The sequence below is a fragment of the Centruroides vittatus genome, unplaced genomic scaffold (genome assembly GCF_030686945.1).
Source record: "Centruroides vittatus isolate TY-2023 unplaced genomic scaffold, ASM3068694v2 contig_628, whole genome shotgun sequence".
Taxonomy (NCBI): Eukaryota; Metazoa; Arthropoda; class Arachnida; order Scorpiones; family Buthidae; genus Centruroides; species Centruroides vittatus.
In genome coordinates, this window is record NW_027122385.1 from 3,915,942 (window position 1) to 3,988,030 (window position 72,089).

Sequence of the window (72,089 nt, forward strand, 5' to 3'; positions counted from 1 at the left end):
CGACGAACGCGTGTTTCTTGATCAGCGAACTTTTCGCAGAAAAATAATTTAACTTTGGAGACATAATTAATAAAAATATAATTTTTATGGCCGTTGAATAATAAATGTTTTTTAGTAGGTCCAGTGCTCGTTTAAACTCAACGGTTTGTACAATATCTCTCCGCTATTGGTCCAGATTTGACCAATCCTGTCGCGACACGAGTCGGCGATATGTTTTACCGTGTTGTACGAGTCTCTTTTTTTATCGTCTTATACGAACACGATCGCAATTTTTTCGCCGTGTTATACGAATCCGTGTTATATGAACCCGTGTTATAGGGGGTCTACTGTATTATCGACACACTTGAAAATGAATACAAAAAATTAAACTTTGTTTTTAAAATTTGATGAAGCCCCTGATAATACTTATGATTTATGGATCCGAATAGCGAAAATAAAAAATTTCAACGACCAGTATTAAGGCACTTTGTGGCACATGTACAATGTTTTTAAACATTGTACATGTGCCATAAAGTGCCTTAATTATTCCACATAAAAACGCTGATGTGGAACATGTATTTTTAACGTTGACTGGCATTAAAACCAAAAAAAAAATAATCATCATGGAATTAATTTAACTTCGACATTGTTGAGAATTAAAATTGAGTTACATAATAAAAATTCGTGTTGTACAAATTACGAAATTACTTAAGAACATTTTAAAAAATTAACAAAGCTATGTACAGTATTCATTTTAAAAAAGACGAAAGCGATACCGATTAATGTTTGTTTTAAAACCTATTATTATTTTTCGTTTTTTTATTTTTGCTATATATGTATTATAATTATATTATTGTTCATGTTGTTAACAATTCAATTATTTATTGTTAATTGATTTTTAACACAACTATTATGTGTACAACTTTTCTTCTGTTGTATTGTGGATCCCGAACACTGCCTGGCAACACTTGCCAACGAGATGTTGGCTGGCAACTTGTAAGAAAAGGAGGCGCGAAAGTTCGCGGGTTTTTGCCTGGATGTTGGCCGAGGATGTCGGTGACAGTTCTCACCTTTTTAATAAAGTTTTTTTGTTACTGTTCGTGTTTGTCTGCTTAGTTCTAAAGATCAGTAGGATCGAATGACAAAGTATCAATACATTTGTTTTGTAATAAAACCTTTCAACGATTTGGAATTTTGTTGTTTATTGAGTAGCGACAAAGTAGCGTCTTTTCAAAATATCTGTGGCGAAATCAGACTTTTATTTTAAAATGTAGCAACATTTATTTACGAACGGTTGAGAACAGTGGTTCTATCAGTCAGCAGTTCTAAGTGCTGTTGGTTAGAAATTTTTTTGAGTTAACATTTTTTGTTTTTTTGTTGTATGTTTTAATTACAGTTTCAGTGATATTCAGTTCTGAACAATGCCAGCAGTGTGTTCGGCATACGGATGCGTTAATTGCGGTAATAAAACTGCAGATATATTTCAAATAAGTATCGTTCGCTTTTGTAATGAGTTCCTTAGAACTATAATTAATTGTACTGAAATAACATTGTTTCCACTATCAGAAGTAAATGACAACGACAATATACTGCACAATTTGTAAATTTTAGTATCAGTTTGTGCTTAGATCTGCCTATCACCATGTGTAGGTTAATAAGTATATTGTTACTATATACAAACTACTTGTAAGATGGTTATAATTATTTGCTTTTTGTCCAATATTGTAATAAATCTTCTAAACAGCTATATGTAATTTTCTATAAATTTTAAGAACTTATCACACTGCAGTTTTCAATTGGAAAGTTCACTGAGATTTTATTAAACCAAATGGTTTAATAAAATGGCTTATTGGTCTAATAAAATCTCAGTGAGCTTTCCAATTGAAAACTGCGGCGTGATAAGTCCTTAAAATTTATAGCAAATTACATATAGCTGTTCAGACGATTTATTGTAAGATGGCGTTTAATCAACAGCTAGAGGCTACTTTTAAATGTAATATAGTGTTGTACTGTACGTATGTACTGTACAGTACATATTAGTATTGTATGTTTTATAACGCAATGTACTGTACGCATTTTTATAAAATAAATATTATTTATTACATTTAAGTACATTTCATCGATATATATATACATATATACGTATACCTTTTTAAATATTATTTATGTTAATAATAGAATAATAACTGAATGTCTAATTTATTACATTGAATGCTAAATGGTATTCTTTTTCTATCGTTAAAAAGTACTTTGTTTTGTATCACGTTAGAGGCCGCTCCCCTTGTTTTGACTAAAAGAAACATGGCGGATAGCGTTTCAAGTTGCTTCGGTCTGGTGGCGCTTCCGCCTCTGTGTTTTACTCTACCTCGGGCCTACCAGTGGCCAATCGGTTCTGTTTCCTGAACACTGGGAGTTCGGTCATGGGTTCGCGCCTCGCCATGACGGACTGACCATGTACAGTTTTCCGGGTTTTCTCCACATCTGTAACGCCCGAATAGGGGCCAATTATCCTTAAACGACCTCTCGAAGGCATTATTCTCCGAGTACCAACGAATATTAAATATATAACTATTAACCACGTTACATAGCAATTCTGTTACACTTTACTACCGGGCACCATAGCCTAGCAGCTCCAACATGTTGACAAGACAAGACAAGACAAGACCCTACCTCGATGGTTAACATATCAATACATTAACATACTGATAGATTTATGGACAAAAATGAAAACAAAATAAAAAAAATTGAAACATTTTAGAAATATTCTCAAAATAATTTAATATTTATTTTTATTATTATATCTATAAAACCCAGAAACTTTTTCGAAAATCGTATTTAATATTTATAAAATATATTGTTTCAGAACGAAATTGTTAGGGGGCGCTGAACGTCTTTTCTCTTCTATTGGCGAAAGAAGATGGTATATTGCCAATGGACGAGTAGATCGGAAGCGGGAAATTTCTCTCTTGAGATTTTCTTTGTGCCCAATTTTTAACATTTTTAAACTATAAAGCTTGATATGAATGAAATGTCTAGTTTTAGAAGCGCTTTAATGGAATTATCTACATCCGGTTCGTTTATTTTCTACCAAATTTTTCATATAGTAATTTCAGTTAAATGAATTTAATTACCATGTGTTTTTTTAAAATTGAATATAACGTTAATATTGTATTTTTTCAAATTTACATTTCTACGTTTAATGATGATGTTCGATATGAACAGATATTTAAAAAATAATGGTAATTTATTTATAAGTTAAGCTAATTTAATAAAATTAGAATTATTTTATCAAGTTTGATGAGTTGTGCTGATTTAACACATTAATGTGTTAACCTATAGTAACATCGTAAAAATATATTTACGAAATTTGTTAAACATTACAGACTCATTGTAAATAATATGTTTATTTTTTAACAAGATTGCAATTAAGAGTTTCTTCTTTTTATTTCATGATTCTACTTTACTATGAACAAGGGACCTCAGGATTATGGACCCTTCTATAAACAGTCTCCTGCTTACAGGAAACTAGAATTTTCATCAATCAAATGTAAGAGTAATGGGTTGGCGGAAGGGGGGGAACCCCCCAAATTGTAGACCCCCCCTGTGCGATCAAATAATGTCTAATGAACCACACCCCTACGGGCGACCCTTCGCGAGATATAGCCCCCCCAAAATCGGGCCGCGCGATGATCGCGGCGCGCGTCGCTCTGCTAACGCGCGTCGCACTGCAAACGCGCGTCGCTCTGCTAACTCGCGGCGAAGACTCGCTTTTAAGTATGTAGCACACACGACTAGCGTACGTCATTTCCGGTCACGTGACTTCGCTTTCGTACCTATGGTGTCTCGTACGAGGTACCAGTCACGTGACTCCTATATAACTTTTTAAAATATACATGTTTAGGTAAAATGGAATATACAAAATAGTTTATTTATAGTATAATTAACTTTTATATAATAATTTAATAAATAGTAAAAAGTGATGATTAATTTTAATTAAATAGTAATATTTTTCATGTAAGAAATGTTAATACTATTTATTTCCACTTCAGAATCTATCCTGATATGTCATCTATGCTAGTAATAAAAACTTCACTACCGACAGTAAATTAAAGAAATGTGATGGCAACGACCAAGACGATCTTCTCGAAATAGTTGTTGAACTATACTGTATATCAATAAGAGAAAAAACCACCATTTGTTTGACGATAGACGATAGAGTTTACAAGACGGGAAAAGACGATGTTTCTCATCCCTCTTTGGCTACACGTGACACGTGGCCGCAACAAATGTATATTAAAATCTAAACAAAAGTGCAATAAATTGCCTCGATCGTCGTCGAGCGCGACATTTGATATAAACAATATCAAGACTGTTTACTATTTTGTAGAAATTATTGTCAGTTAGATGCTAATTGATGGGTGAGAGCTGTCATCAGACAAACTTCCCGATTGCACGTGGTCCGTACTAGCTAGATCTAGACACTAGCCCGACTAACAGGTGCGCGTACAAATCATCGACAGTATGACAGTTCTCACTCCTCAAAAATGGTATAAAAGGGGCTCGCACCCAATTGTCGGGGCGGCGTCCGAACAAGCTGACAACGGCTGGTCAACACCATCAACTCCGTTCACTCTACGCATCTAGGCAAAGACGAACAGCGAGGTAAACTTAGATTTATTTACTTAAAACCTTTCTCTCTCTCCCCCTCCATTGACCGCGAGTTAGTTATATCTAATTCGGAAATTAAAAAGGGATTAGTTCCCTTAAATGCCTCGAATGCCGACATCTCTCCTCCAACGTCCTATTTTATATTTCTCTTTGTATGTTACCATTTAGTTAATGTTTTCATTAAATTTATTTGATAAATTAAGTGGGTGATTACTTGTATATCGCCGACACCTTATCGACTTATCCGCGGGTTAAGCTTTGATGCTTAACCCCCGATACTCACAGAAAGAAAGAATCGTTTATTAAAAAGAAACGAATAAAACTTTACAATATATGGAAATCGTATTTTAAAAATTGTAATAACAATAGAATATTTTAAAAAGTGTGTACATGATTTCTTTTAAATCTGTTTTTATGTAAAACTTAATTTGTATGTATTATTAAAAATCTTTATTTTTGGATTAAAAGAAAGTTGTTTGATGGTTAGTGGATTTTTCTTATTTATTTGTCAATCCATCACAAAGAACCAGCCGAAAAGAAAGGTGAGGAGCTGCTAATTCATTTTAAGATACTGTATATAAAATTAATATGGGTATGTGTTAGATAAAAGAGTATAGATTACGTTTATTACTGATCACATGTGATTTTGTTTGAGAGAACTAATCGTGCGTTCATTAAATTAATACTTTATTTTGATCAAAAGTTACTGGCGGGACATGAACATATATACATAGATAAATTCGAACTATCCGATCAATTTTCTCTCGCGCCAAAACAAGTTATTTTTACGCGGATTAAGCGATCATTCATAATTTTTTCGTTTTCATTTGTATTTAAAGAGTGATGTATAGGCCTATTGATATTTGTAATTGCGAAATAATTTTGGTAGCTTTTTTGCAACGCGAAGGATTGATTTCAGATATAGAAAAACGTGCGCAATGCAGAAACGAGTATAAGTTTGTGAAAAATAGACAAAATATTTTCCGTGTACAATTTGCATTAAATTTTATGGAAAAAAAGCCCAATATTTCGGACCTACCTAACCTAACCTATCCAATGGTCGGATGCCGAGCGGTCAAGGAGTGCATTTTTTTATTCCTTTGCGCCAGCGGCATATGTTTAAGTTTAAACATTCTTGCGGAACGCGTTCCTAAATTCCTGTCGGAGTGGGTGCCGACTACTGCTACAAGCGGCCATCTTTGCCGCTTGTAGCAGTAGTTTATGGTGGAAAGCAACATGGAGTTCTCCTTGCGCGGACAGTTTCGTTTCGGGGTCCATTACGTGGTTTTATGAATGAAAATTTAGAAGTTGTGAATGCGCAAGTTAGTAAACGCCGTGATGTAAGTATCTTCTCGAATTTTTTCGAATGGACCCGAAAATCTCCATGAAATTATTCGGGAGGTGGCCCTTCAGGATATGTCAGGTCCCGTTCCTCATCAACCCGATCGCCCCGTTGTGGGCATGGTCAAACTTATAATGGGCTTGCTAAAAGAGGCCCCTCTTAGTGCCCACGGGGCGGAAATAGTTAGAAAAAACCCTTATCCTTACCCAACGCAACTTACTAAGTCTCTTAAGTTCAAAATGAAGACTCTGAAGTTAAAAATGAGTCACCCAGCCCACAAATGACTCTCTTTGACAAGATAAAATTGACATCAATTGGAAATACATCTTAAAAAATTTCAGATATATTTTTTTCCTAATGTTAACTTTAAGAATTTCATTAGTAACTTATTTCATTAGCAAAAGTGCATAGATACAAAATAATTCATATTTATGTTTGGGCTACAAATAGTTCAATTCGGCTATTTTTAAAGCACAACTGTTACTTTATAATCCAGATCTGGCAACATTGTATATCAGTCCTTATCATTTCAAACATGCCTTTGAACATGATGCCAGAACAAATTTCGGAGAATCCCGTCGTGGATACCGAAGAGATTTTTAATCGATTAACTTGTTTTAATTTTGCAGCGTACTTCCCCAACGAACTTGCCGCCGAGAAATTTTGCCACATGGTGGGACTTGTGCCCCATCCGGACCTGACCGGCTTTGTACCGTCGTGTTCTAAGTGTGGAGGTAAAATTTCCTTGATTTCCTCCTGTACAAAAGTGCCGTACGCAAGTATCTGTTAGCTAATTCAATTTGTCGTATTTTTCAGGCGCGATGAGGAAAGAGCCGGCACCAGCGGAGAGGTTTGGATTTGTCTACCGCTGCGAAAAACTATCGCAAAGAAAAAAAATGCGTAGGCGGACAGGTGGCTTTGTCTGGCGGCCCATGTGCAGTGGTAGCCTCTCTTGTACAAAGAATACATTTTTTGAAGGCGCTCAGCTTTCTGCTCAAGAGGTATAATATCGTTGCAGTATGCCATATTTTGGATATATTATATTTTTCGTATTTCTTCTTTCTTTGTTCCTTTGTTCTTTTGTCTTTCGCCATTCTGGAATGATCCTGTTTAACCCTACCCTTGGGAGTTGATGACTCACATCTAAGACAATAGAAAGTAAGTAGCCGTAAGGGGTTTAACAGGGTCGGGGGAGAACACCCACAAAATCGGCGGTTTCACGTCACGTTACGTGTTTCTCTAATTCGATCGTAAAGATGATGTATGTTTTGAGATAATTTATTTTTTTTGTATTTAACAGGTGCTTATGATTATATTCTCATGGGTCCTGAAGCTGCCGGTCACCGACGCCGCCTCACAATGCGGCGTGTCACGTCAAACAGCGGTAGACTGGTATAACTTCTGCCGGGAAATTGCGGAGATTTTCGTCTCGAACAATCAAAATCACCAGCTTGGCGGTAAAGGCCTGCACGTCGAGGTGACGATCGATCCAAGTTTCTGACTTCGCCGATATACCGTCTATGTCTATATACATATGTTTTTCTTTTCAGATTGATGAAACTTTTACTAGAAGAAGAAAGTACAACCGCGGGCGCATAACCAAAGGCACCCAAATAACTATATTTGGTGCCTATTGTCGGGAAACGAAAGAAGTTATGTACTGGCATGTAAGTAGTAACGAAACATTATTTCCTGTTATTATTTACTTTTAGTGGAAGTTTTGTGTTATATTTTCTCGTATTCTTTCAGGTGGAGAACAAAAGCAGGCGCGTTCTTTGGAGCTACATGTCCAGATACATAGCTCCTGGTTCCATAGTGCTTTCCGACAGCGCGCCCCAATATCGCGGCTGTACGACGATGGGCTTCTCGGAACATAAGACCGTGAATCACAGCCAGCAGGGCCCCGGGAGGTAAGGAGGATGATACTGTGCTATGTGTTAAGTGAAAAAAAAAGAAATGAATGAGCGTTTTGAGAAGGATACCGAAAAGTGACATTTTTCTTTTTTCTTCTCGTAGATTCGTCAACAGCGAAGATTCTGAGGCCCACACTCAAAACATCGAGTGTAGACATCGCTGGCTGAAGAGGTCCATCAAGTCCCTCCGCACGGACAGGAGCTTGCAGAGTTACACGTGCAGCTACGTATACAGAACGCGGTTCCTGTCTAAGTTGCCAACAACAGCGGCAAAATTCCGGCAGTTTGTTGAGCATATCGCAGCCGTCTACCCAGGTCCCGGTCGCCAGGGTCTCCAACTCCTGACGATCGGTGTGCCCGCGGACCAAGATCTGCCGCCTGACGAGCCATATAGCGATATCCACGTGCCCGACAGCGACGAAGAGGAACAGCTGGAGGATGAAGACCGCCCAGTGAGTAGTGAAGCTTGTGTACCGAAGCTTGTGTAGTGAAGTGCGCGTGACCGAAGGATACTTCTTTGCGGATTTGAAACCTGGATTATGTGATTTTTCAGGCATCGGACGCAACCAACACCTTTGTCGTCGACCAGAAAGATCAAGCGGAAGCTGGGACCAGCGGCTGTGCATCGTAACCAAGATGTCGCCAGATAGCGAGAGGACAGCGCCTCCTCTTGCGGGAGACGCAGGGGAGGCGCTGTGAGGGTGAGTGTCTGTTTTCTTCTCTTTTTACATCGGCAGTTAAGCTTAGTTCATACTGAGCGTGATTCGTTGGCGAATGCGAAAAGCAGAGCGAATAACACGTCAGACATGACGTCGTTTCCGGCGAATTTTACCATTTCGTGAATCGCTTCGAAGTTCGGAACAGTTGAGGTTTTTCGTTAGCGAAAAAATTTCGCCACCACTCGTATTCCCGCTAGTTGTCACGTGGTTCTTGTTTTCAAGATGGCTACAGAAACTTCCTAAGCAATAGAGTAAATGTTGTAATTACGGAATTTTAATATTCCTCTCACCCAGCATCGTTTTCTTTTCGACGTATCTTTCTTTCTCAATAAATAAACAAACGTGGTTAACGACGGAATATCGGAAACGGCCATTTTGTTTTTCGACATGTTTTTGCTTGCTTGCAAATGATAGGCTGGGTAAAAATCGGGTACTTTTCGCATTGGCTTTCGATATTCGCTCAGTGTGAACTAAACTATAAGTCGGATTTGAAACTTGGATTATAAGTTTTCAGACAACATCGGGCGCCATCAGCACTTTCGTCAACGATCCCCAGGACCGGGCCGAGGCGGGAACCAGCGACCTCTCGATCACATCACGAAGAGGCTATGCGTCGCAAGCTAGCGAAAAGACGTCGCGGGATACGCAAGAGGAGTTGCTTTTGAAGGTTAGTGTAGAATCTGTTTTTTTCGCCTTTTACATCGGCAGTTAGAATGTGTGATTCTTTTCGGTTAGCAGCGCGCCAGTCAATTGACGTGATCTAACTTACGTGTATTGGGTTCATAATCAGTTCAGAGAGAATTACCCAAATGGGTAAGCCGGAAATGGTTAGTGAGTTTACGAGCGGTTACAGTCGCGCGCGATACTCAGCAGAGCGACGCGCGTCGCGACCTCGCGCGCGATACTCAGCAGAGCGACGCGCGTCGCGACCTCGCGCGCAACCCGATTTTGAGGGTAAATAAAAATGCGTATTATTTTCGTTAAAGTTGGTAAAGTTATTTATTAATAATTATCGACGTTATTAAAATATTAATATAGCAATAAATGGTTGGTACTCAAAACTAACGAATAAATTATTGCTTTAAGTAATCTTTATAACGGAAACTAAAATCGTATCAATATTTTAATTTATTTTATTATATTATATACTATAATTAATATTAATGATCGAAATATAGGACTTTACGGAATGTTTTGTTTAGTTTAGTTTAGTTACTTTAGATGTTTAGTTTAAGTCGTTCCGATCGCTTACTTTACTCACATCGGTCGCCTAAGTGGTATTAAAGGTGGCAACGAGGTTACTCTCGCTCGTTTATATTGATTTCGTTTCGATGATTAATTGGTAAGGAGAGGGCGAGAACCGACCCAAATTGTAGACCCCCTGTGCGATGAAACAAACAAATTTTTGGTATATGTAGGTGTCACGTGACCGGAAGTGACGTAGGTATAGCCCTCACCACCCGATCGGCCGATCGCGCGCGGCCCGATTTTGGGGGGGCTATATCTCGCGAAGGGTCGCCCGTAGGGGTGTGGTTCATTAGACATTATTTGATCGCACAGGGGGGGTCTACAATTTGGGGGGTTCTATAAACAGTCTCCTGCTTACAGGAAACTAGAATTTTCATCAATCAATATGTACTCATCTTTGTGCAAATATAATTTTTAGGAAGTTGAAGAGAAGTTGAAGTTGAATTATTCCTTTTGTTTTAACTTACATTTTTTTTTATATCTACATTTTAGTAAAATACATTCAATGTATTTTACTAAAATATCATTAACAAGTTCTGTTTTATATTTGAAATTTCATACACAGTACATTCATCAGATAAAAAGGATAAGGAAATAGGGTTACCAATTAGAATTTCAGGTATTTTTAAAAAATTGTTTGGAAATGTGTGTTTGAGAGAAAAAAGAATGAATCGACAGAAAACGGCACTAAAGGGCTTTTTTTTTAATTCCTTTGCTAGCAGTGTTGATTTATTTTTTTTCTCTTGAATAAGTATGTTGGTGTGACTTCTGTACTACGTTTTTACATTATTTTAGGAAATGTTCTGATAAATGAGTGTGTCTGTGGGGGAATTTATATTTAATGAAAATTCAGTATCCCTAATTGTAATTGCAATTATTTTCATTTTTGACTAGTTTGCTTTTCTTTTTCATTTTTGTCTACCACTTTGTTGGTTAGGAAAATCTGTTTTAACCTGTGGGTTTTGCTGTCCTATAACTTGATTTCTGACTGGATGTGGTTGTTTCGATGACTATCTGCATCGCTTTTGGGACATTCCAATTTTCAATGCTGACTAAGCACTGATCTTGATGTTCGTTAAAAATTGTTCCTTTTTTCAATGTTGAAGTGGCGCTGTTGTCAACCCCGACTCGACACACTTGGCACTCAACAGATATGTTGACCGCTACTTTCCAATGAATTATGGGTAATTGGTGTGCCATTTAAATGAAATTCATCTTGCTGAGAATGGAATTATGGGAACTAAGCACTTTGTACTCGAAGATGGAATGTCGTTGATGACGTCAAATTGCTGGTTTCAACACTTGTGTTGAAAATTGGAATGTCTCATTTGGCTTCCAAAATAGCGATCGGTGCTCCACCTGTAGGGTCCCAGATGGAAGTAATCACTATATCTTTCATTGCCTGATATTACAAAGAGAGTGACTATGAATCAGTTATCAAGTGAAAATACTGAAACTGTCTGGCCATGTAGCCATAACACCCTTATTTTATGATAAGACAATTAGATAAACTTCATTCATCTGGTTAATACCTACCAAACTTTGATCTGGTACATGGCAGCTGATTGCTTTCCTGCAGTTACATACAGTTTGAGTGCATTAAATAAAACTAAGAACAAAATAAGTAGTATTGATATGAATACAAATAAGAGGACTTTCAATCTAACTCACTAAATTAATCTGGTGAGAGAGCATTTACGTAACAAAGATATATTACCTGACATTTGCATTGGGCTGAAGTGGAGCATTGGGAGTCTTTGGGAACACAGAGGTTGGAGAACTGGAAGAGTGATGACTAAAGCATTGGACATTTGGCAAGGGTGCCAAAATGAGAGCGATGGCTAAACATTTGACATCCAGTGCAAACATCAGACAAGAGTATGTTGGAAGGTGACCTTTCATCTTTTATACTAGCCTTCATCCAATAGCATCATTGGACTAGGCCAGATGGCTGAGCAGACAAGGCGGCAGCCTACCACTTCTGGGGGACCTGGGATTGAATCCGGATGGGTCGAAAAATTCCCAGGAATTTTTCGGTGGGTGGTCTGTCCGGATATGTCGGACCCCATCCCTCACCATCCATTGTGAGTCTGGCCAAACTCGTAATGGGCTTGCTAAAAGTTTAGCAAGCCCATTAGTTTAGTTGCCTCTTAGTGCCCACAGAGCAGAAAGAGTTAAAAAAGAAAAAAACATCATTGGAATATCATGCCACACTTTTTACATGAGGAGGGAGCCAGATGGTCATGCAGATAGACGAGTGAGACATCGCACTGGAACTATCATTTCAGGAGGAACTAAACTGTTTTTCTGTGAGTCAGAGTAAGTGCTTCTTTTTATAAAGACAGATGAATTTTATCATTTTCTATCAAGTTTAATTTAATTTTAAAACATTGTTTTAATAAATTTGTTAAAATATTTCCCTTAGCTCCAGATTCTCACACTTTGTATGTGTTTTTCCTCCATCACAAAACCAGCTTTCCACTTGATTCTCACCATGTTCTTAAATGGCTTATTGATACTAACGTCTAATGGTTGCAAAACACTTGTAAGTTCACCAAGAATATATCGGAGTTTATCAACAACATTCTTCACCAGATGTGCCCTAAACTGATTGCACATGAGCAAACTCCTTTCCTTTTGTAAATTCCAATCTTCCTTTATCCATTTTCTATATTCATCTTCATCCATCCATCCTTGTGGATGAGCAAGGATGACAATTTCTTTTGGAAATTTCTTCTTGGCAGTTTTTCTCTTAAAAACAATTGAGATTATGCAATGATGTGTTAGTTCTGACACCACTGTGTGATTCTACTTTGGTCTTTCCTTCTTACACCAAGTAGGTTGTGTCTACCCAAGTTTTGAGTGTTTTTGAATAGTAATAACACTGTCTTGTATGTGGGACTATGAGTAAGAGAATGGAGTAGGAAAGGACAAGAGTAAGTTGGAATTGATTCACACAACACAATTTACTACATTTAAACATTTATTAGAAGGCATGAAAGTTGGTACAACATGTTACACAGGGTTTTGTGGTTTCACAGCAAGAGAGATTACAAATTTTTAGTACCTCACAAATTGGAACTAGATGAGGATCTTTGGAACGTAATCCTTCAATTAGCAGTTTGGGAGAGAAGAAGAGGGATGATGAAGAATCTGAGGGCACAGAAGAGCACTAATCCAAAAGAGGCACACAAACACACTAAACTGAGCAGATGAAAGAATGGACAACAACTAACTGGAATCAGCCATTCCTCTTCATATTAAAAACAAAAAACCTTGATAATTCCAGCAAAAAATATTTAATAAAAACGTTTTCGACTGTTTTAAACAGCCTTCATCAGTTAAAACGAACCTAAAAACAAAAGAATGCAGAAAAAGAACTCAAGCAAATATTTAAAATTCAAATTAATTCCAAAGTAAAAATGCCGTTCTGAATAAGAAATTAACAAATTGCGCATGCGCAATATATCGCAGTGAGAATAAAAATAAAAAATAAAACAAATAACAAAATATTGCCGCAAAAACTTGTCTATTACAAGAAAAAACGTTATGTACTGCGGTAAAACGATCTCCAAGCCGTGGACAAAGCATCAGCGTCTCTATGGTTAATACAACCGGTGTTAACGTGGGCTTTGTAGATTTCTAGTTTTTCTAAATATTTCAGCATTTGTTTGTTGGTCGTGGCCTTAATGATAGACGTTTTATCCCAATAAATGTCAACATCTTGATGTTTAGCGAAAGCTGCTAGCACAGTAGTATCCAAGCTTTTATTAATGGAGTATCTATGCTCCTTAAGCCTCTGTTTTAAATGCCTCATGGTTGCGCCAACGTATACCAGATCCGAATTAAACCGACGATCCTTTAAAGGTATAGAATACACCCCTGTTTTATAACTATGGTTTTCTTTTTTCTTGTCATTTCTTAATAATCAATATATTGTAGGATTACGTCGATACAACATTCTTAAGTTGTTATTTTTGGCCACTTTCTTAATCATCGTGTGTAAGAAAGGAAAATAATTGAGAATCACTTTTCTCCCTTGATTAATAGGAGGAAGCTGCCGATTTTTTGTCCTCTGAAACCTGTGGATAAGTCCATCAATCTCCTTACTCCAATACCCATGTTGTAATGCTGTAGCACGAATGTAACTTAGTTCCTTTAGGTGTCAATAACACTGGTGCAATGCGTGTAAGCACGCTTGATCCAGGCATGGAATGCTGCGTATTTAAAATTCATCGGATCGACAGAATTTTTTGGTATAATAATGGGCTGATAGGTGGGTTTTCTATAAATGTCAGTCCATATTTGACCCTCCTTGCATGTGATTGAAAGATCAAGGAAATTTATGTTAAAAGCACTCTCTTGGTCTAGTGCTAAGGTCAAACCATATGGGTTTTTGTTGATTTCGTGCAGGAAATGCGGAGCGCTACAATAATTTTTCCAAAGGATGAAAACATCATCTACATATCTTGTATATAAAACAATCTGATGTTGAAAGATGGGTATGACCTTGCTTTCCAAACGCCGTAATACAAGTTCACATAAAATAGAGGACATAGGGCTCCCCATAGGCACCCCTCTTTCTTGCAAATATGTATCATCTTCAAATTCGAAAAACGACGTGTAACATATTAAATCTGCAAGTTCCAAAATGCTGGTATGGTATTTCGCTGCATTATCTATATTAGCAAAAAGAAAGTCCCTCAGTTCACAAAAACACGGTGGTAGTCTTATAGATGGAAACAAGGACTTAAAATCCATCACTGTCATATATTCGTTATCCTTGAGTGTAATGCTGTTGAGCTTTTCAACTAGTTGTACTGCGTTTTGTATAGCAAAGGGGTATTCTTGAATCTTCGGCTGGATAAACTTTTTAATAATTCCTCTTCATATTCAAAGCAGCAAATACCTTAGAGGTGACTAAAAGTCATATGAAAGGTGTCACTATGAACTCTGAGAAAGGATAAGTTGACACATTCTCAGGTCAGAAAGTTGGCATATTAGCTTCTGATGAGGTCATTCCTGAGTTGTTTTCCTTTTACTTGTTTGATTCTCACACAACCATTGTTTTGATTTAGTGCCATCAGCCATACATGAAAGAACAGAAGTAACTATACTTTTCTCATTGCCAGTGGTTCTCATACTGTTTTTTCTTTTTTTTTTTTTTGATTCACAGTTTGATTCTCTGGCATGTCGAGTAATAGGCGTTTCATCCATGTACCAAATACATGATAATGCATAGCCTTCTTTCTGCCGATTTCTGATTACAAACTGGTAAAACTGTATTATTTTATTGTCTAGATCAGTAGGCAGCTTTTGTGCAATCGTAGTTCTCTGTTGAAGAACTAAGTCATACATTTCATGAACTTAGTGCACTATCCAGCACTTGCTTTAAAACTAAAATTCCATCATTCTTTGATTCCTTTCATGCATGGATTTGTATGACTTCACGAGTAATACTCTTTTCTTTCATTCTTAACACGAGTTAATAATGGAATGCTGTATATGCTTATCTTTTGTTTATCATGTCAACGTTGTAGAACTTGTTACATGTTAAATAAAATGGAATATACTTCCGTGTGGTTTAAAATATACCTGTACAATATTTTTGTTTTCTATTCATAATTATAAATTATAAATGCTTTGTTTGAAATTATTAGTTAAAAGTGAAAATGAAATAAATTTATGAATAGACACCTTGCTTAAAAATGAATTATTCCATAAAAAATTAATTACTTAAGATTATCAGATGAAATTACATATAAAATAAAACATAGGGAGACTTAAAATTTGATATTTTTCCACTGAAAGAAGTGCAATTATTAGTAGTAATTGAATGTTCTGTAATATGCATAAGTATATAGGCTAAAAAATATTACTGTTTGCATTAATTATAAATTCATTGCTCACATGACATACTCAACCTTCATATTGTTAGGTATAAAAATGTCATGTACAGTACCTTGCTGAAATGTGACAATATTTCTTCTTTTTACTGATATTCACTTAAACACAAACTACATTTAAATACTTTTAAAACTCTATTCTTGCTATAATCCTTTTTATGCTTCTCTCTCATGTGTTTGCTTAAACTTTGTTTATATTTATATTTTAAGTGGCATATAGTGCATTCCATTTTAACCAAGACTGAACAAAGACAAGACCCACATGTAACTACGACCTGAAACTGACAAATCCAGTTTGCATGACTGGCGCTGTTCACTATAGTGGCATAATTTAAAACTAAGATTTACCAGGGTTCTAGATGTTTGTCCATTGTCATTGTTGCTGGCCATAATTCCTTATTATTTATTAGGTTGTTTTAGTGAAAATTTTTCTTGCCCCCAATACCTGACAGCACCCAAAATGTTTTTAGATCTGAAGTGCATGAATATTGCAGATTGAGTTATTGAAATGATGGATGTCTACTGGTAGATGGTGTTCTGAGTGGAATTATGAAACTGGCAAAAATCCTTGTGGCAATTACATGATAAAGCAGAGTCAAAACAGTGCTTTTTAATGTTGTAAACAATATAAATTTTTACAAGGAGCACTACTTATTGTGAAAAACTAGATGCACTTGCAGTGCCTTCAATGGAAAAAATTCTAGCAAATGTTGACCTGTTGTCCATGAAATACAAGGGGTTGACTTACATGAGGTCTATGGAAAATTCCAGATTTTTTGGCCAAAATTGGGGGTCAACTTTTACGTGGGATCGACTATTACTCAAATATATATGGTACCTTGAAAACTTTGTCTTCTTATTGACTTTGTATTACTTCCTGAACAGAAGAGGATGATCATCTGTGATTTACAGTTATAATGATATGAATTTTGTTCGTGCTGAGAATCTTTTAATCACTTGATTGGGAAAAATTCGAAAAAAAGACCAATGACAGAGGAAACACTGGAAGCTCATTCCTCCAGCAGCTACCTAGTAAAACAGTTGGGAGAGACTCATCCAAATGATGAAAGGTTTACTGAAAAGAATTTTGTGATGTAGGAAGCTTAATTATATAAAACTAGAAAGATGTTTGTGAAGTAGAAGTTGAGATGAATGGTTGACCATTCATCTCAACTTCTATTTCACATTGGTTGTTGTCTTATACCCCATCAATGTTCCTATGTGTGTCTTTTCCCAATATAAAAATGTGAATGCAGGAGAATATAGGAAATGCTATGAAACCTTGCATCAGTTGAAAACAGAAATACATGTTAAATGAACATTTCCACAATGAATACTTTAAGTTAATTCTTATTCACCATGAAAAGTTACAATGGATGGTGCTGCAACAAATTCAAGAAGGCTGACTCTTAGGGAAACAAACACAAACAGTTCTGTAAGCCTTAATATTTAAACAATGATAAGTTATTGCTGTGTTTACTATTGTAAAAATAATGCAACATTGGAGAAAATGTGATTTTTGTCAGTTGATCCTAGAAATGCCAAGATGGCAAAGATATGGAAAATTAAACTTAGAATGGGAAAATCTTATGCCAAAAGCATTGTAATATGTGATTGACATTTTGAAGAAAGAGTATCAAAAGCTATCAAAATCCAAAAATTTAGTTATGAATTAGAATATGATTTTACATGCATAATTAAAACATAGAGTACCTATTATTCTAGTAGGCCTATAATTTTCATTTTAGAACATTTAACACTTAAACCTTGGTTAAAATCATTGGCAATGCCTTCTCAAGCCTGCCTTTACGAAAATTTGAACATAAAAACTGAATTTAGTAAGAGATTTCAAATTAAGAAAAATTTCAAAAAAGGAATAATAAAGCAGAATCTTTTTGCACCTTTAACAAATATCATAATAGGAATATCTGAACAAAAGGGTAAAGTTTTGTTTAATTTTCAGTTTTGAAATGAAATAAATATTTAAAGTGCACTTGAAGATTCTGAAGAAAATTATACAATAGCAAAAGTGTCCTGTATTGGAAGTGAAATAATAGAAAAGTTTAAGAAAACAATGGATAAAGGAATTGTTATCAACACTTTATTAAGCCATAGATGTGTTAACATTAAACAGCTCATCAAGGGTTTCTTTAACGGGCTTACATTTTTTAACTTTATTTTAAAAAATGTTTGTTTTAATTGAAGTAAATTTTTTTAAGCTATATTATGACGAATCTTGAATGTATCAGTTGAAGACATTCATAAAATTAAAATTAGGAATAACTTTCAGTGCTTTGAGTGCACTTTTTGGTATAAGTTGTGTGCAAACTGCCAGTCATTTTAAGCTCACACTGTTACAATTAGTATCAGTTCTTGAATGTGCCATAGTGTCACTTGAAAAAGAACAAATTGTGAAATGTTTGCCATAATGTTTTGCAGAATTTCCCAGTATTAGAGTGAAATTTGATTGTGCTGAAATTGAAACACCAGCTTGTTTACAGTGCAAAATAAAAATATATTCTCATTATAAAAGCAGGAATACTTGCAAAATATTGATAAGAATAGCTCCAGCAGGAATCATTACATTTGAGTAAAATTTCTGGAAACTGGTGAGCTTCTGAGATTTTAGATATATCCCAGAAGCTCACCAGTTACAAATACTTTACAAACACTAACATGATGGATAAAGAATTTACAATAGAAGACTTTTGTAATGGAAGGGCTCTTAAATTCATCAGGCCACCATTTTTAAAGAAGAAAAATTTTCAACAGAACAAGCATTATGGTCTTCCAAAATATCTACCAACACTGACTCCCTAGTACTTATATATTATCTACCATTTCATCATTGACATATAATTCATTAGTAATAATATAGAACAAGCACACACCGGGGTTTACAATATAAAATGCTACTCACAAAAACCTTTAACCGGTGAGAAATAAAATTTAACAGTCACTACAAATGCTTTTTCAAGACCCCTCCTGGGCCTTCGTCAGGCCCAGGAGGGGTCTTGAAAAAGCATTTGTAGTGACTGTTAAATTTTATTTCTCACCGGTTAAAGGTTTTTGTGAGTAGCGTTTTGTATAATTTATTAGTTTGATTTTTTAATTAGCAATGCACTATTGACCTAATAATAGAGGATTGTAGCTATGGTTTATTTTCACTTTATTCAAAAGACAAAAATTACAAAAATTTACAATGCTCCACAAGTAGAAATAACCCTGCCCAAGTTTAAAAATTTTAGGTTCATTCAGTCCTGAGATATAATGCAAAATAGATACCCCTCCCATACAATTTTTTAAAGGTTTTTTTCTCAAAACATCAAAAAAATGCAAATTTGACCATTTACTATACTTTTGCTTTGTTATATTCTATAACAACCAGAAAGTAAAAATTTAAATTATGAAATACAGACAAAGGAGTCAGCAAAAAAATTTGCTGATATCAGCTTAACTGCTGACACTGATTTCCAGCTTTTGTTAGAAAATAAGAAAATTGAATGTAAATAATGAAATTATAGGTGCCTTTTTATGTATGTAATATATAAAGCAAATAGATTAATGAAATTACATTTAATTTTATGGATCAGTGTACACAGAAAATCGTATGTTTTAATAAACATTTTCTATATATTATGATCACTTTATTGTTTTTACTCTACTTCATATATACAGGGAAAAAGTAAAATAAATTTACATTTTTGAAATAAGAGTATCAATAAATCTTTGTTTTCTGGGAGTGTTGTTAATAATGTAATCATCATTTAATTTGGAATATTTCAAAATGGCAATTATTAAATCCTGTTATTGCCCGACTCATTTTCACTTGGCCATAATTATTTGTTTTGGTTTCAAAGAAACTTAATAAAGAAATTATCTTTATTTTCAGGTGAAAATAAAGATATTTTGTTTTGCCTTTTGACTAAGACCTTTTTTGCTAATCAGAAACTTTACTAGTATAATAAGTCCTTATTAATAAACAAACATTGAGTAGACAATATAAACACAGAAATGTAAAAAGTAAGGACCAAAAGGTAAAAAGAATTAGTTTCTTAATGTTTCTTTTAATTTTAGAATTTTCCCTTTTGTCTTCTTCCATCTTTTAGCTTGCTATTGTAGTTATTTCCTAATATTCTTTCATCATCATGCTCTTCTTCCTCAATAATGGATAATATAATTACAATTGGGAGAACCACTCCTTCTATTTGTTGGTCTAGCTTTTTTGTTTTCTATAAATTCCATATAGCTTTCATCAAACTATGTCTGGCGATCTTGCTATCGTTTCTTCTGTTGGGATCCACAATCTATAGCTTCTGCCACAATATCCTACCATAACTGCAGGTTTTGCTCTTGGTTCTGGTTTGTTTTGGTAGGATGTACCATGCTTGACATCCAAATATTTTCAGCTTGCTGAGATCATTCTATCCATGCCACAGAAGTGGTAGTGTTTTCTGTCTCTGAAGAGTGCTTTCTGGAGATTTATTTAGTTTGTATGCTGAGCTCTTTAATATAACTCAGGAATCCCATAACTCCTTTGGGATTCCTGAGTCAATGAGTTTTGTGCAGATCATGTTTAATAAAGTCTTATTCATGCATTCAAGCCTTTCCTCCCATCTGTATGCTGTAGCTCTTAGTGTATTCCAAATAGTATGTCATTGTGTTTTGCACATCCTTTAAAACTGAACTGAATTTGCCACTATTATCCAATTGCAGTCATTTCACAGTAAGACCATGTTGAGCTTCCATTTCTAAAATATAATTTATCAAGTTTTCTTCTTCACTTGTTTTTTAACAATTTGATGACAACAAAATGTGAGAAGTCATCTAAGATTCCCTGAAAATACTTTCCACCACTAATTGTAGGTGGCATAATTGGCCCACACATCACTAATCACAAGGCCACCTATATCAGTAGAGCATCTTTCACTACAGTAGAAAAGGACTTGAGAAGACTTTCCTTCTACACTCGTTGAGCACTTGTTTGATTCAAAACTTTGAGTCAAAGCTGTTGCAGTGCATCTCTTTGTAAGTGATCGAGATATTGATGCCACAAATTGTCTTTAGCTGCAGCATGATGTTCTTCTTTGATCATACCATCTACTTCCAAAGTATAGAATACATTCCAACACAAAATTATTTCCAGAAATTGTATATTCCTTCTCCACTAAGATCCAATATCCTTTTGAGGCCATTTTTGAGACAGAAAGTTGTGCTTAATATCAGGAACTATGAGTGCCCCAGTGATTATAGTGTGTCCCTGACATGTTGCCTGCAACTCACCACTTTTAGTTGCTTTTAAACTTTACCTTCAGCAATATAATTAGTAATTTCCGGATCCAATGACAAAACTTTACACATGAAGGGTTCTAATTTTTGTTTCACAAAAGGATTACTGATTCCTGAATTCAGAACAAAGATGATACTATTTGAATTGTTTTTCTGGTTACAGATGTTTACTGCATACCGAAATTTGCTTTTCTTTACACAGGTTTGTTGTTTGCTTTTATTACAAATGTCTGAGCTCTAAATCCTTTTCTTTGTTCTGACCTGGAGACCTATTCTGAGCTCTTCCGATGACTCAATGAGAGCAATACACAGGACATTTGATAAGTCCCCTTAGCGAAAGGCAGTTAACGAACCTTAGACAAATCGCTATTCTGTTCTCCATGTTCAGTGGGTTTTGCTATGGGTAGTCAGTTGAGATGCATCTGGGTTTCATGCTATTGATAGCTATTATGCTTTAACCAATCACAGTTTAGTTAACATTGTATTTTTGTCACTTGATCTCAACCTGCTGTTTTCTAAGTGAAGCACATGATTTTAGTATTGTCGTGTACCAGCACTAGTCAGATAGTTTTGTGTTAAAATATCATCAAAGAAGGGACAATGCAGCCAACAAACTACAACTTGTCAGTTTGAGATATTAGTTAAAACACTTTGGTTCTAGCTGGGGCCAGATTTAGGCATTTTGAGGTTCTAAGCCAAACTCTGCACGAGGCCCCTTACCAACCCTTCACAATTCTAGAATTCAATCATATAAAAAAGAGAATTAACATAAACATATTAATTTTAATAATAAATGTTTTGTTGTTAAAAAGTATTTGCAACATATAAAATAAGGTACAATTTAAAGAGGGAATCACAAAATTTCATTTGTCATTTTTTGATTGCAAAAGAAAAGCTGAGAAAAGCTAAGAAAAGCTACCTATAAAAATAAAATGAACTAGAAATGTAATATAAACAATATTGTAATTAAATACTGTAAAAAATAATAAAAAGTGAAGTATAGTTTGTTGATTTGTAAAAAAAAAATTATATCAAAATGTGATTTTATTTTTTGTAGAAAATTTTGAGCTCCTTTCAAACTCAAGCCCCTAACTTTCTCTGTCTCCAATTGCTGATGAAATAATATTCTTACACCTAAAGTTGCCATGTTTTTTTTACTTTCATTATGTTCCTAATGGCACCTTGAGAATGGTCGATAAGAAAAGCTTAGTTATCACGTGGCTATCGGATCTGAAAATGAAACATATGGCTCAGAATAGAATTTTTACAGTTGATTAAATGCCAATCACATGGTTCCGTTAGAAACTGGTTTTTATTGTATGCATTAGCTTAATGATACAACTCAGAATAGGTCTCCTGCGCTGAGAGTGCTTTGGGCATTATGCCTAAAAATACAATTTGCTCCCACATATGAGGTCTGTTCAAAAATTTCCCAAACTTCATTTATTACAAAAAATAAAAAAAAAAATACAATTTATTGGTCAGGGTCCCTTTCAAAGTAGTCTTCTCCCCAATTATATACTTATCCCAATGGTATTTCCACTTTTTGAAACAGTCCTGTAGTGCTTGTTCCAGAATGCTCATAAGCTCCGCCATCAAATTTTTCTTTATCTCTGGAATGGTGACAAACCTTTTTCTTTTGAGCGGATTCTTCTGAGACTGCATCTTACTCAATAGATAAACACTTACTCAAAAACCTTTTAAACGTGCAGCCAAAACGTTTGAAGTTAATAAATTTGGCTGCACGTTTAAAAGGTTTTCAAGTAAGTGTTTATCTAGCGGGTTTTTTAGTTTGGGAAACAGGAAAAAGTCGCATGGGGTCAGGTCAGGTGAATAGGGTGGGTGGGAAAGCAGTGGTGTTGATTTTGGCCAAAAAGTCAAGTTCTGAGGAATAAATGAGCCAGTGCATTGTCGTGGTGAAAAAAACCACTTGCTGTTCCTCCAAAGTTCAGGCCGTTTTTGCGCGATTCTGTTTCTTAGGCATTTCATAATCCCCAGGTAGTACTCCGTGTTGACTGTCTGGCCTGTAGGTAGGTATTCGTGATGCACCAACCCCCTTTGCATCGAAAAAACAGTCAACATCACTTAACATTTGAGCAAACCTGTTGAGCTTTTTTGGGGCGGGGGATGTTCACCCACCCTCACCATAAGCGTTGGTAATCAACTCAAAAGTTTTCTTGAAGGATTTCCAGAGTTTCACACAGAATTTCACAGAACAATGCTGCTCCTTCAAATAGCTCATTTCTGCAGATCTGATTTTTTGCCAAACCTCACAAACACCCCTTCACATAAACAGCTGTAACTAATCACCAAACAAACAGATTGAAGGAGGTTACTCAAGAGGTTTGCATGGACACAATGCCTCCAAGCAGATTAAAAAATAACCAACTAGAGGTGCTCTATTCAAAAAAGTTCTTGAACTTTTTGAATAGTGCATATGACCTCGTATGTAGCAACCTCTGACTTTTCCTTGAAACTGACTTCATTGGTTTCCTGGTATAAGTTATTTTCTTCATGGAATTTTAATTTTATTTCCTCATCTAGTAATCTTGCTTTGACAAAATTCATTTTGACTTATGCCACTGTTTCCAACTGTGTCATACTTGGAGGGCAGGGAAGTAATAAATGGCACACATCTTAAGCAGTTTTGGATCAGAGATCTTAGTCTCTCATGATTGTATCAAACTTTAGAAAATGGTCTTCCAGGCTTTCTTTCTTATCCAAGCATAAGTTCAATAGTCATCTCCATAATGTCAATTTAGTGAAAGAGCTTGTCCTGAAGAGTGTGTCTTTTTAGAGCTAGTAACTTTTGCAGTTTTATAATCCTTAATTATATCCAAATGTTTATCTGAGATTCCTTGTATCATTACTGATTGTGCCTTTGCATCTTTCATCATATATTTTTCTTTCTTTCAGCTTCCTTGTCTGGTGGATCACTCTAAATCGCATCTTTGCACTGTTCACTTTTTGAGTAGATATAATTCTAAATTTTCAGTTATTTAAATTATTTACTTCTAATACTGGCATGACTGGTCATGCCAGTATTAGAAGTAAATAATTTTGACTACTTGACTAAACAAAGTTACAATATCTAATACAAAGTTAGATAAAATTTAAGTAACTTACTGGAACCTCTAAGACAATAACCTGTTAAAAGTGAAGAAAGAATGTACAGTGGTACATTGCTTTAACTGAAAACTGTTTAATAAACGAACAAATACAGAAAAAAACAGCAGAACAGCACATGCCTTCTGTGCTAAGAACATGGTGGAGCATGGCAAACAGTGTGTGGGAAGATTTAACGCCCCTGGCAGTTGAAAGGAGCACAGTACAAAATTTACATTCTTTGACAGTTTTAATTTAAAAAATCACATCTTTTCCCATCCAGACTGGAAGTTCATGTATAGTTAATCAGTGCCTCTGACCTCTAAGCCTTCCATATTTAGTCTCGATTTTTATCTAACTAACTAACCGTTCTCAAGATTAAGAAAGGAGGGCAGCAGCGGGGTTCTATAGCTCTGGAATTTGAAAATTGCAAGCTAATAACTGTTGGCAGTGATTTGCTAATAATAACAAAGCAGTTTTTGATTTGATTTGTAAAAGGAAGGCTATTAATTTAGCATCTCTTATACAAATTGGAGCCTACTGCTTGCATATTGTTCACTGTATTTGTGATGAAGTTAAAAGAATGTGGCAGCAAGCTATTTACTTTATTGATGATAGGTTTTCTCATTTCCTGATCCTTTGTCCTGGGATTTTGAGAAAAAAGTGATCTGTTTCCCAGGATATTTCAGGATATAATTAATTATTTTTAAGATATAAAATAAATCTTGAAATTGAATGATATAATTATTTTTCATTCTTTAAGTAATTTAAAAGTCCTGAAACCTCCAAAATAATAATAATAATGCCGTGTAAATTATGTATTAAAAATTACCTTTGAGTTATATATAGAAATTTTCACAAATAGAAAAGATTTATTAAAGTTTGTTGGAAACTGCTTACAAAAAAAGTCTTTGAATTGAGTTGAAAATTTAAAGAAAAAATGTAGTTAGATCAAACTTCTAACAGAAGATATTTTTGTTTTTTTAAATAAAACATAACACAAAATATTATTGTAAATTTTTATAATGAGATTTTTAAAAGCAAAGATGACCAATACTCCGATCACTCAATCTGGTTATTATTTTAGTAATGAAAAGTCCTGCTACCGAGAATGTCCTTTCTGATTCAATTGATGTGGGTGGAATTGTCTTTAATGCATTTAAGAGAAGACAGATGTTATGTGGTTTTTCACCTGTAGCCTTGAAGATTTCTAGTTTGTTTTTGAGTTGCATTGCAGTACTTCTTTTGCTCTCTAGTATTCTTGATTTGTCTACTTCGGCTGCTTTAATAGTGGCATCAAGTTTATAGCCTGATAATTTGGCAGTTCGTTGGGCTTTAATAATCGGGTTTATGAAGAAAACTTCATACTTGCATACTTCCTACTCATTTGTATCTTTGCCCAATTTCTGCAATCTGGCATAATGCAATTATTGAAGCTACTGGGCATGGTTAAAAATTAAGACAGCATTGGTGCAATTGATCAAGATATTACAGGTTTTGACAAGTAAAGAATTTTCAGAGTTTTGCCATAAATAGGCTACGTATTGACAATCTGTGACATGCCGTAACAAGCAAAAATTTAAAAACACAAATAAGCAGGCTTAAAATTAATAAATACAAATGTATTCTGATAGTTTGAATTAATTATACGTTATATCTGCAAAATTTCCTCAGCCTTAATACAAAATAAGAAAAAATGACCTTTTAAGAAATTTGCAGGATTTCCCAGAATGAGAAGAATTCCCAGAATATTTCCCAGTTTAAAAATCAGCCAGGATTACTGGGATCCCATTAGAGAAACCCTAACTGATGACTTGTACAGCTATTTTTACTTGTTTCCTCTATACAAGGACAAATTTAATGGCATTCAAATTCATCTTGAACTTAATATTAAAAAAAAATTGTTTTTGCAATGTGTTGAAACAGATATGCATTTTGGGCTTAATGCCTCTCTTCAGTCCTATTATTACATATTTATTAGCAAATTGATTACAGGTTTACAAATTTATAGAATGCATTGAAAAAATTAGGATACATGTACAATGGATACGGAAAATGGAGCTAAAAATTTTTCTGTATCCATTGTACGTGTATCCTAATTTTTTCAATGCATTCTATAAATTTGTAAACCTGTAATCAATTTGCTAATAAATATGTAATAATAGGACTGAAAAGAGGCATTAAGCCCGAAATGCATATCTGTTCACACCAATAAACCAACCTTTTTCTTCTGAAAGTGTTTCCTGTGTGATGTGTTCTCAACGGCAACATTGTGCTAAGAAAATACATATAATATAGAACAACAAGCAACCAAGATTTAAGAATACAGGTATATCTTGACTTACGTCGGTAATTGGTTCCAGGAGAGGCAATGTAAGTCGAATTTACTTGTGTAGTTATGACATAAGTTGTAGTTTCGACTTACGTCGTAACTAAACGCCAATAAATGAGCACTTAAAGACCGCTAAATAAGACGACAACACTGAAACACATGTTTTCATGGTTCGTTCCCTAGGATTTATGATGATTGTATTAACATTTACTGTAAATGTACATATTTTAATATGATTTTATGTGCTTTCAACGCTTTTCTAGTGATATTACGACTTCAATGTTTATGGCGGACGGATTTAAAGTCGAATAAACTGACTTAAACTTGATTTTTATTTTTCCATATACATTTTTGACAAATGACGTAAAATCGGGAACGACGTAACTCGAGAGGAATGTAAGTCGAGGTATACCTGTAATATGATCTATGTTCTCCAAGCTTAGAGGCTAAAGTTGGACAAGCTAGAGATTGCAATGAAGAAAATTGAAATGAGCATGATTTGTGTATAAACAAACATTAAAATTAGACATTGAAAACAGGAAGAGACCTCTGATTATTTTTCCAAATTATTGAAAAAGAACAAGAAGATTAGAGAAACCACACTGGAACTATAGATTACTCCTTTCATTTCCAGCATAACAGCATACCTTTTCTTGAGATAAAGGATGTTTTGTTTTCTCTGTATGTTATATTATTATTGTGTTTATACTTGTAAACATTGTTCTAGTGCAATGATTTCCAAACTTTTTGAAGCCACCACCCCTTGGTTCTATAAACTTATACTTAATGCCTTCTAACCTGTTTTCCTTGTATCAGAAAGGCTTGTATATATTCTTAGAAAAACTTTTCTATGAACCTCTGTCTTTACCATACATTGTTCGCCACATCCGGAAGCCATTAAATGCAATGTTTCTTCTTACCCGTTTTAACAGAGGAAAGGAAAAAGATGTCAGTGACTCCAATCCACCTATGGTCATTATTGAGTACCCTGTCTCCAGTGCCCCTGCCACCCACTTCTTTTCACCTCCCTAGATGTACTCATCACCCACATGGTGATAGTACCCACTTTAGGAACCACTGTCCTAGTGTATGAGTGAAAAGTATTTTGGACATTTAAATTTGTGAGAATTTGGTTTACAACAAACTGCTTTTGAAAGTGTTCTGTTTCATACATTCTTCTTCTAAATGTATTTTGTTTAATTGTTATTCTGTTGAATTATAATTCGTTTGTGTGGGCAGTTTTTGTTATTTTGTTTAAGATGTGACTTGATGAAGACCTGCGATTTAGGTCACATCTTGGGTCAAAAACATTAGTAAATTTTGAATAGAACTGTTATGTAACATGTTGGAAATGAAAACTGTGTATTTTAATTTTTGAAGAACAAGAAATATCAAAAAAAATAATGATGCTGCAGGGTTTCAGCCTTGTTTCCTTCAATATTTCTAATGTGCTTACATGTTTTTACAAAGAAATTGTATGTATGTTAATTGTAAGTTATTTCAATTAGGTTAAATGGCCATATTGCATTCAAACTGGACTCAGTATTGTGATTTATCTTGGATTACATGGTTATTTACAAATCTTGACCTGGTATGTAAGAGACCTATTTTTTTCAGTTTTTATTTTATTACTCTTCCCAGTTCTTGTTTGTATTTGTATGTAACTGTAAAAATACAAATGTTGTTTTAACTATGCATACTGTTATTAATACCCTACTTACCAGACTCAAAAAATGAAATAAGACAGAATTGGCAGTGCAGTTTTTGGAACACTTTATGTTAATGGTAGGATTCTATTTCTCTCATTTTTTTCACTGAAATTTTCTATTTTTTTTTAATTTTTTAATCATGAAAAGTTACTTGAATCTATCTAATTTTTTAAACTCAAACTTTCAGGTCTTCCAGCTCATCAAGCTTTAAAAAGCTCATAACTATTGAGTTTGAACATGATTATATTTAAATTAAGCAAGTGGTGATCTTTGTTAGTTGCTTGTAATTTTTGCTAATTTAGTTTTCTGGTGTTGATTTCTGTCTCACTCTCATCAACTAGAAAAAATAGCTAAGCCATAAAGACAAGAATATCCTTATTTGTAGAATCTTGGAGAAAGATATAACAAAGATCATTGAAAGATTATTTGGTGTCTTGAAGAGATTTGTATATATTGATAGTGGTTTAAAATTAAACACAGTAATTACTATGACAATTTTATACATTGTGTAAAGAATTTATTGTAAAATTGAAGGTTTTACTTTCTATAATCTTTTATTTCAGTTATTCTTTGAAGAACTATAGTATAGCAACATTTTAGTTAAAAAATTTCAGGAGTATAATGAACAGTCTTTTTCAGGACCATGCATTTTGATAGGAAATTTGCCTGTCAAGTAAAAATAATGATTGTAAAATAGATATTTTATTGATTTTTAAATGATTATACATTGCAGTCTGTCTATGGAAAGAATCAACTTTAGAGAAATGTCACATGTGATGTTGCTTCAGTTAAACCTATCAGCACATTCCCTAATGATATCAGCACTTTTTGCTTAATATGTCAAGCAACATGTAAATTTTATTTTACTTTCTCTCACTAGATGGCAGAACGACTTTTCTGTTAATGTTTTATAGCATGCATTAACTGTAAAGAATCATGAATTTAACTACTACAGTGAATCTCCTCGTATTCCAATACCAGAACATGAAGCTTCCATAAGAATTGTTTATAATGGTGGTGACATGTTTAACAAATAAGAAACAGGAAGTAGCTTGCCATAACTAAGCAATCAATGGCTGATGATCACTGGTTAATACCCAAGTTGATTCCACAGACTGACTGTAATTACTGAAAAGCTAAATTTTACAAAATGTGAAAGAATGGAGTTTTGTGATATATTCATCTTGATTTAAGTGGATAAATGTTAATTATGTTGCTGTATTTTTAACTTTATAATCTTTCATATGCATCTACATAGTTTCTACATTAATTTTAAAAAACAAAAACTTTCAATATTAACTTATTGAAGAATTCAAATTTTATCTTTTTATATCAGGTTTGGAAATTAGAAGTCTGTTGTAAAGTTCTCTAAGAATTTAATTTTATTAATAATAACAACATTATAATTTTATTTTATAAAATTTTATTGGATAATAGTTTATTCAAATATTTTTAGCATTGAAAAATAATAATCATATGATTTTAAATTAAACAGTGACACCTAATAATCAACAAAATATGTTGTGGCATTCTAATTCCACATCTCCAGAAGAAGAAGTAATTCGTCAAAGAGGTCGACGTAAGGCTGCCCAAATAGCAGCTGGTAAGTTGTTTAAATTACAGTATTTAAATAATTAACTGTGGTTTAATTCTTTTAATTAAACCCTAGATTCAAAAACAAAACAGATATTAAGTTTTACATAGTAGATCCCTATTTTTACAATCTGCTAGATGTCTGGAAAACACTGAAGTAAGCCATCCTATTTCCTATAGACAGTATTGGCAGAAGTCGCCATTATGTGCAGCTTGAATAGATGCAAAAATACTTTCAGTAAAAGAGCTTAATAATTTTGACTACTTGACTAAACAAAGTTACAATATCTAATATCAAGTACAAAGTTAGATAAAATTTAAGTAACTTACTGGAACCTCTAAGCCAATAACCTGTTAAAAGTGAAGAAAGAATGTACAGTGGTACATTGCTTTAACTGAAAACTGTTTAATAAATGAACAAATACAGAGAAAAACAGCAGAACAGCACATGCCTTCTGTGCTAAGAACATGGTGGAGCACAGCAAACAGAGTGTGGGAAGATTTAATGCCCCTGGCAGTTGAAATGAGCACAGTACGAAATTTACATTCTCTGACAGTTTTAATTTAAAAAATCACATCTTTTTCCATCCAGACTGGAATTTCATGTATAGTTAATCAGTGCCTCTGACCTCTAAGCCTTCCATATTTAGTCTCAATTTTTAACTAACTAGCTGTTCTCAAGATTAAGAAAGGAAGACAGCAGTGGGGTTCTATGTTAAGCATAGTTTGTTACTGTAGTGTTGTGAATTTTATCCAATTCCGTAATAATACAATAACATATTTTTTAAAAATTTATGCTTTTGTATGAAAGTTTTCTATTTGTGTTCCATTTGTATTAAAAAAACTGACTGACCCAGCCATACATAAACGATGGCCACAGCAAGAATCTTTTTATTGGTGAACCAACACTGATATTTCTCAGTGATTAAACAATATTAACTGTTTTGTTTTTTGGATAATTTAAGAGCTTAAATATATTGAAAATTATTGTTACTTTTTGCAAAGTTTAATATTTTTCTTTATAAGTCTTCCATTTATAAACTTTATTAATGCTTGGTGTGGTTTTAGCCCAAGACTGTTTGCACCTGCAAAATCACAAAGAATTCAACTTATTTGAATATTGGTTTGGTTTTTGGTATAACTTTATAAATAAATGATTTCGTTTCTCTAGACTAGAAAACTGGACTGTTCCTCATTGTGTTCAAAATCAGTTTACATAGAAATTGATTTTTTTTTAAATTTAGCCATTGTTATTTAGTAAAATATAAAAAATATCTCAATATTCTTTTTAATATTTGAGTTTGTATATTTTTTTTATAAAACTAAATAACAATTATACTTAAATTATTTTAATGGCTAACAATTTAAACAAAGATGTAATCATTTTAAAATGTTATAATTTAATGAACAAATAGGAATCATGTTAAGAATTTTTCAGATGAAATTATATTTAATTGAAGGAAGAATGATTAAGTAAAGAAAATTTTGCCGTAACTTTGCTGTAAATAAGAACACACAACATGCATTTTTTTCTAATGTAAATCTTCTTTTGAACGCACATTATTCACTGATCCACAAGCTTTTGGGTCTCACTGAAAGAAGAATTTCATTTGCATCTTCCAAAATTGCTCTACTTCCATCACTTCCTAGTTAATAGAAGTTTTCTGTCTGTCCTGAGCTGTAATTGTTCCTTTAGCAGTACAAACAGATTGAAATCTGAAGTGAGGACTATATAGGCTAGTTCAAGTATATGTTTCATACTTTAAAAATTTATGACTGTTGTAAGCAGCAGTGTAACGATATTTGTTACCATATAATAGAGAGAAGCAGTACAGCTTTTATAACTCCAGAAATATATTTATATTTCTTATATTTGAACTATATGAATGTTATGTTTATTTAGAACATTTGTCCCAATCTTAATTTAAATTATTTCAGTTTTGTTTAATTTATTTTATCAAATGTTCTTTTTTTTCATTTAAGTTTGATTTTTCATTGAAGAAACCCCAAGGAAGTAAGCGAAATGTTTTTGGTTAAATAAATACATTGCTGGAGTTATACAAGGTGTATTGTTACTTCTTAGGACAGAACATTTTTTAAATTACAGATTAAGGGCATGTAGAGTTTCATAAGTCAGATATGAGATACTGCTACAAGAAATCTACCTGGTGAGTACTATTTGAGCTGTCCTAATTCCCTACAGCAGTATTTCATCTCTAACATGCTCAACTCTACATGTGCTCAATCAGACTTGTCAGCTAAGATCACTAATAAATTGCAAGTTTGTTCAAACAAGGTGAATCCATGTGTGTTATGGTTTTGAGTGACAAAAATGTCAATGGTAGTCATATCATGTAAATCAGCCCTTAGTCTATACATTTTTAAGCAATACTGTTTCTGGAGATTTTGAAAAAGCAGAAATGAATGACACTTCCAATGACTCATGTTTTATGTGGAACACTAGACATCATTGAAGGAGTTGGTTTAATGAATCATAAAAAATGCATTCTTCACCAATAGATATGGCTAATATTTGGGTCTTTCTAAACAGAAGATGCACAAAACACTTCTAAACATCCTACAGTGACATAAAGTCATGGATGTTCATAGTAGGGAAGGCAATAGAAGAGGCTGGAAAATAAAAGATTTGAATGAGGGATTGGTAGATTAGACAGGAAAAGAAAAAAATAAATTCTTTAGAGTTTTTATCAGCAAAAGGTATGTTACAGAGGATGTAGTTATAGCCCTGAGTTTGTTGAATTGGGGGCCCTGTGTACATGCATAGTCTAACAAAAAATACACTTATGTAAGAACCAGATAACCGGAGTGGTTGCTACAAAGCCTGAAGAAGAGCCCAGACGGGGCTACGAAAACGTTTGCGACCCTAATATCAACCACTCTGGTTATCTGGTTCTTACGTAAGTGTATTTTTTGTATGAATTTCCGGTGTGTAAGGAAGATTTATACATGCATAGTCTGCACATTTAGCAGTCAGCCACTGATTATTGGGCTTCTAACATTCCCAAAAAAAGTGTGACTTTACCAGATGACTGGTATTTGATTTTTTTTTTATTGACAGGTGATGATTGATGCTTCCAGTGCATTGCTTGTTTCTTGCTTTCTGGTTTATTAGTTTAGTCACAATATGATCCATAAAAATATTTACTTTGTTATGGTACTGTACATATCCAAATACTTTTGGCAGACTGACTGGTGCTGTGCTTTAATTTTGCATCAGCTTCTTCAGGACCCATTGCTGTACATTTTCCTATATCTATATTTATTGTGAAGAATATTGAAAGCATAACCATGACTCATGTTGAATTCAATAGCTATATCAACATATGTGATTCTCATGGATTTGCAAATTTGCTTTAATTTGTTCCATGACTGACTCAGTGGTGATTGTCTCTGATCATCTCAACCAAAGTGCATTACATTTTTCTAGTTCTTCCTAACTTTATACTCCATAGTTTTAGTTCTGACCTAAATAACCACTATTATATTTAGCCAATGTGCTGCAATTAATTTTTCTTGTTTTGACAGCTGACCATAGAAATCATCAGACTTTGATGCTCTCTGCAGTGCATTCCAAAAGTGATAACTTTTAGGACCATATTGCACTGGTTTGCAGTAAATGTTGCCATGTTTATCAAACAGTATAAGCTCACTTAACTATTCTACATTATCCAATAGCAAATTTTATAGAAGTTTTTACAAAAACACTTTTATTTAATGACATCTTATAAATAATGTAAATTAAATAATCTTACCGATATAATATAGAAATGTTTTTCAATGATATTGGAAATTAAACTTAATTTGGAAATTTCTAAAGTTCATCTAGTAACTTCAAATATTATTGGAATAAAAAATTGAGATATTGTTAAACTGCATTTTGAAATTTCAGTACTTACTCAAATTATATTAGAACTGATCGTTTAATTTTTGGAGTAATTAGTTTTCCTTATTATTTATCTGAAGATGTTTAAAATATTCATCCTTGACCTGTACACACTTCTATCTCCCTACCCACATTTTGTGTCTCTTCTGCATCCCATTTTTGGATAGATGTCGAAGAATTGTTGTTGTGACTAGGGGTTGCAAATTTACAGACTTTTATTTTGGTAACATGGTAAATTTTCAGAATATTACTGGTACTTTTTAAATTTTAATTCTAAATGCCAAAATTAGCACGTTAGTGATTGTAGTTGCTAACTCCTTGGTAAATTGGTAACTAAGCAATAAATTTATAGAAATGATGTCAAGTACTTTTATTATTTAAATAAAATGTTTGATGCCATCTGTAATATGTAAAAAAATATAAATACAGTAGGACCCGCTTAACACGGGGGATGCATTCCTAGACGACAAAGTGCTAAGCTAGACAGCATTAAACAAGGTCATTTTAACACAGAGTAAATAGGGAAAGTGGAATATGAGACCAAAAATAAACAAATTTTACTATAATTTTAAGTTATTTTTATATTAATTTGCATAATAATATATGTTAAATAACACACAAACATATGCACAGAGAAATCTAAATTTAATTTTTTGTGATGAAGGTCCTGGCTTTTCTGAAATTCTTGTTTTTTGCAATAAAATTGTTTAGTTTCATTTGTTGCTTTTTTCTTTCCTTAAGCAAATGTCAGTAGCAGAATATTGCATCCAAAACACTTTGTTTTGCTTTTGCACTCCTTTCAAAATCTGGATCATTTGCTACAATTTGATTAATTATTTCAGTTATCGTTATTAAACTTTTACTGAAATCTGTAGAGAAATTCTTTGGGTTCTTCATTTTCAGAATCACTATTTTCCAGTTCTACATAAATTCCTTGTTCTGCCAGTTCTTGGAAGGTTGTAGTTGGTAAGGCTCTCAACAGAAACCTGCAGTAACTTCTCAACATCCCACTTGTCTACATCTCCTAGTCCTGCTGTACTGATTAGGTTAACCAAATTGTCAAACTAATGATACAGCAATAGGCCCTTCTTGTTGAGAATTCTTGGATATTTTCAGCCATAATTTCTTCCACACTTCATTCATGCATTTATCAGTTAATTTTTGCCAAGCAAAGTCAATATTGCCTATGGCATCTATGATGATATATTTTTTCCAAAACTGTACAAAACAAACATAGATTTAAGAAAAATACAGTGCTACGACAAATTACCACCTTTTGCTGATTGGTTTGTGTTTGTAAATAATCTTATTATATACGAAATAATGAAATGCTGTGATAATTTGAATCAGTGTAAATTTTGAGCATTTTTTTTTAGGCTTCAAGCAGACTGTTATATCGAATCAGTGTTAATCGAGGCAGTGTTAAGCAGGGTCTCACTGTATATGTGAAAGGATGTACAAATGCATATTTGGCTTCATTAACATAAAACTCTTCAAGCCTGGAATGAATTACAATAACTACCTTTAAATGCAATTCCAGGATAAATAATTAACAGTTTGCAATCTCACAAACACAGTCTCTAACATTTTCAATCTACATAGATCTTCCTCAGGATTCATTGAATTGGAATGCGGATATTGGAACGTTTTTTAAATTTATTTAAAAGCAGATAGACGAGGATTTTTTTAAAGACATTTTTTAAAATAATAATTTAAATTGCTTAAATCAAATTTAAAGGTTAATTAAAGTCGCAATAAAATTTTTTCATGCGGGTAAAAATTTTTCAAAAAATTTGGGACTTAGAAAACATCCGAAAATTCAAAAAAAAATTTTTTTTTGACCATGGCCCAAACGCTCGTTTTCTGTGTAACGCTATGTAAACCGCTCGAACTCAGTTCGATTGCGGACAGAAAGGGGTTAAAAATGTTCAAAACAATTTTTCATTCGATTGCTCCCTTAGGTATAATTATTGCCATGCATAAGATACTTGTCCTTCCTCTTTGAAATTAATGCAACAACTGCGCTTTGGATTTAAATATTTCGAGAGTTTTCAGTGTCCTTATGTGGTCGTCATGTTTAGCACGTCTTATGATGGAAGCTTGGTCTAGGTGGACTTGTATGTCGTCAGCGGCATACCTGGCAAGAGCGGTGTTGTATTTTCCTTTAGTGATGTCATACTTGCGTTCAGCCAGCCTTACTTTGAGAGATCGTGTGGTGGCGCCAATGTACTCAAGATCACGCTGGATCTATTGTCTCTCAGCGTAATTTTATAAATGCCTGGGACCCTACGCATGTCGGTGTTGCCCTTTCCGTTTCTAAGGATGTTATAAACTGTGGGGGCACGCCTATAAGCTAACCTGTCGCCTCTGTGACGGGCAATCTCTATAACCACAACATGCAAACCTTATATAATCTAGCACTATGTGGTGCATGTTGTGAGCATTCTCACTTATTGATGTAATATTATTGGGCGTATGAGTATCATTGTTGGAATAGGCGTTTGCTAATTTATGAATAAGGTGTTTTTTGTAACCATGCCTTTTGGCTATGTCTTCAAGACGTTTAAGCTCTTTTAACGTGTCCTCATAGTCAGTGCAGTGGGTAAACGCATGTTTGACTAAGGTATGAAAGGCAGCAATTTTGTAGATATAAGGGTCGTATTAATGCTTTTAAATAAATTTAAAAAAACGTTTCAATATCCGCATTCCAATTCAATGAATCCTGAGGAAGATCTCTTATGTAGATCGAAAACGTTAGAGACTGTGTTTGTGAGATTACGAACTGTTAATTATTTATCCTGGAATTGCATTTAAAGGTTCAATGAGTAGTAGTTATATTTGGCTTCAAAAAATTGTATACCTACCTATTTTTTATTGAATTTACTGGTAAAAATGTATCAAATTATAGGTGTACTTACCAATGTGTTTTTTTTAACCTAATTGCCAGTAAATCATATACTAGTAGTGCAATCTGGTCAAGATTCTTCATGCCTCCTTATCAGATGCAAAATACTTGCTTTTCATCAGTAACAGAAATAACGTGACCAAAACTGGCAAATATAGTGATGTGACAGGACCTTAACTCCAATTATAATGCTGGCTGCACAATGTTGGAAATTTGTGGTTTACCATTATCATGATGGGGAAATCATTTCACTTTAGCAAGTTCTGGGCATTTTTCACACAGCACAATGAAGTTTAAGAATTTCAATGTTATCTCCTGGAGCCCAAAATGTGTAAATACACAATTGTATTCTTTAAAAAATACTTAATTGTATCCTCAAGGAACAGAAATGCTTTAAAATATTAACCTTTCAACAGTGGAACAGTCAGATGTGGTGCTACCACTTAGTCGTGGAGAAGAAATGTGGGAAATTTTTAAAGTATTTTTTCACAGGTTTTTTCTCATTACCATTTTGGAAAAAGATTTTGTAAACAGTTATGTCTAGTATAGAAAAGTCTGTTTTTATTGTACATAATTCATTCTTTATGTGAATTTTTTTTTTCACGGTAGTTTTTGGCGATACCCCAAAAGAATTTAGCAAATATATACGTCCCTCACCACTGCCGCATGATTGCCCTTGACGAATATATTCATTGCTCACTGCTGAGTGGTTAATGACAGACTATTCAAAAAACAATTGAGACTGATAAACTGATCAGCACTTATTGAGGCTTATCATGAGAATTCAGAGAGGCTAAAACTGAAATTTTTCCAAAAGTTCACATGGGGGAAAATGGAAATGATCAGCTTTTGTATATTCAGATGTTTTTTGAATTTTCACGTGTTTTTATTTTTTATAGCAAATATGCAAGCTCTGACACCACCCAAGACTCCTAGATCTCCTCGAAATACTAGAACACCTAGTAAGTTAAATTCTGGAACTCCAGTGAAAGCGCTTCCAACTCGCACTTCACCTAGAAAGCGTTTGAACCTTGGACATGATGTATTATCAACTGAAGAACTCTATGGTCAGTCACGATCTAAAAGACTAGCTAACGTAAGTATATTTTAAACTCTAACTTGCAAATTACAGAATTTAAAAATAGTAAATAGGCAAACAAAATTAACATAATCAATTACAAATTTATTATAATCAAATTTTATTTCTAAATATGGAAATATGGAACTTACAGAGAGTTGGTCAAAATTTATAGTCCAACCTTGTATATATTGGTCAAAACTTGTTTTTAGTTAGAATGTGTTTTAACTAGTTGAAACTAGTTTATACTGGATGTCTTTGTTAAAACCTGTTTTGTCTAGTTAAAACTAGTTTTAACTCAAATTCATTTTTGACTAGCAGTAAATTCTAGTTTTATCTAAAATGAAAACATAAATTTTAGTATTATCTAAAATGAAAACATGTACAGCAGTAAATTAACTAGACAAAACCTGTTTTGTCTAGTTAATTTACTGCTGTACATGTTTTCATTTTAGATAAAACTAGTTTTAACTTTTAACATTAGTTAAAACTAATTTTAGCTACATAAATATGTTTGGGGGAAAATAAATAAAGTTATGTATAGTGATTCGGGGGAAATGCCTAACATTCTGCTTATGAAGGAAATTATAGCGATAATTTGGGTTTTGGAGGCCTCTAACAAAAATATCATATTCTTGAGCATGTTTTTCAAATAAAGCTTTGGAGTATATGAAAAATAATTATGTATTGTGTTTGCAATGACAACTTTTTCACTGACTGGCATTTTAGGCATCTCACCCCAAGTATCCGGATGAGATGCCAAATGCCATTAGGGTAAGATAACAAATATAATTGCATAAAATTAGTTTTCGAATATCTTAACCAAATTTAATTTATTGCATATGTAGTACAAAGTACGAAGGCTATTTTTTAAATAAGGTCCGTTTTTTAATAAGAAGAAAAATACTGTAAATATCGTTAAAATTATTTTTTTCTATATTCTACATACTTTTATCTACTTTTCTACATAATTTCCATTTTGTTTAAACATTTGTCATACCGCTCAACAATTTTTTGAATTCCGACTTCAAAGAAATCTGCCACCTGTCAAGAAGCCCAATCCACGACTGCAGTTTTCACTTCTTCTTCATCGTTGAAATGTTGACCACCAAGGAACTCCTTTAAGTATCGAAACAAATAAAAATCACTGGGTGCAAGGTCTGGACTGTGTGGATGATTGTATAGTCAAAACGATAAAGCACTGTTTAATCTTTTTGTTTTGTGATCGTCAGAAAGCAGTCTTGGAATTCACAGAGAAAACAATTTTCGATAATTCAGTTTCTCCGAAACAATGGTATACAAAACTGATCTTGAAATCTGTGGAAATTCAATTGATAACGTTGAAATCGTGAATTGTCGGTCCTCTCGAATTTTGTTATCCATATCATGAATCAAATCTTCAGAAATCAGAGGTTGGCTGGCCAGGGCGTGGCTCATCATGCACATTAACTCGCCCATCCTTCAACATTCTTACCCATTTTCGAACTTTACTGTCACTCGTAGCATTATCACCGTAAACTTCACAAATCTGACAGTGAATTTCCGCTGCTGCCAAGTTTCTTGCATTCAAGAATCGAATAACAAATCGTATCTCACAGTTGGCGGGAGACTCAATTTTCTTAAACATTTTAAACTTCTACAGCTCAGCATACAGACAGACGATATGGCTGCAAATGGCGTCAAAACGCGCGCTAAGCTTGCTCGGAGCAGAAGTGTATGCATACTGCCGTGATTGCGCATTATTCTCACTTTCATTCACAAACGGACCTTATTTAAAAAATAGCCCTCGTACTTTATAGTAAGTATAACAGCACAGTATAAGTATTGTGAAGTTTCCGCTCGTTTTAACGTGCTCTATAGCTAGCTGAAAGCTTTTTTCAGTCCAAAAACCTTTTTGAGAAGTCCTTATATAATTTCTATGCATATCCTGCAATAAAATGAGAAAACAAAAATTTATTAAAAATAGGCATATTGGAATTCAATTAACAAAAAATAGGCATGTTACCCCAAGAGAAATGTGGCATCTTTCCCATTTGTTGGGGTAAGATGCCTAGTGGAGTCAGGTGTTCTAACATGTCTGATCGGGATCGGCTGTAGCTCACAATGGAAACTGTAGAACCTTAACTACTTTACACATTAATTGTTTTTTGCAATTTTTAATAAATTTTATTTTACTTTTTAGTTGTAAAATGTTTCTAGAATCATTTTAAAACAAAAACTTGGTTCTTATCTTGCTTTTATTCTTCTCAGATGTAGAAAATGAGGTAATGGTAGCCAACTACAGCTTTTTGCACTCAATATTGGTCCAACGATTCATCATACAAACACATGACAATATCTGACATTACCGTTTGAAAATATCAAAAAGTAGGCGTCTTCCTCCCCTTACCATCTTACCCTGAATCATTCTATATGTTGCAGTCAAAACCATTTTTTTAGTTAGGATGAGTTTTAACTAATTGAAACTAGTTTATACTGGATGTCTTTGTTAAAACCCATTTTGTCTAGTTAAAACTGGAATTTACTGCTAGTCAAAAATGAATTTGAGTTAAAACTAGTTTCAGCTAGTTAAAACACGTTCTAACTAAAAACAGGTTTTGACTGTAACATATACATGAAACAGAAAAACACAACCATTGAGTTAATATACAGTATTTCAAAACAACATCAGCATACAACGAAAGATAGGCCATTTGCATATCACAATATTCAAGTCATTTCCTGAATATATCAGGTAGGTGGTCACCATCACAAGCAATACATTCTTCCAAGTGTTGGATGAAAGCTGCATTACATCATCCAATCTGTTTAAGGGAATGTTCTGCATGGCATTGCAGATGTACTGTACTGTACAGTTCTTCAGGTCCACTAGAGTTTTGAGGCATGTAGGCAAACACCTGACTTTCAGATCCCCCACAAGAAGTCTGAAGTGGCCAAATCCAGAGACCTTGCTGGTCGGAAGTCCTAGGAAATTTGTGACAAAGGTGTTTTGATGCACTTTGTTCTGTTCTTTAAACTGTTGCATGATCTGGATTTTTGCAGGTCAGCATGGATGCAGTGAATGAGCTGGCATCCCAAGTGTCATTGAGTGTCCATGCATTCCTCCATATAATAAGCACGTCATCAACATATCTTTTATACAAGATTGTCTTTATTAAAGTTGATAAGTGTGATGTGTTCTATTTTTCTCATTGGCATATCGTAAGGACCTGGAGATGATGGCAAATCTGGATGTTTAATTTTTTTTTCCAGTTATTCAATCATTGACTATTATGATCACTTGGTTGGGACCAAGCCATTGGTCCCAACCAAGTGTTACTTACTGTGTTATCAAATTGATGAAAATTCTATTTTTATTTTATTAATACATTTGTAAACATTTTGTGGTAATTATTTATTTTAAAGTACTAATATAATTTTAAAAATTTTAGATTGGTTCTCCAAATAAACGAGCTCGACTCCAACATTCTCCAAAACCAGTTGTTAGTCCTGAAATTGCTATTAATGCATTAAATCAAACCCAATTAGTTCAATTAGTTCATGAACTTATTGAGAGACAGCCAGATATAATACAAGTAAATTAACTTAAACTTACTTATTTTTGTATATTAATATCTTTTTATATTTTACATAATTTTTTAATATAATTTTTCTAGATAATAAACGATATTCTTCCAGCAGTTGATATACAACCTCTAGAGGCAAAACTCTCCTATTTACAAAAGAATATTTTAAAATCAATTCCCAGAAATGTTTGGTCTGCAGATAAAGATGTTTATTGCTATCGCCGTGTTTGTACTCATTTGGATCTTTTTAAAGTAAGTATAAAATTTTTCTTCAACTAACATCAGTTTGAATATGTTACAGAAATAGTAGTTTGAGAAATTAATCTGATTAATTTCAATTTAGAAGAAAATACTATTTAAAAAAACACTTACTTTTCAGCTGATGACATTTTATTTTTCAACATTTACAAATCATAAGTGATATTATTTCACTCCATATGGATTATTATACCAGGTTGTTCAATAAGTTTTGTTGTTCAATAAGAGATGGCGCTATTAGGTTTGTCGTTTTATTTCTCTAAAAATAGTACTACTTTTTTATAAACACATGTGAAGTTTCATGTGGATCTGTCAACTCATTGGTATATTTGCAGCTGTTCAAAGTTGATGTGTCAGTGTATTTTTTTTTACAATGGAAAAAATTGGATATCATGCAGTGATAAAATTCTTATTTTTGGAAGGTGTAGCACCAAAACAAATTCATGAACGATTGGTAAAAGTGTATAAGGACTCATCACCTTCAATTAGAACAGTAGAAAGATGGGTTGCTGAATTTAAACGTGGCCATACAAGTCTTGAAGATGATTCACGTGAAGGACGTCCAAAAAGTGCATCAACACCAGAAATTGTAGCAAAAATACGGCATATGGTTTTGGAAGATCGTCGATTAACTGAGAGAGATTTAGTAGAAGCCCTAGGGCTCTCATTAGGCAGTGTGAGCAATATTTTGGCTGATGTTTTGGGTTACAGAAAGCTGTGTGCACAATGGGTGTCACATTCGCTAACTATGGAGCAAAAACACATTCGAATGCAACTTTTGCAAATTTGGAGTGTTTTAGAAAAAATAAAAAGGATTTTGTGTGTCGTTTCATTACTATGGATGAGACTTGGGTCTACCATCATAATCCTGAATCAAAACAAGAGGCTAAGGAGTGGTGTGAACCCGGTACTTCGGCTCCGAAGCGAGTTAGGGTTCAGAAATCGGCCAAGAAGGTGTTAGCATCAGTTTTTTGGGATGCAAAAGGAATTTTGTTTGTGGATTATCTCCAAACTGGTAAAACAATAAACTCAGACTATTATTGTAACCTTTTGGACCAGCTGGATGTAAAAATTTGTGAGAAAAGACCTGGTTTACAGAAGGAAAAAAAAACATTTTTCATCAAGATAACGCACCCTCTCACACAGCTCAAAAAACCATCGCGAAAATCAGCGAATTAAAATACGAATTGTTGCAACATCCTCCCTATTCGCCAGATTTAGCTCCCTCTGACTTCTGGTTGTTCTCACTCACATCTCAAAAAATTCATGCGTGGGAAACGATTTTCATCGAATGAAGAGGTAATAGCAGCTGTGGAAGCGTATTTAGACAGTCTTCCAGATTCTCACTTCAGGGATGGAATCCATAAATTAGAAGATCACTGGAACAAGTGTATTGAAGTTCAGGGAGATTATATTGAATAATAAAATGTATTTCAAACCATAAAATTGTGTTTTTTTTTTATCAAACGACAACCTATTGAACAACCTGGTATTAATAAAAAAATACTAGAGAGGTTGAAGCCAAAGTTCAAACTTTAAACTTGTACAGCAACCAGAAGTACACATTTGATGTTTGAACTCCAAGTAAAACACGTTGCACCACACATTTATGTCGCACACTGATTCATGGGATATTGTTGAAAAATGGCAGAAATATTTAAGAATGACGAAAGTTAAATGTAAATAAAAAAATTAGACTATTTTAAAATATTTAGAGGATATTAATAACACTAAATAATTATTTTTGACTTTAATTAGCATCATGTCTCCTACCGAATGATATAATAGTAGGACAATTTCAATGTCTGTTCTCATGACATACTTTTGTTGAGGGAAGTAGTGGCTTATATAAATCCGTATATGGATGGCAATCGGAATGCAGCTTGGAAAATTATTTTTAGAAATTTACAAATGTATTATGCTGTCAATGGTAGAAAATGCTGTGAAAGAACAAACCTACTTCTACAGTGTTAGGACCACAAATATATAAAAATTCTATAGGCACTTCACATCACTTGCAAAAAAATTGAATAATTAAATTTCTGGGTTAAAATCATCTGTTTTTTTTTTTAAATGTTATTCATAAATGCTTAATAAAATTTAATAAAATATGTCATAATTTTAATGCAAAACAGAAAAATACAGACATTTAAGCCAAACTTCTACTCACCAAGCTCGACATTCCAAACGCCATTGTCAAACTTCTAGGATTACAAGATGGCAGTGCTTGACATTCAACGTTTGTTTTAGAGATGCAAACTTTGGTTGCAACCTCTTTACTATACTGTCCTCTTTACAAATTGCCAGACGAATGTTCTGATAAAGGTGTGCCACCAACAAAAATAAAAAATAAAAAATTTTTCATTTCCATTTAAAGTTTGTAGTATCAATGTTTTATTTGGCATGGAGTCACTGCCATGATTCTTGATAAGAGCAAAATGTGAAACAAAAATGAATGTGAGATCTGGATTTTTTATAGATATTTTTCTGATTATTTCCCCTCCTATTGCTTAAAGAATTTGCAAAAAAAACACTTCACTGGGAATATATACAACCCTCCTTTTTTTTTTAATGCAAACATTTATCCATTCAGGCCCTCATTCTCATACTGCAAGACTTAAAGTTTACTATATACTCTTCAAAGACTGCGTAGATTTGCACTATAGACTCTAGTATACCTTTTAATCACAGCCGTTTATTGCTAATATTCGAACGTTTTCGGTTATTTTTAATAACCTTTCTCAAGAACAGTTACATTCGAATGCGGTCGTAAAAATTTGAACACGTCGCCAATCGAACACGAGCTTTTGAAATGGTTCTATAATAGAACCATTTCAAAAGCTCGTGTTCGATTGGCGACGTGTTCAAATTTTTACGACCGCATTCGAATGTAACTGTTCTTGAGAAAGGTTATTAAAAATAACCGAAAACGTTCGAATATTAGCAATAAACGGCTGTGATTAAAAGGTATACTAGAGTCTTAAAGTTTACAATTAACATCCAATTTCATCACTTTATTTTGGTCCTGGGGACACCTTTAACCTCCACACCTGCTACAATAACCTTCACCTCCAAAAACAATTAATCACGTGACGTGTTTTTCCAGGATAAATCTATAAAAGCCCCCTTCTTCTGCCCCTTTGGGGGAGTCTTCTCATCAACCACCAGCCCAACGACATCCAGGAACTTTCAGGGGTCTACCAAAAAGCTGTATCTCTGAGCACCATTTTACTGACAGCAATTCGTGGCTCAGTCATGAATTTTATAACTGTGTGAACAATTATACAGGGTGAAATTGAGCCTCTGTGGAGTCATCCAAGAGGTATGGTAACAATTCATGTAAGCTCTCTCTCTGCCACCCTCTGCATATTCGGAAACTAGAGAACAAAGTTGATAGAATCTCAATGTTAGATATTATAATTGTCTGTTTGTTACCTAATAAATCCTTGTTTCATTGTTAAATAGTGTTATTTACTTGTTTATCACCTACACCTTACCTAATGACCCCCCTCTCCTCCTCCATTCAACTTGACAAAAAAAATCCCGATTCCGCGGGATCATAGAATGTAAACCCGCCATCCTCTGACAAGTGGGCAGGTTTCATCAACCTGTTGCTGACAAAAAGAGGTACGACCTTGTCCTACCTCCAGGCTACCCATACAAATATTAATTCTCAAAATGCTTTCAGATTTCTTTAGTGTTTAGTGTCAGATTTCTTTAGGGATAAGACCAGAACAAATCAAAATTGAACAAACAATTTGAAAATGAATTGAAGTAAACATTCTGGAATGCTTTAATAAAAATTAAGGCATTCCAAATTTCATTAATAAATTAAATTTGATATAAATTATACAGTTTTCCCCCCATAATATGTTCCAACTTTATTTTTTTCATTATCTATTCTATAAAATACATTTCTGAATTTAAAAGTTTGGGTCTTTATTTTTATTTTAGAAAGAATGTATAGAACAGTGTAGCCATCTGATTAATGGTCATCAGTGGAAAGCAGTAATGGATTATGTTTTGATGGCTTGGAAATATGTTTGTAAACTGCCTAATTGGGAAGACAAATCTCACAACAAAATTAAAGAAATGTGTTTTAAAACTTTAGCAAGTCAATGTATGAATGCATTAAAAAAAGGAAGTTTTGATTCTGACGAATTGGAATTATATGAAGAGAAGTAATTATATATTTTTTTTTATAAGTTTAATGTTATTTTGTAATGTTTGAATATAATTTAATGACTTATTATTTTCCAGATTTAAGTATATAAGGTTTGTCTATTAAATTCAAAGACTTTAATATACTTTCTAATGAATAATCAATTGAATATTATAACAGGATTCAGTTGCTTAAAGGAAAACCTGGAATACCAGGACAGTTTAGAGAATATCAAAAATGAATCAAAAAGACTAATTGGAGAATTTTCAGGCAAAATGATTTTTGTGTATTATGAAACTTGTACTTGTAAAGGAAGATTTTATTTTCAGGGAAATGTTTTAAAATATCATCTAACTTTTTAAATTTCCAGTGTCATTGTCATGATGTTTTGTTTACATTCAATTCAGCCTTTCTAAATATTGGCCATTTGGAAGTTAAACTAATAATAATTATTTATGTAAAATTAAAAACTAAATATATAAAAAATATATAAATATATATATATATATATTGTAAATACTGCATACATATATGTAAAAATTTTAATGTCTTTTTTTTTATACGTTTACAGATTGAATGAAATGAGTACTGATAGTTCTAGCATTTTACCTTGCTTCAAATATGTTCAAAATCAACTTGAAAGAGTTAAATAATAGGTATTTGTAGAAATTTTTTCCTCTTTAATTAAATGCATATAAAGTAATAAATAAATTTTAATATTTTAGGGATAAAATATTAGTAATTGAAAATTAAAGTTGTGAAATTTAAATAATAGTTTTTCTATTAAATTTGTAATTCATAAATTGATTTATTTCATAAGAATATTAATTACAAATGAAGAAAAAAATGGTTTAATGGAGTTTAAACTGTATTAAATAGTACAATATTAGTAGTACTGTATCAGCAGCTCACTTATACTATTTAATTTTGATATTAATTCATTAAAGCATATTTTTATTTGAGTGCAGTTTTTTCCTATATTCTATATTAATATAATTCTATATTATAATTAAAATTCCTATAATCCTTATTCATCTAAATTAGACAGAATTAAATAATTACTAATTAGACTAGTAAAAAAAAACTTATATAAAATTATTGAAAGACACCACATTTTTAATAATGTATTTATTGAATATCAGTTTCTTATTTCAGATAAAGGAAAGAAAATCATTATTGATATTTTAATATAAAGAAAATGTGTTGGTTGTTGGTAAATATTCCATAATACATTTTAAAGCTTTTATGTATATGTATTTCTTATCTCCGTATTCACAAATGTGCCTTATACATCTCTTTTTAAATATAAATATACTAAATGATTTTAGATTTTTAATACTATGTTGAAATTTCATTAAATAAATCATCCTAAGTATGGCAAAGTTTATCAAATAGTAATATTTTTGTGCATTTTAAATTTTTATAAAATAAAATTTATTAGCTTATAATGATGAATTTTTGTTATGAACTAATGAAAATTATATAAAATGATTTTTAATATATATTCATGTTATTTAAAAAATGTGGAGTTACCAGGTTCATAGCCAAGAACATCTAAATATATGACCTGTGGCATGAGTTGGTGATGTCATTAGAGTGGATGATCATTAGCTGGAAATAGTTTGAATAAGTGTAGTTGACAGTAATTTTTTTAAGGTGTTGATGTGGAAAGTTCATATGATGTGCAAAACTCTGTATTGTTTAAATAAAGTAACAAAGCACTGTATTAAATTTATAAAATAAGAATGATACTTAATGGCTAAATTTATATTAATACACACATTTTAACCAACAAATTATTCAGGTGTTATATTAATCAAAATTGAAACACATCCAATTTAATCATTACAATTTATCAAAAAAAAATTTATTTAATGAACAAATAACATAGCATTTTGTTAAATAAAAAAAATTTATGTCCAAACAAAAATGTCAAATTGCTATAAAAACATTAAAATTTCAGTTTTTTTTTTAAAGCACTATGAATGTTTTATTGGTATTGAAATAATTTAACAATTTACATAATTGCAAAATTTATTAGGATACATTTTAAAAATTTAAATTTTAAAATTGGATGGAGTTTAATTTTCTATTGTTTTTAGCTTTTCTGTGTTTACAATCATCATTTTTCTTTCACATAATTATTTTAAAATATTTTATTACTGGTACAAATTATGGATTTAAGTAATTCTTATGAAGAATGATTACAAGGAAAAACTTGTTCAGTATTATTTATAAACATTAAATAGTTTTTCACAAATCCGAGTTAAATTTCCAAGTTGATTATTGGAATAATAATAATTTTTTCATACAGGAAATAACTACTTTAAAGACCCAGAAATACATAACTGCAGCAGTAACAGTTAAATATGTTCTCTTGATAATTAACACTGAGTTAGGCGTTAACACAGTTTTTCTTGTCTCGCAAGCACTTTCGACGATTATAAGTTCGTCATCTTCAGGCGAAAAAGAACGAATTTGAAAAATAGAACGTGCAGAGTGTTCCAAGTAGAAAACGGAAAATTTTCTTGGCGATTTTTAAATTTAACATTCAGTAATTCCGTTGGTAACGTGCAACAAGCTTTTTCAGGCGTTTGAAAAATCTTAAATCCACATGACTGGCAGCGCATGCGTTGTGGAGCAATCGTGCTAATTGCGACACTGCGTTTGGTTGCTTAGACGCTGGTATAAAGTAACCCATATTTCGGGCAAGTCGAGGGTGAGGACGTTGCATGCATCTCAGGTCATTGTGAGGAGTGCTTCCCAAATGTCATCATCCTATTATTACAGCGCTTGAGCAATGTTGTTTTTGACCATAGCGGGTTATAGCTCTGCTATTAGGGATTGCAATTGCTGGATCCAGCGCATTCTTTGGCCTGCTGGATCCAGCACCAAGTGCTGGATCCAGCGCTGCGGATCCGCAAATACTCAATTAACTTTCTAAATAATTGCGCAAAAGTCTACGTTGTCGCGTTGCCGCTTAGCTAACTACTAGACTGCTACTAATTACTTACTCACTACTTTACTAACACTAATAATTAAATTACTTATAAATAAACTATACCTTAATCAATCCAGCAAAATTTAATAAAATAATAACGTATTCAATCGCTTTTAACGATCTTCCTCAGTTACAAAAAAATACAACATTAACTGTAGAACATAAAATGTGTTTGGAATAAATATAAAAAGAATAGTGCTTAATTACATCTCATTTTTTTTAAACAAGTTACATAGATGTACTGCCAGGTCTGATAATTATCGTATTGTATACCGACGTAATCCCACTGTTTTCAAACTTTTATGAAACGATAAAAAGAAAGAGGATCGGAATTCAACAACGGGTATATATATTCGGTGCCTTTACACAACCAACGTTTCAATTACAAGCTTGTTTATGTGGGTGCAACGATGCGCAGTTTAAAACGAAGGCTCAAGGAGCACAAATATACAATCAGTAAGAACCTTGACAACACTGCGCTGGCATCATACGCAAGACAGAAGGATGTTAACGTCCAATGGGATCAAGCGGCAATTATAAAAACGACGACGAATAGGCAAACAGTCAAACATCTTGAGAGATTGGATATCCGCAAGGCGCACATGCCAACTGGTTGTATAAACCAGAGAGATGCGGACTCATTGTCTACCATGTGGAGATCCTTCTACATTAATTAATGTTATTAACGGACAATGCTGGTTTCGTTGGATCTTATATACAGGGTGTTTTTTTTAAAACTGATGGTACTCGGAGACATCTGTACAGGGCTGTACAGAAATCTAACAGCCGGACTGTCGCCGAATTTGGGAGAGTGACTAAGGACGACATGGGAAAGAGGTTCCGCGAAGAAAAAAGTAGTACCCAAATTTGCCGGTAGGGGTGGATTTGCCACTGTTGTAGCAAAACAGCTAAGAATCTGCATAAAATCCAGCTGCAATTAACAAACACACGAATGAATAATCAGACAGAGGTTTCAGTGTAATAACGAAAGTTTAATTAATCAGCAAATAACCTTCTCCCTTCTTCAATGTGATCACCGTTTTGCTGGACAACTCATTGCATCCTGAACACTGTGTTCTCTATGGCCGAACGTAACATGTCCGCAGGAATGTTCATCACAGTTGGAGAAATGTTGTCCTTCAAAGTCATCTAGTTTGGGACACTACCAAGATAGACTTTGGACTTTAAGTAACCCCACAGGAAAAAGTAACATGGGGTTAGATCCGGGGAGCGAGGCGGTCATGCAAGTGGAAAAAAGCGACTGATGACCCTTTCTTCAGTGAAGTGCTGCTAGCTTTTTTGCTATAACAGCGCCAAATCCTCCTCTACAGGCGAATTTAGGTACTACTTTTTTTCTTCGCGGAATCTCTTTTCCATGTCATCCTTACTCACTCTCCCAAATTTGGCGACAGTCCGGCTGTTAGATTGCTATACAGATGTTTCTGAGTACCGTCAGTTTAAAAAAAACACCCTGTATATATTTTTTCCACTATTTATTTTGTTTATTTATCTATATTTTGTCCGTTTGGGCGTTTTCCGTTAATTTTTATATTTATTCCGAACACATTTTGTGTTCTATTTTTTTTGTAACCGAGGAAGATCGTTAAAAACGATTGAAAACGTTATTATTTTATTAAATTTTGCTGGATTGATAAAGGTGTAGTTTATTTAACTTATTCTACTTCCAGTACATAGTTTTATATACTTATAAATAACTACAGATTAATATGTAGAGCCTATATATGAAAACTGGTAAGACTGATAGCCACTTAGCCACTGATTATCCGTCCTTACATTATTATAATATATTAATATAAATTAATCAGTAGAATTGCCTTTGCTATTATTTAACTTAAAGATTACAGTCAAACCTGTTTTTATGCGGGGGATAGGGACCGCATTAAAAAAAATCTCAGAAACTTCACGAATGGCTGTAAATAATAGTTTTCGCAATACAATTAAAAAAATAATTTTTTTATGCGGTCAACAGGGACCGCATAAAAAAGTCTCACATAGAAAATAACTCAAAACCGTACGAAATAGAATTTATTGACAACAGATATCAGCACTTGACTGCATCGTCTGGTCTATCGTCTGTTTTACATATTTTTGTCCAGGTGGTGTTTTGTTGACTTAAAAAGTAAATTATTTCATTTTTCGCATATTCATGCAATAATATTACTATAATAAGTGCATTTATGCTATAATAAGTTTATTTAGCTATAATAAGTCAACGTGAGACATGACGAATCGCACGAGACTAGTCGCCAACTATACCGCACAAATTAAAAAAATCGCACAAATAAAAATCGCGCATAAAAACAGGTTTGACTGTACATTATAATTATAATCTAACTAAACATTTAAAGTTAATTATCTCGTTCTCCAGTGTTAAACCGAACCAAAGTTAAGTTTACTGCCTAAATGTGTAAGAAGATTTATAGTGACCAGTCTAAATAATAAAAGCTTCTTAAGTATTTTTTTAAAAATGTTTTATTTCATTTAAAAAAACATAAATTGCAGGATAGATAGATAGACAGATAACACTTTATTGCACCAAAAATACATCCACGCTGGATCCAGCTGGAATGATTTCAATCCAGCAAAAATCCAGCTGGATTCAAAACACTGCTGGATTGCAATCCCTATCTGCTATAGAACTTTTGGCGAGCTCTGTGGTTTGTCTTCGTTTATAACCTCCCTGATGTTCTGCGATACGGCAAGCGAGCATTCTTGTCGTTTCTCCTACATACCCCTCTATTATCCCCGTTATTGGATTTTCCAGTTGTACTGCGTATACTCCCGATTTTTCTAAAACGTTGACTTTATCTCGGTCATTGCATACGCCCCTGCGTAGGCTGGGTAGGCGAGTTTAAGGAAGTGTAAAGTTGTACTGCCGGAAAATACGGCTAATAAGTATGGATTGTACTCTAGACATTTCTTTTTTGCTGTGTAGCGTAGTAAACGGAGAAAAGGAAATCTTTTACCCTACGTAGTACAGTACATACTGAAATTTGGCACCTGTGAATCCAGCATGATATATTGCCGATCTTACGATCTCCAACTCAACATTTATTAGAGTTTACGAAGAGGGTAGTGGTATCGCCCTTCTGACGAGAGCCGCTATGACAGCGTTGAAATATCGCGATGGTTGAAAGGCATCGGCCGGAATGGTATAGGAGACCATATTGGACTTATGATGCACTGCAAACTGCGGCTCTTCAGGCGACTTCCGTATCCGCATATCCAAAAACGTTATAGATTGATCCCACTTCCCCTTCCCAGGTGAAATACACGCTTGATAGTTACTGCATAAACTGGATGAATTCCTCTTCTGAATTTTCCCATAGTATTAGGATGTCGTCAATATAGCGTAAGTATAGTGATGGGTAGCATACAGCAAGCGGGGCGTTGAAGGTTTTATGTTCCACGTCTCTCATAATGAGCTCGGCTAAGACTGCAGAGACGGGAGCCCATGGAAACTCCTTGCTTCTGTAAGTATACTTTCTGGTTGAAGCGGAAATAGTTGTTTTCGGTGATGAAGATCAGCGCTTCACGAATGTCTAGCACCTGTTGAACCGTAAAGCCTTTTCTGAGGAGCATAGCGTTGGCTACCATTACTAGCCCATTATGAGTTCGGCCATGCCCATAATGGCCGGGTGGTGACGGACGGGGACCGACATATCCGGACGGACCACCCCCAAAAAATTCCTGGGGATTTTTCGACCCGTCCGGATTCGATCCCGGGTTCCCCAGGGCGGCAAGCTGCTAACCTTGACCATCCGACCACATTATTCACATTAGTAAATACCTTTTGTCATTTGTACATGAATTTTTAAGAACAGGTATACAGTTGTAAACAGAAAAAAACAATATAACATTTATGTACTGTACTGTACATTCAATGTTTGATGTTTTCAGTTTGTTCTAACGAATTTAACGTAAATTTTGAGTATAGTTGTGTTAGGTAATAAAATTCATTACGCAAATTTGCTTTTTTATTTCTTTATCATTCGTAGGAAATAGCAATTTTCTTTTGACTAAAATTGCATGTTATAAAAAGAAAGTAGTTATTTTTTTAAAAGTAATGTCACTAACGTAACCATAACAACGGTCAACAGAACTATTCTCACACAGAATAATACACGTGATTTCGTTAGAAGTTTTTATGTTGCGTGTTAATCACAGACTTTCGTAATTAAAGTTGTATAATTGTAAAATAATATAAGTGCTATATTAATTAAAGATGATGCTGATATTACACAATACTCTGACATTTTATCAGAGAAATTAAAAACAATTTTCATTTCCTGCAATTAACGATGAAATATTTGATACATGTATTAGCTGAGATTTTATTATAACAATAAAATTAGAAAAGTTATGAAAAAATATTAAGTTCGAGTAAAAGCATCTTCCGAACGTTTTTTTTTCCACAATACGAGATTAGATAATGTAATGTGAGAAGGGAATATTTTCAAATTTTATTGTTGTTATAATAAAATCTCAGCTAATACATGTATCAAATATTTCATCGTTAATCGCAGGAAATGAAAATTGTTTTTAATTTCTCTCTGATAAAATGTCAGAGTATTGTGTAATATCAGCATCATCTTTAATTAGTCCTTGTTTTTTGACCATTTGTGACATGCCATAACGAGCAAAAATTTAAAAAACTAATAAGTAGGTTTAAAATTAATAAATACAAATGTATTCTGACAGTTTATAAGTTAATTGTACTTTCTATTTGCAAAATTTCCTGAACTTTAACACAAAATAAGAAGAAAGTGAATTTTTAAGAAATTTGCGGGATTTTCCGGGTTAAAAAAATAACCCGGGATCCCGTTTGAGAAACCCTACGCGAAAGTTGGTCGAATTCTATCTTTCGCGGCGGCCGCCGCCAAGACGCATTTCTATCAGCCAATAACAATTCGTCTGGCAGTCACGTGAGAAAATACAATCACGTGGTGTTTTAATGGCGGAAAGTTCGACGTGGTTAACTGAGATAAGAAACATCAGAATAAAGAGGAAAGAATAATAAATTTAACACAAATTCTACACAAATACAGTAATCATATATTTAATTCAAAGAACAAAACAACCGAATCTTACTCAAAATAATATTCTTTATCGAGAGATCTTAATCGAAGAATAAGCCTATTTTGTACATCAGTTCTTTATCGATCCAACAAAATATCTCGGCAAGGTTCTTGCCAATATGATATCTCTAATCCAAAATATTCATTCGAATCTTCGACGAAATCTTCTAGCTAAATGAAACGAGCCGTACAAAACAAAATTTGTAAACACGTGGATAGCAACAGTGTCGCTATCGTTCGCCACCTTGAATACTGAACGCGTGCGCCGAAATGTAAACGGATTGCCGCTTGTGTGGTTGTGCTGCCGCGCGGCGAAGACGCGTTTGCGACACCGCTTTTCCTTGCCGCGCCGCATGTGTGCATCCTTTTTAAAGGAGGATGCACACATGCAGCGCGGCAAGGAAAAGCGGCAGAATGACGTCACTTTTTCTCGCCGCAGAGGTCCATTTCGTGCCGCTTTTCTCATGCCGCGAAAGTTGGTCGAATTCCATCTTTCGCGGCGGCCGCCGCCGAGACGCGTTTCTATCAGCCAATAACATTTCGTCTGGCAGTCATATGAGAAAATACAATCACGTGGTGTTTTAATGGCGGAAAGTTCGACGTGGTTAACCGAGATAAGAAACATCAGAATAAAGAGGAAAGAATAATAAATTTAACACAAATTCTACACAAATACAGTAATCATATATTATTTAATTCAAAGAACAAAACAACCGAATCTTACTCAAAATAATATTCTTTATCGAGAGATCTTAATCGAAGCATAAGCCTATTTTGTACATCAGTTCTTTATCGATCCAACAAAATATCTCGACAAGATTCTTGCCAATACGATATCTCTAATCCAAAATATTCATTCGAATCTTCGACGAAATCTTCTAGCTAAATAAAACGAGCCGTACAAAACAAAATTTGTAAACACGTGGATAGCGGAGTGTCGATATCGTTCGCCATCTTGAATACTGAACGCGTGCGCCGAAATGTAAGCGGATTGCCGCTTGTGTGGTCGTGCTGCCGCGCGGCGAAGATGCGTTTGCAACACCGCTTTTCTTTGCCGCGCCGCATGTGTGCATCCTCCTTAATTGGTAAGGTAATAGGAAAAAAATCTAATGGCGAAGCAAATGGCTCTTGTCCCTCCTGAATTGTTGTCAGCATATCAAAAACATGAAATAACAATTGGTAATAATATCGAAGAATTACTTGAGACTGGTGATTTATTTGATGATAGTAAAGTAAAATTATTAAGTCAATTAATTTCGGGATATCAGAGAACAGTTCATGCGCCAAAAGAACCTGTTAGAACAGTGTTTCTCAATCTGGGGGTCGCGAAACAATAATGAAACCATTTTATGAGAAAAAAATCATTTATTATAAACTTATAAACATTTTACTTACAATAAGTACTACACATGTAAATAACAGAAATTAATGCAATGTTGCATTTGTTTTTCATTTAAAATTTTCTCCATACATGGATCTACGTTAGAAACGTACAAAAGCAAATTGTTTTCGAGTGATAAAAGACGATTCCTGTATTTAGTTTTTAGCGCAACCATAGACGAAAAACCCTTTTCACAGAGATAAGACATGGCGAAAGGGATTAATATTTTCAATGCTTCTGTGACTAAATTTCCATATTCACGTCGATGAGCGAGCCAAAACGTATTTAAATCTTCAGATGTAAATTGCAGTTGAAGCGTTTTGTCGGCAGACATTTCGATGAGCTGGTCGTGAATCTCAACTGGTAATTTAGCAGTGGCAACAACATTTTCACTACACGGATTCAGTACTCATCTCTTCGAGAAATCATTTTTATCTTCCGGGAAATACTCCGCCAACTGAGTTTTTAGCTTACGCAAATGCATCTTCGTGCAATCCAAACTGTGGTAAATAATAGTGTCTTGTTCATTCAAATTTTTCACAATGTAATTTGAAGTGAGTGGGAACATATCAAAATTTTTGCTTTGAGGGCGAATAATCCAGATATCAAGCTTCTTGATGAACGCATAAACTTTGTCTGTCGTTAGTAAAATATTTTTATCACGTCCTTGTAAATTCATATTCAAGCCGTTTAAATGCGAAAATACATCAGCTAAGCAAGCCAACAACAACATACACTCATTATTCTGTAAAAACAATGAGAATGGCGTTTGTTTATCCTAAAAAATATTATTAATTCATCTCACAATTCCAATGCCCGGGTTAAGGGTGCTACTATGCAGACGCGAATTTAGAGCGAGCGAGAGGTTGCGAGCGATTTAGTTTTCGCAAAGTAAAACCATGCACAAGCGAGAAGCGAGAAATAACGCTAGCGAGAGAGAATTTCTGGTTATCGCACATATCTGACAGGTTTTGATATTTATCGCGTCTCGTCTCTTCTCGCCACGTATTCTCGCTCGCTCGCGTCTGCATAGTCGCACCCTAACACTTTCCCTCGCGATAACCATCTAACTTCTGTATGGAAAAGAAGAGATTTTTTTATTTTCTCCCATTTCATCGCATAGTTTAGCAAACAGCCTGTTCTATAACGGTCGGCTTTTAATAAAATTAACCAACTACAGCTTCACAAAGAATTTGATTGAGATTTTCCGCCATATTTTTTGTGACAAGAGCATGTCTGTGAATGATGGAAGCAGTGCGTCCATTCCGCCCTTGGTATAAGACGATCTCTTAATATTTTCGTTAATCCACTGTTCTTTCCTGTTATCGCCTTTGCACCATCACTACATATAACATGCAATACATTTTGTCCAATCTATATTAGTATAGTTTCTCGTAGCTTCATAAAAAAACATCAAAAAGACATTGTCCTGTTGCATGACCCGGCACTGTTTTGCAAAACAACATATTTTCTTTGATTGATGTATCCCTCTCGTATTCAAACCTCACAAAACACAAGAACTGAGACATGTTTGCTTCATCTGTTGATTCATCAAATTGAATACTAAAAAATTCACTCGAACTCACTTGCTGAATTATCTGATCGCGAACATCGGCAGCCATGCCATCGATTCGCCTTGATATTGTGTCGTTAGAAAGGGGAATTTTTTCAATTTTTTTTTTTTTTTGCTTTTTCCACACCTATTAAAACACTGAAATTGCAGTGTTTTAATAGGTGTGGAAACCTCATATTGCCGTTGTATAAACCTCAAACCTATGAAAAACAGTATGAGGTTTTATGAGGTGTGGAAACCTCATAAAACCTCATATTGTTTTTCATAGGTGCCGAAAACCTCATATTGCCTGCTATTAAAACACTGCAATTGCAGTGTTTTAATAGCAGGCAATATGAGGTTTTCGGCTATGGGGTTTGGACATCTTATCTACTCTTAACTCCTTGGGCCTTTTTCTGCAACACCTAATGGGGAAAAAATCCTCTAAGAATTTTAATTTTTATATTAATTAATTATTTCCACTTAAATACGAATCTAACATTAAAAAGTTAAAAATAATCGTTAAATAATGATTTTATTTGATAAATATAGCTGCAGGAAGTGTTATTTCATTTAACAAGGCTTGAAATTTCACACCTACAGTCTAAAGCTGGAGGGGAGCTAACTTACTGCATCTGTTCAAATATAACATAATATTTATGGTTTTTATGCTATTAAAATGAGAGGGGACCGAAATAAACGTATGAGAAAAAAATTTTTCTGAATAAAAAATGAAAAAACCTGCTGATGTCATAGAAAACAACCAATAGAGTTTTTAAAAATTTTACAGGAGTCAATTATGTTCCAATTTGATTGAAATTTTCATATACTGCACAAAAAAAATCGCACAAAACAAATCGCACAAATAAAAATCGCACAGAAAAAGACCGCACAAAAACAGGTTTGACTGTACTTGCAGAAATTTGTTGTGTTTTAGATAAAGTGAATGAAAAAACCGGAAAAGTTTAAATAAAATAAAAAAATTTGAAAAATAATTTTGTTTTGGTGTTATATTATTTCATACAATTGTCATGTTTTAATTTTCTCGGATATAAAAACATTTAATAATTAATACAGAAACTTTGCCTTATTGTTAAAATAAAATTAATTTAATTCAAATCTGTAATTAGAAAATTAATTTTGTGATCAAAGCTTCCAAAACCACTACTACTCTTACTGTGTATTTACTTCTCGGTTAGTGAATTTTCTGAATTAATTAATTAATTTCATATTTAAAATAAACAGTTTTCTTTATAATAAACTTCTGAAAGAATTGTATAATAACTAAAAATATAAATTGCTTACTGTTCGAAATTACATGACAATTTTATTCAGAACTATAACATATGTTCAATTCTAAAACACTTTTATATTAAATATTTGATTGTTTTATTGATTTTAATCTTTGAAAGTAGAAAGTAATTACTCTTCACTGGAAAAAATATGACGTCACGTAACATATATACATATCGAAACGCGATAGTTATACATATAGTTCTTTTTAGTGGAACATTCGTAGACGAAATGAAGTTTCGAGTAAGTTAATTATTAAATTCACTTCTTTTAACAATTAATAGTAGCATTTTAAAACACATTCGTGAATTTTTAACGAATATATGTTTAATTGAACACAATAAATATTATTACGTTCCGGACACTGTTATATATAAAAGAGGGAAAGTATGGCAATTGGTACAAAAATTGACTCCCCAACAGAATTTGTACATTTTTGGACTCGGGACTTAAAACGACAAAAAATGCAAAATGATATGGGAGATTTTTCTGTTTGTATAGATGTTAGTAGGCCAGTTTGTGTGAGGGGCACGGTTTTGTTTACCTTCTATTAAGCACCGGAATTATTAAGCTTCAAAGCTTAATAATTCCCGTGCTTTTCGTTGAAAATTTCTAAAATTCTTCAGAAAAGTTTGCTTATTAGGAGAATTGATGCTGTTAAATTTTTGTGGTTAAAGGTCGAAAGATGGGAGATAAAGGGGTCGTGTTTATCTCCAGTAGGGTCGGACTTAATGAAGGTTTTACTCGTTATTAGCATTTACATTTGTTTTTTTTTTTATTTTTGTTTGTTTTTAATAAAACTTATTCCCACCCTCAACATGAAGCTTTTTGCCATTATAATAGTAAAAAATATAAAACCATTTTAAAATGAATTATAACAAATGACGCCACGAAATGTTGCCGGGATACTTGATCAACTCTTTACTGGTTTGTTTATCTGTATAAATTGTTGGCGTTTTCATTTATTAGAGAGAAAAAGTCAGTAAATTAATTGAAATAGTAAATTACTCTGTCTTTCTTTCTTTTTTTCTCTTTCTTTTCTCTATTAGAGAAAGAGAGAGAGAGAGAGAGAGAAGTAATTTACTATTTTAATCAATTTACTGACTTTTTCTCTCTATTAAATACAACATCATATATATGGTGTTGTATTTATGTTGTTGTTGTATATATAGTGTTTAATTAACTGGCTACCATATATATGTATACATGGTAGCCAGTTAATTAAAATTAAAAACGATAAAATGGTAATTAAAAATTCAGTTTGGTGTTTTACACCGAGACTGAAACTAAAACTAAAGCTAAAAATAAAATCGGTATTAATTAATTAATTAAAATTTAAATTTAAATTAAAGCAATTACATTAACAATTACATTACCGAAAGTAACACTTTTTGTAAAGTGTTCGGTTGGTGGTGACGAAGTATTTTGCTTTTAATATATAAATGTAATAGATATAGATATAGATAATATTATGTTGCATTTGTACGCATTTGTGGGAATCCGGTTGGGTAAGAAATGGTTTTTCTTACTCTTGATCGGCCTCAGATCGGATAGATCCGCCCACAGGGTCGTTAGGATAGGTTTTAAGTATTGTAAAATTTGGGGACAAGAAGTTCGTTTGACCTACCTGTCTATTTTCCTGACACCAGCCTAATTAGAGCGTTAGGCACGCTAATTGGATAAATTAATAAAGTTTTCCGAGAGGGAGGGATCGTAGATCCGTGATAAAACTTTAGCGTGGAGTTGAGTTCAGTAATGAGACCATTTAAGAACAAATAAAATGTTTAATAAAAACAAATAAAATAGGGATAGGCAAGAGATTCTAAATCTCTATCAATTAGCGTAAGAGAGAGAGAGAGAGTTTACAAACATACAAACGTATATTACCTCGACTGTTGATCGGATTAGTAGTCTTTCCTTCTTCAAAGCCTGTTTCGGCGGCATTCGGTGATGAACGAGCTCTGGGAGGAGGATGATGTTCGAAGCGGGAACGGTTCAGGCAGAAACTCAAGACAAAATCTTGCTCGGAGAGACTCGGTGTTCGAAACACAAGGGAAATCTTTGGAGAACTCCTGTTCCTCTTAGGGCATTTTTCGATTCGGGTGAACTGCCTCGAATGGCGGGAAAATCGTCTTTTTTTCGTACTTTCTGACCAATAGCGTAGAAAGATTGTCGGTCGTTAACGGGATGTACGGGGGGGAGGTAAATTCGCGGATGATTGTCAAAGTTGGAGATAAGAGCGTGTGAAAGGGAAGTTGATTTTCCTTCTTTTCGTAAAAAGTGACACTGTGTCTTCCTTTTTTGTAAACAACTTGAAAAAACTAGGTATATTACCCACGCTAATTAACTAATAAAATCCCGATTCTCACACATTGTTATTCATGAAATGCTATAAAAAGTAAAACAAACGCTTTTTGGGGGGGTCAGAAACGAATTACTCCATTTTACATCATTTCTTATAAGAAAATTTATTTCGGTTTCAGAACAAATCGGTTTCCGAACAACTTTTAAGAACAAATTATATTCGTAAACCAAGATCTTAAACTCTTACTGTATTGATATACACGATATACGATATTACACTTGTGCGTTTTGTTTAATGTGATAATTCAAAGTTGTTATCCAATCTCCTCCCTCCAACCAGGCAAACCTATTGAAACAACTATGATAAGGATTAATAAAACACTCTTCTAGTTCTCACAAAGGAAAAAAAATTAAAACCATTTTATTACACAGAAACCAAAAAATGTTTAACTCCAATTTTCAAAATATCAGCATTCTAATTACAGCCACACCCCGTTATTACGTTATCAATTAATGCGAAGTTCGCATTATACGTTTAAAACATGTATTTTTAGTAATAATTTATGAAAATTGAATTTCGAATGCTACAATGTTTGTATATCTGAGGTTATCTGTTTGTCTCTCTTTATTTATGTTGATCAATTTTATGCTAGATTTACAAATTGTACCAAAAAATAACTTAATATATAAATAATATAGTGCGTATTGTTAATGAAATTACTTATTTTTCAACAGAATAATGAAATACGAACGTGTAGAATATCACCATTTTTTTGTGATTTTTCTCGTAATATATATTACAAAAGATGGAACTAAATGCGGTATGTATATTACGTTGTAGAAACTATAAATAAATTTATAAATAAACCTTTAATGATACATTCTTAATAAAAATTCAAGAAAATACTTGTTATGAATAAAAACTTTTGACTACTCTTCGATCACTCGTTCTATTCTATAGAAAATAATGTTTAAAGGGCCTGATTACTCTAAGATTTATAGGGGAAGTTGCGCAGCGTAGTATTCTCAGAGACGTCTGTAAATTGAAATTTCGATCTATCCATTTACACATCTTTTCTGTTTATTATGTCAGATACAGACAACAATGTTGCAAAGGGGCTAAATACACACACTTGTCATCTAATAGTGCAGAAAACCACCCTGAGTGTGGAATCTCTTTGACTTCATGTTTCTTACCATCACATTTACTGAACAAACTGTAAATTGTAGACATAGAGACATTTTTTTTTCGTTTCGAGATCTGGCTTCAGAAAGCCAGATCTCGAAAACGAAGTGGAATTTCATAAGGTTTATAGAGGATTTTAAGGTTATTTTTTTTACCATAAAAAAATCTATCCATGAATCAAAATGTCGCCTCTGTAAAATCATCTATGAGTTGAAAGGCACAGTTTAAATGGAGTGTGAAAATACACATCAGGTTCTAGAAAAACAATAAAGAAATCAGAGTTAGGAAGTCGTTGTCGAAGTCAGAAGTCGAATCTTTTTATAAGAGTCGTGAGAATCTTATCTGTCGACTTCCCATCACTGAAAGAAACAAACACGAAGATCAAGAATCGCTGCTTGTCAATATCAACTTAAAATCTGGCTTCAAGAAAGAAATTTTTCTAGCTAATTTAAGACATTGTGTAATGTCCTAACATATACAAAGTTAGTCAGAAATTTCTTTTGCTGTCAGAACTTATCTTTTCAATTTATTTCAGGTGTCGAAGAGAAGTTATACTCTATATAATAAATATTGATATCCATCATTTGTAATAGAATTTATTTTTCTATTTAAATTGTTCTATTTTAAGCATTTTACCATTAAATTGTTATCAAATTTTCATTCAGAACAAGAATTAGTTAGAAATTCGAGTAAAATAAAAATAACTACTTTGGCTGTAAGTACTTTATCATTTAAATAAATGAAAATATAAACAAAACTTATTTGTATAAAATTGTTTAATAAATATGTAGATTTTTCCTTATTGCGTTGTTCATACGAGAAACAACGAGTTAATTGTTGATGGCCCCGATTTTAAAATATTAAGCATAATTGCTCAGAAATTAAAAAACAAGTAAGTAAAAAAACAGTTAATTAGCCGTAAATAAGGTGTTTTTACAAATAAATATATACTGATTTTCACAGGTTCGAAATTGTTCAACCCATTGATAAGATATTTGGAAGTAAATTAAAAGATGGATCATGGAATGGTATAGTTGGACGAGTGCAAAGGAAAGTAAGATAATAATCAAAATAATATAATTTACGTTTAAATAAAAACAGGTTTTGGTTTCGCTATAAAAATAATTACAATGATAATATGTTCAAACAATAACATTTTGATTAGAATGTAAAAAATAGATATATTACAGATAAAAAAATTGTTTTCATTGCTAGCGTAAGTGCAAAACAATTAAGCCATCTTCTCTGCGAGAGAAGACAGATTTTGTTCCTGTTATTTGGACACGATAGAAATGTTAATCACTTAATGTAAATAAATAAATATACATATCTATATATTTTAAAAATTGTTATCCGTTTCAAAAATACTCTATCTCCCACACAACTATATACATGTACAGTAGAGCATCGATTATCCGACTCAATTGGGAATTGGAGTTAGTCGGATAACTGAAAAAACGGATAACCGAAAAGCATGAAAAAATACATTATTAGTATAGTATATTAGTATATCCCATGTAATTTGTATATTAGTATATCGCTTTTAACGTACTTCGCGTTGAATTTTCATCGATGTTAAGCCTAACAAAATTTTTTTTAAATAATCGTCGCTATTGTATCGTTAAAAATTATTTTCTTTATTTTTCACAAAATAAAGACAAAATAAAAAATTAAGCATGGTTTAAATACTGACCTCCCTATCATGGTCGAGCCAGCGTTGCCAGGTAAAACACGCAAAAATTTAACAAAAATAATATTTAAGTAGCCAAGACATAGCCAAATATTTTAGCGCCACATCACTAGCGGACATTTGAATTTGCCGACTAGAACGCGGTCGGTTAACAGATGTGACGGTTACTCGATGCTCTACTTATATAACACTAAAAAATACTACTTATATAAATATATAAGAATATATATTATTTTTATATATTTATATAAAGTATGTATTTATTTTAATATTTTAAATTATATACTACATTTCAGTAAACTCAATAATTTTATATCTAACTTGTTTAAGGCTTGTAAGCATATTCAATGCAGATAAACTGATTGTTCGTTTTAATTCTTTAATGTAATGTTATATTTGTTTAAGGAAGTTGATCTTAGCACTCTTGCAATGCTCGTCGCTTACGACAGATTTCAAGTAGTAGATTTTACAGTTCCTGTTACTGGTGAGAAAGTAGTGTTTATTGTTTCTAGTCCCAAACAACGTTCCAAACTAACAACAATAATTAGACCATTTTCACTCAAAGTAAGTATAAAGAATCAAGTTTCTATTCAAGTTTTCAATGCCTAACGAATGCAGATACAGTAGAGCGTCGATAAGTGGAACCAATTGGGGACTGGGGTCCTTCCAGTTAATGATTTGTTCCAGTTTCCGACTTTCTACGAAAAAATACATTAACCTGTCCGATGTTCAAATTTTTCATGTCAAATTACATTTAGGCGGAGTGTTAAAGAAAAATATTTAATTTTTTTGTTATGTCGGGTTCCACCACCAGGGTGCGCTATGTAGTCTACACACCGGCAACACTGCCACGTGTTTCTTACCCTTTCTCTTTTGTTACTGCTTTCACGCTGTATAGTCTGTTAAATAAAACCTCTCTTTGTCTTCCAGTTTGGAGTGTCTTTTATCAGGTTATGGGCCCAGGCCACGTCAGAACAAGTCATTTTTAATTGAAGAATTAAGTATCTGAACTTTATTGATCAAGCCGTCTTACTGAAAATGGAATCTGTAAGTAATAATTTTACTATTGCTAAACTGAACGGTGCTGAAAACTGGAACTTATGGAAGTTTAGAGTAGAAGTTCACATGCGGTCCAAAGGATGGATAGACGTGTTGCGTGAAACACCGACAGACAAAGAAAGATTGAGACTAGACGAAAGAGTGCAAGATGTTATTGTATCTCTTGTAGAAGACAGAGTTTTGTCCCATCTAATAAGTTGTAAAACAGCATCTGAAATGTGGAAGAAATTGACTAGTCTATTTGAACCCAAATCATCTATCGGAAAGTATCTTTTACAAAAGGAATTCTTTGACTACGAATTTCAAGCCAAAGGACTAGGAACGCATATCTCTGATTTAGAGAATATTGTAGCAAAATTGAAGGCGCAAGATGATGAGATCTCTGAAACCATGCTTATGACTAAAATAATTTCTTCCCTGCCACCTGAATATGCACACTTTGTAACTGCCTGGGAATCTGTCGTTGAAAAAGAACGTACTTTGCACAATCTAACATCCAGACTGCTTCTTGAAGAGAGTAGACTTACAGAGAATAACTCCAACAAAGAAAAACTGGACAATGTTGCACTTCCATCTCATAAAATCTACAATACCAAAGCCAGGTCGAGCAATAAGAGATTTCCATGCCATTTTTGTGATAAAATTGGTCATTTCATAGCTCAGTGTCCAGCTAGACTACAAAAAGAAAAAGAAAAGAGGACAACAAGAAAGAATGATAGAAGGAAAGCAGCATTCATCGGTGTGAATATGGCGGAGGTAGCACCAAGTGAAAACTCGTGGATTGCAGACAGTGGAGCCAGCGATCACATGTGCGCAAAGAAAGAATGGTTCCTTAGTTATTCAGAATTTGATAAACCAAAGTTGATAAAGATTGGTGACGGATCATATCTTAAAGCTTATGGATCAGGCAAAGTCGAACTTTTAGCTAACAATGGCAAATCAAACATTTTATCAAGTCTCAACAACGTCCTATACGTTCCAGATCTGAAGTTTAATCTATTCTCAATCAGCTCAGCATCAGACAGAGGCTTCAGTATGATTTACAACAAAAGAGGTTGTAGACTTGTTCGAGACAATGAAGTGTTTGCTATCGGAACAAAGAAAGAAAAGCTATACTATATGCATTTTGAAAAATACCTGAAAAACACAGCTTTCGTTGGAACACACAGGAAGAAGGAAAACATAAGAAAATTCCATGAACGATTAGCTCATCAAAACATTAAACGAGTTCGAGAAATTTTAAAGAAATGTGGAATAGAGTACGAAGATGACCCTGACTTCTTCTGTGAATCCTGTATGAAGGGAAAACAACATCGAATTCCCTTCAAGTTAAGTACTTCAAGAGCAAAAGCACCAGGTGAATTATTACACATCGATCTATGTGGACCTATGGAGGCAGAATCTGTAGGAGGAGCTCGCTATTTCCTGCTTGTAAAAGATGACCTAAGTCACTTCAGAATTGTATACTTCTTAAAAGGAAAGAATGAAGCCAAAGATAGAATCCGAAAATGCATCAAATACATCAAAAATAACTTAAACTACAAAGTCAAGATAATAAGGACAGACAATGGTAAAGAAGAAGTTAACCGTTTAATCAAAGAAACCGAAGAAGAAGAAGGAATTGTTCATCAGTTATCCTGTAAATACTCACCACAACAAAACGGCAGAATAGAAAGAGAAATGCGAACAATCGTTGAAGCAGCTAGAACAATGATCCATGCAAGAGGATTATCCAAGTCACTTTGGGCAGAAGCTGTAAACACAGCTGTACATGTTATAAATCTAACCGGAAGGAGTAGTGTTGAAGGAAAAACACCATATGAAGTATGGTATAACAAAAGTATAGATATAAGTCAATTACGTGTGTTTGGAGAAACTGCACATGTCCATGTACCTAAGGAAAAGCGTTTAAAGTGGGACGCTAAGAGTAAAAAAGGTTTGTTTGTGGGCTATGGATATAACACCAAAGGCTTCAGAATCTACTTTCCCGAAGATGATGATGTCCAGATCGTTCGTGATGTGGAATTTAATGATGAAAAACAAACTGGAAATTCACAGTCAGATAAAATACCAACTGAAGAGAGCGTAACTCTAGATCTTAATGAAGAAAACTCAATCTTTGTTAAAAGCGATACTGAAGAAGAAGAATCTGAATCAGCTTTAGAAGAAGCATGTGAAGAAACGGAACAGGAAAATAGAGAAAGTCAAACAAAAAACAAAACGTACAACTTAAGAAGTAAGAATGAAATTAAACTGCCATCAAGGTACGATCATCATGCAATGATTGCAGATTGTGAACAGATATCTGCTTCAGAAGCCTTAACTCAACCAAAGTGGAAGAAGGCAATGGAAGAGGAAATAAATGCCTTAAATAAAAATAATACTTGGATCTTAGTAGACCTCCCTGAAGGTCAAAGATCTCTAACAACCAAATGGGTATTTCGCACTAAATACAGGAAAGATGGCTCAGTCGAGAAGTACAAAGCTCGCTTAGTAGTGCGTGGATTTCAACAAAAACAAGGAATCGATTACACAGAAACTTACTCCCCTGTAGCGCAATATGATTCAATCAGATTTTTATTGGCCTTTGCAGCAAAAGAAAAACGACAGCTACTTCAATTTGATGTGAAAACCGCCTTTCTGCACGGTGACCTAGAGGAGGAAATCTACATAACACAGCCTGAAGGATTTATTAAGTCAAGTCAAGCAAACAAAGTATACTTGCTAAAGAAAAGTCTATATGGCTTGAAACAAGCCCCCAGAAAATGGAATGAAAAATTCTCGGAATTCCTTAAATCTAAGAAGTTTATAGCTACAGAATCAGATCCATGTGTATTTGTGAATATGAAATCTAAAGTAGTAGTTGTCCTATATGTTGATGATGGATTAGTGATTGGTGACAACCTTAAAACAATGAAAGAATTGATGGAAGAATTAAACAGAAAATTTGAGATAACATGGGGAAAAGTCAACAGATATCTTGGAATGGAAATAGAACAACACACCAACGGTTCTATCTTTATCTGCCAGTCCCAATACATTGAAAAACTACTTAGTTTGTTCAATATGGATGAATCAAACCCTATCTCGGATTTAAAATTTGAGTACTTTAGAAATTGCATAGGAGTCTGCAAATTTAAATGAAATCGCTTCCTATGCACTCTGGACTTGTCTCCTAATTTTTTTTCTTTGTGTTTTTAAGTCTTGATTGTAGTGAGTGTAACAAAAATGTAAAAATTTAGGAGGAGTGTTAAAGAAAAATATTTAATTTTTTTGTTATGTCGGGTTCCACCACCAGGGTGCGCTATGTAGTCTACACACCGGCAACACTGCCACGTGTTTCTTACCCCTTTCTCTTTTGTTACTGCTTTCACGCTGTATAGTTCTGTTAAATATAAACCTCCCTTTGTCTTCCAGTTTGGAGTGTCTTTTATCAGCTTCCTTTTGCAATTTTTCTCCGTTGCGTGTCGCTTCGTGTTGAATTTTCGTCGATTTTAAGCCTAACGAAAATTTTTATAATAATCATCGAGGCTATCGTATCGTTAAAAATTATTTCTGCATTTTGTACAAACAAAATAAATATATTAAAGAATATAAAAAACATGAAAATTATACTTTAGAAGTAAATTTAGTATCAAAAACATTCGATTCAGCACGACACAGTCCGACTGAAAATCGTTCCACTTTCCGGCCATTCCACTTACCGACGTTCCACTTATCGACGCTCTACTGTAGTTTTCAAAAATGAAGTTGTTTAACTCAGAATCACTAATACTTTTCAATCAAACTATTAAATATACATTTATAATTATAGCAATAGTACAATACACAGCTACATAATAGTAGTGACATCGCTAATACGTTATGATATTTTAAACTTAAATACTGAATATACGTATAATAATAATTCAACGAACTAAATTATACAGAAATTTGTCATAGTCCTACGTTTGAAAAATACTCTACTTCACACAAGATGATGTATTGATGTTGGTTTCGTTTAGTCTGCTGTAGAGACTTGACTGATAGAGGAGTGTATTGCTTTCCGCTTATACTCCGGAAGAACAGGAGGATGATCGCACAGCGACCGAAGAGTAGGCCTTATAGTAGACGGCCAATCCGGGAAGACAGAAGAGAGGTCACGGACGCGACCAAAGCAGGCCTTATAAGAGACGGCCACCGCGAGAAGGGGGGATAGAACTGCCTTCCGGGAGGACTTGGGGGAAGCTGGCCCCTATTCAGGCGTCATTGGCAAGGAAGAAAACCCGGAAAAAACTCCGGCTGCCAGCTCATCCAAGTGAGGCGCGAAACCCCCGATCAAACTCCGGTGTTTAGTGTCTGGCCACCGCCATTCTGAGCGGAGACGGAGTCCACTCGGCCACCGGTGGGCTTAGTCTGCTATAGATGGAAATTCTAGAAAACCAGCACTTTTAATAAAGTTTTATATGAAAACACAACGCAGACTTTAGAAAAAGTTCACGTATTCATTGCGCCACATTTTAAGAGGATTGCTGTCGTAATTTTTGCAAGCTTATGTGAAATCTTCCATAATTTATTGCAAATGCTGCAACAGAGAATAGTATATAATTAGTTGAAAAGCATTATTTTTTCGTGGAAAAGTGTGGCAACGCAACTCATGAGACGGCCGGATGGCCGAGTGGTAAAGGTGGCAGCCTACCGCTCTGGGGGACACGGGATCGAATCCGAACGGGTCGAATAATCCCCAGGAATTTTTCGGGGGTGGTCCGTTCGGATATGTCGGGCCCCGTCCCTCACCACCCGGTCGCCCCATTGTGGGCCTGGCCGAACCCATAATGGGCCTACTAAAAGAGGCCCTCTTAGTGCTCACAGGGCGGAAAAGAGTTAAAAAAAAAAACGCAACTCATGAACACTCTGAAATCACCCAGACAAAATTTTTATGGATAACCGGCACCAATTTACAGTACTTTTCAAATACTGGAGGGAGCCAGAAAAACGCCATTTGGACAGGCATGATGCGTGACAAAATGAGTTGACGTGGAAAAAACGGGGATACTATAGATTACCACCTATGGAATTTCGGGTCTTTGAGTATATATCTGAACTCGGGAGACCGAGACGAGTTCGACGATACTCTACTTTTGAACCGGAGACAAAGTTATCATACTTTTTTCCAGCGATCGCGTGATGATAGGGAGTCGCGTCGCTCTCTCTGCTAAGTCGGCCTCGCTATCGCGATCGGGAGTCGCGTCGCTTGCCGTTAAAATTGCCTTTAGTAGACGTTTTCCCCCTTTTTTTACTTTGTTCAAGAACTACCGTGAATCAATAACTAGTGACGTTTAGCACATGGCGGCCTGCCGGCGGCTCCCCTCCGGAAAGTCAATTGGGAGCATGAACAGTGGGAACGGCCGCCATGTTCGCTGCCATAAGTAACATTAACCGAAATGGCGATCGCGCGATGATCGGAAGTCGCGTCGCTCTCTCCGCTCTCGTATCGCGTGTTTAACCCTACTGGAGATGACCGTAGTCCGACGTCATGGTTTGCAGACTTTACCGCAAGATGGCAGTACTAGCAACTATGGTGCCGTCTTCATGAGAGCATTAAAAAAGTATGGTAACTTAAAAAGTATGATAACTTTTTTATTTTTCGTCTCCGGTCCAAAAGTAGGGTACCGTTGAACTCTTCAAATATATAATCAAAGTCTTGAAATTCCATAGGTGGTAATCTATAGTACACCCGAAAAAACTATAGTACTGTCTACTCGTGATCTCTGGTCAAGAAGTACAGATTGTTAGTTTATTAAATTAGGTAAATCAGCGAAAAATGTTCCATAAGAAAATAGAACATAATTTTTTTTACAAAAAAATACACCTACTCTCTAACGATCGAATGATAATCATAAAGGATTATTCATAATTTAAATAATATACAAATTACTTTTTGAAATGAAAATTTTAGATCATGTTCCATAGATAAAAAATTCCAAAATTTTCAAAATTACAATACTATTTCTATAATTAATTTTAAAAAACTCCAAGCTCTATTAAATCAAAATTATATAACTGATGTTCAAACAAATTATACAATTAATGTAAATAATTGTATACGTAGTTAATGAAAGGTCAATATAAATTGTTGTTAACATTTTAGAAATATAAATATTTAATAAAATGTAATTATATACATGTGAAATACGTACAGTACAGTGGTGTCTCGTTCTTCGGATTTAATTTGTTGAAAATCGATAAATATTAAACAATATATATAACAAACTTCGCCAAAAATAAAGCGAAAAAATACACTGAAAAAACAAGAGGAATTTAATAACACAAGAGCGAGAGCGGTAGGAGTTAATTGCAAAACAGATGAAATTTAGGTTCTGAGTTCACTTTTTCATTTCGCGCTCAGCAGTGGCGTAGCGGGGGGGGTGCAAGGGGTGTATCATGCACCGGGCGCCACTCGCAGAGGGTGCCAAAATTGTCTTCAAGACAAACTATATGCGTTTCTGGATGGGGAGTGGGGGCGCCAATAAAGTGTCGTGCCCCGGGCGCCAGTTATGTTCGCTACGCCACTGGCGCTCAGTTCAAACCCTGAAATGTTCGAAGAACCAGGTACTACTGTATTTATAAAAATAAATTTTAAATTATTAACACTAAATTATATTATTTTAAAATTTCACAGACTTGGATTTGTATAATTGTTTCTACCGTTGTTACTGCAATATCGTTTTCCTTCATTGCTTTCATGAGAAACAACTATCTTCCGGAAAGAAAAACTGCATGGACTACGAGTAATTTTACTTGGTTTCTATTACGCAGCTTAACGTTTCAAGGTAATTAAAAAGTATAACATAATAATTATTATTTTCGAAATTGAAGAAAATACTATTCTCTATAATTGCAAAGTTTGTAAAATTACATTCAAAATAAGGAAATAAAACATGTTCAGTAATCCGACACTCTGTCGTAACAACTGACTAATAAAATGGTGCTGGGTAAGTGTAGAAGTGTTCAATTGTTGGAAATTCTGGTTTTGTCCTTTGTGTGTTTGAGGAGAACTTTACAGGATAATTTTTTAATGGAAAGTAAGCCCTTATTTAAATGTAAAACACACAAAAAATATCTGGAAAACATTACGCCCCAATCTGTGGTTTTATTCAAATCAACATTAAAAGGAAACATGTTTATGAAACGAATAATCTGATATTTATTAATCAAGTTTTGTTAATTAATATTAATTTATCCACTGTTGTTTGCCTGTGTTAACAGTTGGCTTATAAATATCATAAGAATGAAAAATATTTAATATATTATACTGAAAAAAGAAAACGCTTAGAGGATTAGCATAACTTTCAAAACACCAGTTTAATTCTTATTTATTATCAAACACACGAGTATTTTCACGCTGATTGTGAGAAAAAATAATTTTGAAATGCTTATTTTCTTGAACATAATGATAACTACACTCGAAAATCAAACGCAAAAAACGATTTTTTATAACTTCACGTTAACTAACTGGTATTATGGTCTTTGATAATTTATACAGGAGGAGAAATTGATTACGATAAAAGTACTTCATCAAGACTTATCATTGGAGTTTGGTTGCTAGCAACAACTGTCCTGATATCTGCATACAGTGGGATTCTGTTTTCATACATGATATGTCCCGTTTACGAAGAGGTGCCGAAAAATATCGAACAATTAGCCATTGCAGTGAAAAACAAGGAATATTCTTGTGGAACATTGTCAAATTCGGCGTTATCAGCGCTGATGTTGGTAAACTATTTGAAAGAATATTATGGATTTTTATTCATTATATTAATTGGTTATTGTAAAAAATTAATTATGGCGTATTTACTGTTAATTCCT

The 72,089-nt window shown here is 33.8% G+C and overlaps 2 protein-coding genes across 2 annotated transcripts; both read left to right on the forward strand.

The window, feature by feature from the left end:
• The first annotated feature begins 2,873 nt into the window (after nucleotides 1–2,873).
• On the forward strand, nucleotides 2,874–47,422 carry LOC136979558 (uncharacterized). The gene is made up of 8 exons (XM_067275563.1): nucleotides 2,874–3,050; nucleotides 29,706–29,813; nucleotides 37,512–37,708; nucleotides 41,122–41,265; nucleotides 41,347–41,508; nucleotides 45,469–45,695; nucleotides 46,248–46,338; nucleotides 46,832–47,422. Exons 1-7 carry the CDS (start codon nucleotides 2,999–3,001, stop codon nucleotides 46,327–46,329), a joined length of 972 nt encoding a protein of 323 aa, XP_067131664.1. The 5' UTR covers nucleotides 2,874–2,998; the 3' UTR covers nucleotides 46,330–46,338; nucleotides 46,832–47,422.
• Nucleotides 7,285–8,533, forward strand: LOC136979470 (uncharacterized). Its single transcript, XM_067275478.1, has 5 exons — nucleotides 7,285–7,466; nucleotides 7,540–7,656; nucleotides 7,739–7,899; nucleotides 8,006–8,354; nucleotides 8,456–8,533. The coding sequence occupies exons 1-5, from the start codon at nucleotides 7,296–7,298 to the stop codon at nucleotides 8,531–8,533; spliced, it is 876 nt and encodes a 291-aa protein (XP_067131579.1). The 5' UTR covers nucleotides 7,285–7,295.
• Nucleotides 47,423–72,089: the final 24,667 nt, after the last annotated feature.

Bases quoted from the DNA above. Each gene is read 5' to 3' on its own strand.
- LOC136979558 (XM_067275563.1), top strand. From the start codon at position 2,999: ATGAATGAAATGTCTAGTTTTAGAAGCGCTTTAATGGAATTATCTACA. The intron at 41,509-45,468 runs GTAAGTATAAAA...TTTTTATTTTAG, and splicing joins CTCATTTGGATCTTTTTAAA to AAAGAATGTATAGAACAGTG. The intron at 45,696-46,247 runs GTAATTATATAT...ATACGTTTACAG, and splicing joins TTGGAATTATATGAAGAGAA to ATTGAATGAAATGAGTACTG.
- LOC136979470 (XM_067275478.1), top strand. From the start codon at position 7,296: ATGATTATATTCTCATGGGTCCTGAAGCTGCCGGTCACCGACGCCGCC. The intron at 7,467-7,539 runs GTGACGATCGAT...TTTTCTTTTCAG, and splicing joins GTAAAGGCCTGCACGTCGAG to ATTGATGAAACTTTTACTAG. The intron at 7,657-7,738 runs GTAAGTAGTAAC...GTATTCTTTCAG, and splicing joins AAGAAGTTATGTACTGGCAT to GTGGAGAACAAAAGCAGGCG.